A 72,089-nucleotide genomic window follows, 5' to 3' on the forward strand; every position below is an offset into this window, starting at 1 on the left:
GATATCAAAAAAAATCCATTACAAACATCAATATAAAGAAGGTTTTCCATATGTTTTCTTTTAAGATTTTTGAGGATTCATGTCTTACACAAGTCTATTTTATTTTGAGTGAATTTGAGGGGGTGGTGTAAGAAAAATGGTTTAACTTTATTCTTTTGCTTGTAAATATACAGTTTTCCTAGCACAAATTATTGAAGAGACTATACTTTCTGCATTGTGTATTCTTGTCTCTTTGAAAGGTTAGTTGACCTTGTAAGCATGGGTTTATTTCTGGCTCTCTATTCTGTTCCATTGGTGGTTGTGTCATTTTTAATGTATGTACATTCTGTTTTTTTTTATTTCAGCATATTATGGGGGTACAAAAGTTTAGGTTATGTATATTGCCCTTGCCCCCCCACCCTCTCCAAGTCAGAGCTTCAAGCATGTCCATCTCCTAGACGGTGCGCACTGCACTCATTATGTATGTATACACCCATCCCCTCCCCCACCACATCTGCCCAACACCCAATTAATCTTATTACTAAATGAGCTCTTAGATGATGATCAGTGAAACCAATATGATGGTGAGTACATGTGGTGCTTATTTTTCCATTCTTGGGATACTTCACTTAGCAGAATGGGTTCCAGCTCTATACAGGAAACTATAAGAGATGCTATATCCCCATTGATTCTTATAGCTGAGTAGTACTCCATGGTATACATATACCACATTGTATTAATCCACTCATGTATTTATGGGCACTTGGGTTGTTTCCACATCTTTGCAATTGTGAATTGTGCTTCTATAAACATTCGGTTGCAGATGTCTTTTTTATAGAATGACTTTTGTTCTTTTGGGTAGATGCCAAATAATGGGATCGCTGTATCAAATGGTAGGTCTACTTGTATCTGTTTAAGGTATCTCCATATTGCTTTCCACAGAGGTTGCACTAGTTTGCAGTCCCACCAGCAGTGTATGAGTGTTCCTGTCTCTCCGCATCCATGCCAACATTTATTGTTCAGGGACTTTTTGATAAAGGCCATTCTCACTGGAGTTAAGTGATATCTCATTGTGGTTTTGATTTGCATTTCCCTGATGATTAGAGATGCTGAGCATTTTTTCATATGTTTGTTGACCATTCTGTCTTCTTTTGAAAAATCTCTATTCATGTCCTTTGCCCACATTTTGATAGGGTTCTTTCATTCTTTCTTTCTGATTTTACTGAGTTCTAAATAGATTCTAGTTATCAATCCTTTATTGGATGTGTAGCTTGTGAAAATTTTTTCCCATTCTGTAGGTTGTCTATTTGCTCTCGTGACAGTTTCTCTGGCTGTGCAGAAGCTTTTTAATTTAATCAGGTCCCATTTATTTATTTTTGTTGGTGCTGTGATTGCCTTTGGGGTCTTCTTCATAAATTCTTTGCCTAGGCCAATGTCTAGAAGAGTTTTTCCCACATTTTCTTCTAGAATTCTAATAGTTTCACCCTTAGGTTTAAATCTGTTATCTACTGTGATTTGATTTTTGTGAGAGGTGAAATCTGTGGGTCCTGCTTCAGTCTTCTACATGTGGCTATCCAGTTTTCCCAGCACCATTCATTGAATAAGGATTCTTTTCCCCAGTGTATGTTTTTGTCTGCTTTGTCAAAGATTAGATGGCTATATGAGGATGGTTTTATATCTGGATTCTCAGTTCTGTTTTACTGGTCTGTGTCCCTGTTCTTGTGCCAATACCAAGATGATTTAATAACCACAGCCTTGCAGTATAGTTTGAAGTCTGGTAAATTAATACCTCCTATTTTGTTCTTATTGCCAAAAATTGCTTTTGCTAAACGGGGTCTTCTCTGGTCCCATACAAAGCGTAAAATTATTTTTTTCTGTATCTGTGAGAAATGATGTTGGTAATTAAATAGGGATTACATTGAATCTGTAGATAACTTTGGGTAGTATAGGCATTTTAACAATGTTGATTCTTCCAATCCACAAACATGGTATGGTTTTCCACCTGTTTGCATGCTCTGCTCTCTCTTTCCTCAGTGTTTTATAGTTCTCCCTGTAGAGGTCTTTTACCTCCTTAGTTAAATATATTCCTAGCTACTTTATTTTCTTTGTTGATATCGTGAAGGGTATTATGTCTTTGATTTGGTTCTCAGTTTGACTGTTATTGGCCTATATGAATGCCTCTGATTTGTGTGTATTTATTTTGTATCCTAAGACTTTATTGAATTCATTTATCAGTTCCAGAAGTGTCTTGGTTGAATACTTGGGGTTTTCTAGATATAATAGCATATCATCAGCAAAGAGTGAGAGTTTGATCTCTTCTGTCCCCATTTGGACACGCTTGATTCTGCTCTCCTGCCTGAATGCTTCGCAAGGATTTCCAGCACTATGTTGAATAGCAGTGGGGACAGTGGGTAACCATGTCTGATTCCAGTGCTAAGTTGGAATGCTTTCAATTTTTCCCCATTCAGTATTATGTTGGCTGTGGGTTTGTCATATATGGCTTGTATCATTTTTAGATAGGCTCCATCTATGCCTATTTTGTTAAGCATTCTTATCATAAAAGGGTGTTGAATTTTGTCAAATGCTTTTTCTGCATCTATTGAGAGGATCATATGGTCTTTGTTTTTGCTTATATTTATGTGGTGTATTACATTTATAGATTTGTATATGTTGAATCATCCTTGCATCTCTGGGATGAAGCCCACTTGGTCGTGATGGATTATTTTCTTGATAAGCACCTCGATTCGATTTGTTAGGATTTTATTGCATCTATATTCATAAGGGATATTGGTCTGTAGTTTCTTTTTTTGTTGTATCCTTTCCTGGTTTTGGTATCAGAGTTATGTGAGCGTCATAAAATGTATTGGGGGAGGATTACGTCTTTCTTGATGTTGTGGAATAACTTTTGTAGGATAGGCACCAGTTCTTCTTTGTATTTGTGGTAAAATTTGGATGTGAAACCATCTGGTCCAGGGCTTTTCTTTTTGGGAAGGTTTTTTATTGCGGTTTCGGTTTCGGTACTTTATTGGTCTGTTCAGGAATTCTGTTTCTTCCTGGTTGAGCCTAGGGAGACTGTGTGTTTCTAAAATTTTGTCTGTTTCCTCCATCTCCTCAGATCACAGTGGAATAAAAGTAGAAATTAACCCTAAGAGAAATTTTCATTTCTACTCAAAGTTGTGGAAGCTAAATAACCTTCTCCTGAATGATCATTTTATAAATGAGGAAATCAAGACAGAAATCAAAAGATTCTTTGAACTAAATGACAAAGGAAACATGAGTTATCAAAATCTGTGGGATACAGCTAAAGCAGTCCTGAGAGGAAAATTTATTACCATAAATGCCTATATCAAAAAAGACAAAACTTACAAATAGAAAACCTAATGAATAGACTCAAAGAGCTGGAGAAAGAAGAACAGACCAACCCCAAACCCAGAAAAAGGAGTTAAATTAATAAGATCAAATCAGAACTAAATGAAATGGACAACAGGAAAACTATATGGGAGATTAATAAAACAAAAAGTTGGTTCTTTGAAAAGATAAACAAAATTGACACGCCTTTGGCTAGACTGAGAGCAGAAAAGAAAAATCTCTAATAACTTCCATCAGGAGCATGAAAGGAGAAATTACAACTAATGCCAAAGAGATACAAGGTATCATCTATGAATTCTACAAAAACGATTATGCACACAAACTGGAAAATGAGGAGGAAATGGACAAATTTTTAGAAACACCATTCTGTTTTTATTAGTATAGTTTGAACTACAGTTTGAAATCAGAAAGTATGATGCTCCCAGTTTTGTTTTCTCTCAAGATTACTTTGACTATTCAAAGTGTATTGTTGTTCCATAAAAATTTTAGGATTTTGTTTTTATTTTTGTGAAAAATGCTATTGGAATTTTGATAGGGAATTCACTGACTCTATAGATCACTTTGGATTATATGGCACTTTAACAGTTTTTATTCTTCCAATCCATAAATATGGAATATTTGCACATTTATTGTGTCTTCTTCAATTTCTCTCCTCAGTATATTATATTTTTCAGCATAATCCTATTCCACCTCCTTGGTTAAATTTATTCCTTAAAAATTTTAATGTTTTGATACTATAGTAAATGAGATTGTTTTCTTCCTTTTCTTACTTGTTATTACTCTATGGATTCATTGATATTAATTGATGTTAATTTTGTTGTTGTTAAATTAACATTGATGTTAATTTAATACTCTTCCATTTATTGAGTACATAGTTTAAACAGTTTTTTGATGTACTATTTATGGTTTTCTACAAATAGTGACAATTTTACTTCTTTATTTTCTATTTGGACAGATTTTTATTCAGTTTTTTTGTTTGTTTGCTTGTTTGTTTTGCCTAATAGTTCTGCCTAGGATTTCTAATACTATGTTGAAATAGAAGCATTGAAAATGAGAATAATCTAGCTGTGCATTTGAAGGAGCTAAACTTCTCTTCCAGTTTTTATAAGCCAGTTTCAGCAGGTAAAGGTCTTTCATTCTTGAGTACCCAGGCTGATGGGATCTGCTCTGGGTTTGCAGATAAAAAGAGCTTGTAGCTGGATCACAAGTCTGCTGCTGAGTATGCAGTTAGGTCTGCCTTTAGTGTGGGCCTATTACCAGGGGCTTGGGTAGTTGTGAATTCTGTCTTATTCATAAGCAAGCTGGATTGCCTTCATGACTTTGATCTGTAGGGCAGGGACTTGCAGTTGGGTCTGCCTAGGGTGGACCTGACATCAGGTGTATGGATGAGTGTGGCTCCCACTGAGTATGTGGGAGGTTTTTCCCAAATCACTGTGTTGGTCTGTAGGTGGGCAGGACTGGCCAAGGATTGCGGCTTAGGGGGCTGGAATTGAGTCACTGAAATGTTTCAGAGACCGCAGTGAATACCAAGATCTGTAGGTCTGTCTCCATGAACACAAATGGACATCTCTTCCCAGGTCTCTGCAGAGGAAGGACCACTCCCAGATCATAGCTGGAAGTTGGAGATGCCTACATAGTCACTTCAGAATTCTCAGTGAGACCCAGTTGAGCAGATCATTTCCTGGGGTCCTCAAGTTGGCCACCTGAATACCAACCTGTAGTCTTAAAATGACCCTCTTTGGTCTATGGCTTTAGCAGGGTTTTAAAACCTCCTTTCTGGATCCCAAAACTCTCATAAAAGCACTTTTTAAAAATGGGGTTACGCTCTCACCCAGGCTGTTCTTGAATGGTTGGACTGAAGTTATCCTCTCACCTCGGCCTCTTAGTATCTGAGATTTCCAGTGTGAGCTTCTGTGCTGGGCTGTCAAAACGGCACTTTTTCCATGGATGGCTGCCAAATATTTGTTGCTGTGGGGATATAAACAAGCAGGGGAGTTCCTATTTCATCATCTTGCTGATTTCACTTTCTGTATATGTTTTCACTTTGTTTGGTTTTATATTAAATTTTCTGTAATTTTAGATTTAAGTAATCAGAACAATATGCTAGAATTTTACATTATGTAAGAAGTAAAGTAGATAATAAGTAGGCATCTCATATTTACTAAAAGATACACTTGAAAGTATAAATTTACTGCAGGCAAAAAACAATCATTAGAATTGTCATCCACATTTCTCAGCCCATATCTAAGTTAGTGATATAATTTTCCCCAAATGTTTATTCCATATAGCTGTGACTGTCATATTTTACAAAATTCATATTTTTACTTTATTTTTAAATATAAGGTTTCCTTTTCTTCCAAAGGGTGAATTTCTTCCAAAGGTTTCCTTTTGTTCCAAAGCTTTCTCAGTTTTTGTAAAAACAGCATTAATATATTAATATCATAATAAAAATTATCTTTAGTGTTTTTAAATGTTTATTAAAATGTTCTGATTAGAGCATTTCATTAATGATTGTAGTACATTTTCTGTGAAATTTTACTAACATATACCACATACCAGTGATTCAAAATATGTGCTTTCCATAGGTTCACAGTCACAGCTGAATATTGTAGTTATCTAGAAATAATTTAAGATACCACAATCATGCGTACAGGATTTTATGTCTAAATATTCATCCTATTTTTGTTTCGCAATTCCACACTATTGTGTTTCTTTTTTAGGGTATGTTTCTTGACATTAGTTTATGTTGTGCTTAATTTCACCTCTGTATTATAATTTTGTATGAAATGGCAACTCAGTGTATACTTTAAGTCAATGTGTGGTTTAATGAAAATATAAATCAGCCAATGTCTATTAAAAATTATATATGTGTAAGTTTGTCTCTATAAATATTACCCCAAGTTTCTCTATGGTTTATCTTGTATATTTCTTTTCCTGGCTAATTTTCAATGGTTGTTTAATCCTGTCTAGGTGAATAGTCATGGAAATAGCCTTAAATTTATCATGTATTTACAGATGAATCTATATTATCTTTGTGGGAGGAAAACACTTCTGTGATTTGAAGGTAATTTTTGATAAGCTTTATAACTAGTTTAGTTATCTTTTTAAAAAATTTAATCATGGTAAAAACAAAAAATTGACCATCTTAAATCTTTTTAAGTGTACATTTCAGTAATAGTAAGTATATTTACATTGTTGTAAGGCCTCTATAACTTTTACATCTTGCAAAACTAAAACTCAACATCTATTAAATAACAACTTCCCATTTTACTCTCTCTCCAGCCCTTGTGGAACTCTGTTCTCCTTTTCATTCCTATGAGTTTTACTACATACGATACATCGTATTGAGTGTAATGATACACTGTCACATTATTGCTGGCTTATTTCAGTTAATATAATTGTCTCAAGATTTGTCCTTATCACAGAATATAGCAAGATTTTCTTTGTTTGGTTTTTTCTCTTCCTTTCTTTCTTTTCGTTTTTTTCTTTCTTTTTTTCTTTTTCTTTTTTTTTTCTTTTCTTTTTTTTTTTTTTTTTTGAGACAGGAGACAGGGTGTCACTCTACTGCCTGGGGTAGAGTGCAGTAGTGTCATCATAGCTCACTGCAACCTCAAACACGTGGAATCAAATCATTCTCCTGCCTCAGCCTCCCAAATACCTGGGACTACAGGTACACACCATCACACCCAATTGATTTTCCTATTATTTGTAGAAACATGGTCTTGCTATGTTGCTCAGGCTGGTCTTGAACTCCTGGCATCAAGCAGTCTTCCTGCCTTGGCCTCCCAAAGTGGTAGGATTACAGTCAAGGGCCACCACACTTGGGCTAAGATTTTCTTTTTTAAGACTGAATAATATCTGTATATTCCACATTTTTTTAATCTGTTTATTGGTTGAGGGACATCTGGGTGACTTGTATCTTTTGGCTTTTGTAAATACTGCTACAATGAACATGGGTGTGTACATATCTCTTCCAGGTTCTGCATTGCATACTTTGGATAGATACCCAGAAGTGAGACTGTTGAATTACATGCTAATTTTTATTTTTAATATTTTGAGAAACCTTCATATATTTTTCATAGTGTCTGCATCACTTTTCTCTACCAATATTTCAAAAGTGCACATTTGGGAATAACACCAATTGGGTATCAGACAGAGGGGGTGGGTGGAGGGAGGTGATGGGTGTATACCTACATGATGAGTGCAATGCGTACTATCTGGGGAATGGACACTCTTGAAGCTCAGACTCGGCGGGTGGGGGGGCATGGGAAATATATAACCTGAACTTTTGTACCCCCATAATAAGCTGAAATTAAAAAAAATATTTCAAAAGTGTTTCAGTTTCTCCACATCTTTGACAAATTATTTTAATGTTACCCATGCTGAGTGTGCATTAATATTTCATTGTGATTTTCCTTTGCAGTTCTCTAATAATTTTGAATGTCCTTTCAAATGGTTGTCGGACATTTATATATATTTGTAAAAATTTGGGTTTAATTGTGTGTTTATTTTTTAATTGAGTTATTCATTTTTTGTGGTGAAATTTTAGAAGTTGTTTATATATTCTGAATATTAAGTCATATCATATATATGATTTGCAAATATTTTCACGCATTTCTTAGGTGACATGTTCACTCCACTAAATGATACCTTTGAGGTGCAGAAATTCTGAAATTTGATGTAGTCAAACTATTCTGTTCTTTGTTGCTTATGCATTTGATGTCATTTCCAAGAAAACAGCACCAAGACTAATGTCAGAATATTTTTCCTATATATTCTTCTAAGAGTTTTATTATATTTCTTATAAGTATTTAATCCATTTAAACATTTTTTTGTATATTGTGCAAGGGATTGGTCTAGCTTCATTTTTTATGTAGATACCAGTTTTCCACTCCATTTGTTGAGGAGACTCTCCCCATTGTGTTCATGGCCACCTTGTGAAATAATATTTGATTATGTACATAGGATTTATTTCTGGGCTCTCTATTCTGTTCCATGATCTATTTATCTGTCTTTATGCCAGTACCACAGTGCTTTTATTTTTGTATCTATGTGATACATTTTGAAATCAGAAAGTATAGTGTTATCCTTATTCTTTTCTCAAAAGGATATTTGCCTAGTCATAGTTTCTAAACATATTTTAGAATATTTTTCTATTTTTGTAATAAAGTACCATTGGGATTACATTACATAGAGGTTACATTGAATTTGTACATCACTGTGGGTAATATTGACATCTTTATAATATCAAATCATCTGATTCTTGAGCAAGAATATGCTCGTGTGTTTATTATAATAATTTCCACATCTTTTTGGATTTATCAGTTTTTCTAGTGCTTTTTATTTTTTGTTTCATTAGATTTTGATCAGAAAGGATACATTGTATGATTTCAGTCATCCTCAATTTGATTATACTTTTATGTGTCCTAACAGAAAGCAACATGTGTAATTAAAAATATAGTATATTTTGCTGCTTTTGACTAGAGAGTTCTGTACATGTCTGTTAGGTCTAATTGGTGTATAATGTTGAAGTTTTCTATTTTCTTGTTGATGTTCTATCTAATTTTTCTATTAATTACTGAAATTGGGGTGTTAATGTAAACAATGATTATGTTGCTGTATATTTCTTGCTTCACTTTTGGCAATATTTTTTCCATATATTTGGCATCCCTGATGATGTATATGTAATGTATAAGTGCTTCCTAATCCCAAGAAAACATAACTATGGATTTCATATATTACATATATAACCTATTTGTGACATATATATATACATACACACATACATATATATTTTACTTTTATATATACCTGGCAAATGAACCCATTTTATCATTATGTAATATGTATCTTTGTTTCTTATGACAGTTTTGACCTAAAGTCAATTTTGTCTGATAAAATTATGGCCACTACACCCAATTGTGGTTACTATTTGCATGGAATATATTGTTTCATCTATTTATTGTCAGCCTATTTGACTCCTTGGAGCTAAAATGTGTCTCTTGTAGACAGAATATTGTAGAAACTCATTTATTTTTAATTCATTCAGCCATATTATCTTTTTCAAATTAAAGAGTTTAATCCATTTACATTTAATTACTGAAAGAAATGAAGTTACTGTTCATTGCTTCTGGCTATGTTATCACTCATTACTTCTCATACTGTCTTAATATTTCTTTTATTGATTTTGTAGTTACTTGCTTTGATTTTTTTAAATTTTCTTTGGCATACCTTCTATAGATACTTTCTTTCTGAATACCATGGGAAATGGAGAGTACAAAAACATCTTAAAGTTATAACGCTATAGTTCAGTCTCATAACAAGTTATCTTCAGTTGGATGCAAAAAACTGCACCTCTTTACATTCCCCATTTTGTAATTAATGTGACAAATTATATCATTTTTATATCATGCATGTATTAATAAAGAAATTTCAGAAGTCCTGAAGTAACATGCTTGTATTTATATGTTTTATAAAGGCTGACCCATTTGACTAACATTTGCATGGAATGTCTTTTTCTGTCCTGCAGTTTTAATTCATTATTTTCATTCAATCTAAGATGAGTCTCTTGCAAACAGTATATAGTTAGGTTTTTTAATTTACTTAAATCCATATCTTTACTCAATTTATGCCGTTAGCTTGTGAAGCTTAGTCCATTACTGTTTATATAATTTGCTGAAAGGGAAGGACTTACTATTCCCATTTTCTTAATTTTTTTTTTGTTTTTTCTTTTTGTAGCTCCTTTGCCCCTTTTTTCCTTTTTGTCTCTTCCTTTGTGTTACATTTATTTTTGTAGTTATGTGCTTTGGCTCCTTTCTTATTATTTTAGTGCAATCTCTATAGGTATTTTTAATGTGGTTACCATGGTGATTACACAGTACTTCTTATAGTTACAACAATGTTTTAAACTGGTAACACCTTATTTGCATATAAAAGGTCTTCCTTACTACATCTGCCCTCAACTTTGTTATTGATGTCATTAACTATATCTTGTTATATTATATAGTCATTAACAGACATGTAGTGTTATTCTTCTGTTTTTGTCTTCAAATTTTAGAACATGATTAAAAATGTTTTCTGCACTATTATTGTAATACTGCAGAATTTTACTTAGGTGTACTTACATATATTTCTCAGAGAATTATTTATGTTCACATGATTTTGTGTTGTTTTCTAGCATCCTTTTATTTTCAGTGCCAGGGGCTCCCTTTGGCATATCTTGTGGGGCAGATCTAGTGGTGATAAACTTTTTTTGCATCTAGTTATCTTGATAAGTCTTTATTTTTCTTCATTTAGATAGTTATTTTTGTTGGATATAGTATTCCTGCTTTGAAGTTTTCATTCTTGTAGCACTTTGACTATATCATTCAACTCTTTTCTGACATGTAATATTCTGTTGAGAAATACACTAGTAATCTCTTAAGGGCATGCTTATAGATAACACATCATATTTCTCTTGCTGTCTTTGAGATTCTCTTCTTGTGTGTGAATTTCAAAACATTGCTTATAATCTGTCTTGTTATGAGTTCCCTGGTGTTTCTCCTAGCTGAAGTATGTTGAGCTTCATTGTTTTTTTTTTGTCTTTATTCTTACCTTTGAGAATTTCTCAGTCACTTCTTATTGTCTGCTTCAGCTGAACAATTTATGGGTTTTTTTATACTTTTTTTGGTTGATATTCTCATTTTTTATGATTTAATTTAGTGGTCAGTATTATTCCCATTTCACTCATTAAGCATCATTCAGAAGATTGTTTTTAAGTTTTTCAGGTAATTTATATATCTCCATTCCTTTACGATTGATTTCTGATTATTTTGTTTCTTTGATTGGGCTATATTACCCTGATATTTTGTATATTTTGTAATCTTTGATTGAGACTTGAGAATTAACAAAAAGCTACCTTTCACAAACTTTATCAAGTGACTTTGTCCAGGGTACCTCTGACTCAAACTAACTGTACCAGAGAGCCTCAAATATGTTCTGAAGACATTTCTTCTGTGGAATTTTGTATTTGTTTTCCAGCTAAAGCAATTTTTCCACATTTCTTCTTAAGAGCCTTCCATCATTTGCTACACCTGTTCTCCATCTGTGGTACTGAAGTCTCTATTTTACCTTTGGTTTCAGCACACCCAGTCTCTCTTTCACAGGATAGCACTATTATTTTCAGCACCCTGTGTTATGGGGGACAGAAACCAGTCTTTGGAAGGGATCCCAAAAGCCAGAAATATGGCCAGCCACAAGTGTCACTATTTTCTTTCTCTCTTGAGGTAGAAGGTAGGAGTTGGGAATTTACTTCTATATGCACCATGCTGTATTAAGAAGGAGGAAAGTCCATGGTGGGTAAATAGAACAAACTATTCTTTCCCTTCTGTGTGTCTCTTGGCATTGTGTTCACCTGGTATGTTGCAAACTCTTATCTGGTTATTAGAATTCCAACAAAGGAAATTTGGTTAGTATAATTTTGTTACATTTATTTTTCTAAAAGAGAATTAAAGTGTATATATTGTATTATGCTATCTTGATAATGTGGTTGGTATAATTTTATATATAAAATTTATAAACCATATTCATCTGATTCTGAAAGATAAAAATAAGTGAAATAATTTATTATTTTTTAAATTTCTTTCAGCTATATCTTCTGATTCCACCCAAGACCATTTGTCAGAGGAGGACATAAATATTTTGTTCCAAAAAACAGCACTGAGAAGATATGGAAGCTGCAATTTTGAGGGTTTAAATTTAAAGAAAGACTGGGAAAGTGTGGGTGCATGTAAGAAGCAGAAAGGATGTTGTAATGGACTTAACCATTGTTCAACAACTACCCACAGAAAAAACTTCCAATGTAATAAATGTTTAAAAGTATTCAAAAAATTCTCAAATACAAGCAGACATAAGAGGAGACATACTGTAGGGAAACCTTTTAAATGTAAGGAATGTGGGGAAGCCTTTAACTAATGCTCACACATTATTGAAGATAAGAAAATTTATAATGGAGAGAAACTTTACAAAGGTAAAGAATATGGAAAAATATTTAAATCTTGCTCAAGCCTTTCTAATCATAATATAATTCATAATGGAGAGAAGCCCTACAAATGTGCAGAATGTGACAAAGCCTTTAATCAGTGCTCAGACCCTTCTAAACACAAGAGAACTCATACCAGAGAGAAACCCTACAAGTGTGAAGAAAGTGGCAATGCCTTTACTCAGTGGTCAAACCTTTATATACAAAAGGGAATTCATACTGGAGGGAAACCCTACATGTGCGGAGAATGTGGCAAAGCCTTTAAACAATTCTGATACATTTCTGTACATAAAAAGATTCATACTGGAGAGAAACCCTACAAATGTGAAGAATGTGGCAAAGCCTGTTACTCATACCATAGTAAACATAGGAGAACTCATACTGGAGAGAAACCTTACAAATGTGAAGAATGTGGCAAAGCCTATGGCTGGTGCTCAAACCTTACTAAACATAAGGCAATTCATACTGGAGAGAAACCCTACAAATGTAAAGCATGTGGCAAAGCCTTTACCTGGTGCTCATATGTTACTAAATATCAGAGATTTCATACTGAAGAGAAACCCTACAAATGTGAAGAATGTGGCAAAGCCTTTAAACAATTCCAATACCTTTCTGTGCATAAAAAGATTCATACTGGAGAGAAACCCTACAAATGTGAAGAATGTGGCAAAGGCTTTCACTGGTACTCATGCTTGACTGCACATAAGATAATTCATACTGGAGAGAAATTCTACAAATGTGAAGAATGTGGCAAAGACTTTTACTGGTACTCATGCTTGACTGCACATAAGAGAATTCATACTGGAGAGAAACCGTACAAATGTGAAGAATGTGGCAAAGACTTTGGCTGGTGCTCAAACCTTACTGCACATAAGAGAATTCATACTGGAGAGAAACCCTACAAATGTAAATGTGGCAAAGCCTTTAACTGGTTCTCACACCTTTCTGTACATAGGAGAATTCATACAAGAGAAACCCTACAAATGTGAAGAATGTGGCAAAGCCTTTAGCCAGTACTCAAAACTTTCTGTACATAAAATAATTCATATTGGAGACAAACCCTACAAATGTAAAGAATGTGGCAAAGCCTTTAACCAGTGCTCACACATTTCTGTACATAGAATTCATACAAGAGAAACCCTACAAATGGGAAAAATGTGGCAAAGCCTTTAACCGGTGCTCACACCTTTCTGTACATAGAATTCATACAGGAGAAACCCTAAAAATGTGGAGAATGTGGCAAAGTCTATAAATATTGCTCAAGTTTTTCTAATCATAAAATAGTTCATACAGGAGAGAAATTCTACAAAAGTGAAGAATGTGGCAAAGCATTTTCCCAGTGCTGTTAATCTTACTATATGTGAGATAATTCATTACATGAACAAAATTCTACAAATGTAAACAAAGTGGGAAAGCCTTTAATAACTGCTTATATATTACTTGGTATAAGAGAATCAAGCTGGGTAACAGTGGTATCAATGTAACAGTTGTCAAAGTACCTTTTAGAAAATAAAAGTCTTAGAGTGTGTACCAGAGTATTTATACTGAGAAAAAACTATTACAACTATAAATATTGGTGCAATACCTTTACATTTATCACAAATCTTGTGCACAGGAGAATTTATACTGGAATGAAACCCTCCATCAATTGCTTAAACCTTATTTAATTCAGAGAATTTGGATTGGAGAGAAACTCTACATATGTAATAAATGCAGAAAAACATTTTTTCAAAAAACACATCTTAGAAAAATCACAGTTTATGCTAAAAGATATTTTCCAGATGGTATAATGTGAAAAATATTTAATCGAAAATCAAGTCTAGATAGACATCAGTAGATTCATAGTAGAAAGAACTAACGCATTTAATACTTTTAGACATTACTCTAATGTTAGTTGTAGAGACTAATCCAAAGTTAAAATAGCTAGATAATTTTTGTGTATGTATGTTTGAAAGGAGTAGGAGAATGATTTTATGATGAGTTATAATTACATTAAAAGAATACTTTTTTGTATTAAAATTTTACATTTTTTGAAAATTACATATTGACGTCATTCCATGCCCAAATTACCTGATGTTATGTCTTCATTCTTAGAGTTTCTGTGAAAGCATGTGGTCAGTTTTTGCTGCATCAAAACTGTGAAAGTTCCTCCTAAATTATATGGCATTATTCATATATTCTTGCAAGGAATATTAAGAACACTGAAATGTAACATGCATGCATGAAGATAATTTAACTGGAAAGGCTCTGTGTGATTGACTTATAAAAATGTTGTCAGTGATGTCAGACATAGATGTTAAGAGTGACATTCTTCTCCATTATAGTTGGAAACCTTTAGAATTTTAGAAGTAAATTGTTTTATCAATTGCATATTAAAGTAATAAAGTATGGTAGATTTTGAAATGCCTTTTTAAAGAGTATGTGTGAACTTAATTTGTTCTAATAGAACAAAATTGTGTTTAATTTGTTAAGCCTGTTGTGCAAAAATTAAGTGTTGTCCTGCCACTGACATTAATGTATTAAACCTAATTCAAGGTTATAGTTAATGGGTGATAACAACATAGTATTGGGGAACATAGTGGAATAACATCTCTAGTGACTTTTATCCCAGTAGGCTTTAATCTGTAAATAATTTGAAGAATATCATTTTGATAGGTTGCATTTTTATTCTTTATGTAGCTAAAAGAGTCATTATGATGGTTATAAAAAAGATTATATAGTAGTATATTCAAAATTCATACATTTCTGAAACCTGAATGACTATTGCAAAATTTCATTCTACATTTTTCTTTGAACATGTAGCCACTCTGGTCTGCAATACACATACATACTTTTGTATTTACATGGAGTGAAAGATAAAAGTATGTCACTCTAAAGATAAACTTCAGTTGTAAGAGGATTATAGAGAAATTAATTATGTGTATGTGAGTGTGTACCTGTTTTGAGGAAAAAAGAAATATATTGGAACAAAACAGATAATTTCAAAAGTGTTGATAATTTACTAGCAAAGTAAAAAACTCAAAGATTTTGTAAGTTTATTTTCTTTTCCTTGTAATGAATTCATCTTTCTAAAATCTTATGGGTTCTGGTTCAAAATCTAACCATGAATATCCTCTGGTTTTAATTGCTTCCTATTCATGCTATAATTAATGTATAATTTTCTTTTTAAAAAGTTCATGAAGCATTCTTTATATAACCTGCTCAGAGATTATAAGAATGATTTTTATGAAACTGAATGGTGCTCACAAAGTAATTTGAAGATGTGAGTAATTGCACAGTGAGTATATTAGGTTAAATTTGGTTAATTTGTACATTCAATTTTTTCTTCTTAATTGGAGAATCCTATTGGAGCTACTTTATCTTTAGTTATTATTTCTTTCACTTTTTATAATTGACATAACTAAGTTGGTTGACTTTATTGGTCCACTTTGTTTAGGTACAACTGAGGAGGCTTCATAAGTCATGCTGTGTTTTTACTTTTATATGAAGTAGATAAACATAAGACAGCACTCGGTGTTCTATAGATGCTCCATATTAGTAAGTATTCCTGTTGGAGTGAGTTTGTGGCTCTACATGAGATAGAGAATAGTCACATGTAGAAATGGCATTGATTCTTGTTGTGGAAAGAGAACACCTGTTCCCAGGCTACACAATTAACTGTCTGAATTTGGAAAGAGGGATTCTACTTCTTTCATTTCTTTATTATCTTTAGTTCTTTGCTCTCTTTATGTTTATCTCTAACAACACATGCATCTCGACTCTTTTCTTCTTTTCCTGTGTTATGGCTAACAGCTTTCTCACTGTTCTCCCCACCTCATGTCATTTCCTACAGTACATTTTAGGTTTTGATGAGAAGTTTCGATTTTTTTTTTAATTTGGTAGAAAATGGTTTTTATCTAGAGAGTTTGAGAGCATCTATATGATATAAATAAAAAATTCTGATCACTTAATTGAGATAATAAGGATGTAGTTTTCATGGAATAGATGGTTAAATTAGGCATTGTTTGTCTTTGTTTGTAAAGGGAAAATGTTATTAGATCCTACCACAAACTGTGGTTAATATTAAACTAATCAGATGAGGCACAGCATTAATTACAGTGGGCCTTAACATATTTTAAATGATTTGTAAAGGAACACAGCAAAAGTTTAAAATTCTTAATATTAAACATAACTTAGAAATAAAATCTTCAGAAGAGTTAATGCTAAGTGATGGAGTTTGAATTTAGTTTTTTTTACTAAAATACTTATTGTATAACTTATGTTTCTATGCAGAATCTTCTATTTTTTAGTGCATATTAAGTGTTGGACAATAATAGAGTGGTGTCTGGATTTACAATTTGGAGTGATCTTTCTTTTTCAGATTGATATTGCAATCTTGGGGAATTTCTTACTCATATTATTGTCTTTATATTAATAAGAGCAGTTCACAGTTCACTGTTTTCCTTCTTAGTAACCTAACTATAGCCAACTCCTTGTTAATTCTGTCCAGAACAATCTGAAAGATCATGGCAGATTTTGGATTGAAACATTTCTTTAGTGATTTTAGATGCAAACTTGTTTTTCACAATCACAGAGTGGCCAGAGATGAAACCGTTAGCATTATCTGCCACATTAATGTCTTCCATACCCTCACCATCAACACTAGGACATTCAGGTGCCCTGAGGTTAAAGTAAAAGCCCTTTACTTTAACCTGTACATTGGCCACTGACATGTTCTGTGTTGGGTCCTACACATGCTAGTAAATATCAGAGTTCCTATGCTTATGACTGACAAATGAAATAACAAACATTACAAAATCTACATATTTTTATGCAGCTTAGCTAAGCTTATTACAAAGACACAGACTCAATATTTGGAATACTGCCATCCTGCCATGATATTTTAAAAATTCATTCAAGTTGGCAGATAAAATTGTATATATTTATCATGTAAATCATGATGTTTTGAAGAAATATACATTGTCAAATGCTCAATTATAGCTAATTAGCAAATACTTTACCTCACCATTATCTATTTTTGTGCTAAGAACATTTAACAAAAGTTCTTTTAGCATTTTTCAAAGATACAGTGTATTGTTAACTACAGCCACCAGGATGAACAATGGATTTCTTGAACTTATTTCTCCTATTTAACTCTAAATATGTGTCCTTTGACAGACGTCAGCCCAACTCTCTCTTCCTCCTCTGAACCTCAGCCTCTAGTAACATCATTCTACTCTCTACTTCAAAGAGATTGTTATGTGAATTGAGGGCCTTTAAAGCTTACACATAACATAAGCTGATACCAAAAATGACACTGGAGGACCAGATAAAAGAGACATGAGTTTATTCAGGGAACTTAGGTGCTAAAGGACCAGTCATGCCAAGCCAGGAAATTCTGTGTGCCACTCCCAGAAATAGCAAGTGACTATATGGGCAAGCACAAGGAAACAATAACTTCAGTTTATGGTGTGTCACCAGGTATGGTAGGGCAGTCTTCCATAAAGGTCAGCATGTTTTTAGTTACACTTCATGAGAGGGTGGCCAGTCCACTGTGGCTTTCTTTGGTTTAACTCTGTCAGCCTCCTTGAATGGGATTGGGGCCAGGATCTGCAATTATTTCAAATTCCACCTCAGATCATGGGCTCAATCCGTACTCCCTCACAATGTGCCCATTATATTTTCCATGTATACTCTGGAGATGGTAAAGCTTGATCCAAGCATTGCATCCAAATCCCACAACAACAATCTACCATACAACCAAGGCAGCAAAGCAGAAGAAGAAAGCTTGCAATCTCAATGAGTACCTTGCCCCAGGGTGAAGGCTGATCAGTGAACCAAGGAGGTAACAGATCTACCATGAAGGCAGACAGAACATTGGTGTGAGTCCCAGTCCAATTTAGAGCTTGAATAATATTATGTTCATTGTCAAGAATATAAATACAGCATTCAATATGCAGCATAACACATGTCCCTGGGCAGCAATCAAAATGTCCAGGGCCATTCTATTCTGTAGTATCAACTGACTTGACTTGTTTCTTGTGTTAAGAGTGTCACAGCTAATTTAGTTTCACTGAGAGCTTGCACCAGGATCTCTGTAGAGATGACGCCAGTACTAAAGGTGAATATAGTGAGGTGATACCACCACAATGTCATTCTTCATGTTCATTTGTGGCAAGCCTCCACTGTGCCAGTTATCAGGTAGGCAAGGCCAGGTTGTGTACACTGATGCAGATACACACAGCCAGCCCCATGAGCTATGGCCTAGCCCCTGGGCCAGTGAATATGACCAGCTCCGTGTGCTACAAACTCAAACAGCCCCTCGTGAAATTAAACTATTGAGTTTTAGAGGCATTATAACGACCATATTTGCTGGAAGCAGTGACTGTGGTGGTAACAACACAGGGAGAGACGTAGGCTCCTTACTGGAACAGTGTGATTACTATGGATATTATTTAGTTTTGCTATATAGGTCCCTTGTGGCCCACCCCATTCTACCTGTTCAGCTGGTAGCCAACCAATACCATCCCCTATGGAGTACCCCAGGGTGAGGCATAGGGGTTGAACCCTATCCATATTAACTCTAGCTCACTCCTGGACCATCTGGACAATATATTGCTTAGTGTCATTCCATGTGGGTCACACAGAGACATCATATATGGTGTTACATTGAGATACGTTGATCCATTGAGTCACAGTGGTGGATTGTATTTTCCATGCCAGGCTGGTGGAAGCAGTTACAGGAACTTTAGCACAGATCCAACAGTCACTGCAGTTTAACTGCAGGGCAATATGCTTGGCCCAATGCAGGTAGTTGTTGGAAAAGCACTAACTATGGGACAAGAGACAACTTACTATGAGAAAAAAGAAGGTGTAATTCACCATCTAGTAAGACATATGCAGTAGCCCTATTCTGAGTTAGCATGGTGACTAACTTGGGACCTTTTCGTGGGTGGTGGTACCATACCTTCTGTACTGTTGGCTGTTGTCTGTCTAAAGGCTAAGGTGTATTGGGGGTGTTTTGATTTGCCAGAAAGGCAAAAAATATATTCCCCAATTGACAGGGTTTCCTCTATTGTAGATTCACAATGTCTGTGGCCAGTTCCCTACTATGGCTGGCCACACATCTATGTCTATCCCTTGCCTCTAGGGGGCAAACAAACCATACCAGAAAGTCCCTGCCTAGAGCTTCCAGGGCTAGGTAAAAGCACTGCCTCTTTGGGGTAGGTCTTAAGGAGCAGGCAGAAGGAGATTATTTTTCCTTTCCCAAATAGTCTTGGTTGTGGAGTCCATAGAGCAAATTTGTAACCATAGGGGTTATGTCCATGTCTGTTGGGGCATAGCTAGGGCTGAAGGCCTGTCAGTTCTTGGCTCCTCATTGAGGACCCATAAGGTCTCTGGCAGCCTACATAAGTCCTCCCCTGAGGTGAGAATTTTTTCTGTAATTTGCCCTTTGAGATGCCATTGTATCATTCACTGATGCTGGCCACTTGCAGGTTGTATGGCAGGTGGAAGTTCCAGGTGACACAATGATTGTTGGCTCATTCCTGAACACGGATCCCCATAAAGTGCCTCCCCCTGTCACTCCCAATATATGTGGATGTTCCATACATACTAAAGAGCTTCTTCAGTCCTCTTATGGTGGTCTGTCGTGTAGCCTTTTTGCTAGGGAATGCTTGTAGGAGACCCATAGCTATATCCATGCACGATAGGGCATAGTGGCAACCTTTCAATAGTGGGAGAGTACATATAAAGTCTCATCCTCCAGGGCAAGTGATGGGCGTGCATCCTCTCTTTACATGCCCTGACATCATTCCTGATAGGGGTTGAGGGTGCTTCTGTGTATACAACACACAATAAGAGCAGACATCAATAACCTCCTTATGGGATACTGGCAAACCCCAGACTTTCACAGCTTTCCACATAGTCTTTTGTTTGGCATTCTTCAATTTCTTGTGCAGCCACTCTCCATGATTGGTAGCTGGGTCATTTTTCAGCCAACATACTCATGCCAGTGTGTTGGCTTCGGTGTTTCCTCATATATGCAAAGGTTTGTGGCTGTGTATATGGAACACAGTAACATTCTTTTGGTGAATAAATCATGAGATATCCTCCCACATGTCCTGACCCCAGAGAGGCTGGGAATTTATTGTCCAATTCTGGGTGTACCATTGCTGAATTCATAGGGTGATGTCTTCATATACAGCCCAACTATCTGTACACAGTGTGATGGGTGTACGCTCATTCAGCAAGACTGTCTAGGTGGCCCATGATTCAACCCATTGGCTGCTCCTCCCTGTGTCTTCATCTAACCAGATGGTTTTGGTAGATAGCTGGTACACCACAGCTCTCTACTTTGCCAGTTGCCCTCTGCAGGAGCCATCTCTGTAGCAAACCTCTGAAGAGACAAACCCTGCCTGGGCCTTTCTGGACTGAGGGGTTTTAAATAATAAGGTTTGAGCTATACGTGATGGGCCCTAGTACTTGCTGTAGCTCAGAGCTCAAAGGTGAAATATACATTCTGCTCTTCCACATAAGCAGTCCATTTTTTGATCATAGGCTACAGAGCCATCCCTGACCATGGGGCTGTTTTTGACTCCCTCAACAGCCAGTAATTGGGTAGGTGCTTTTTATGTTGAGCTCTGAACCTTCTGTGATTGGCTCACTGGCTTAGAGGGCCATGTAAATGGCTTCTAGTTGTTTTTCTATAGGCTATATCATTCTTCCACTCCTCTCCACAGTTGAGACCAAAACCCAGTGTGGCAAAGGACTTTCCCCTGCCTCTCCCACAGATCTCAAGACAACACTTCCCGGGTGGCATGACATCCAATTCTCCAGGACAGGAGGGATCATAAATACCCAGAGCCTCTACCTATTTTACTGCTTGTTTTGCATTTTTAAGTGCTCACTTGTGAGTTTCTCCTCAATCCCATCATGTTCTTTTCCTATCTGTCTATATAGGAGTTGTAAGAGTTGTGCTAAGTGAGGAATAAATGCTTCCCAATAGCCTCAAAGGCTTACAAATTCCTGTAATTGCTTCATGGTGGTCAGCTGAAGGAAATCGTCTATTTTCTCAGTAATTTTCTGAGAAATAACTTTAGTCTTACCCAACCAGACACTCCAAAAATTGACAGATAAGTAAGGCCCATGGACTTTGCTGGGAATGATGGCCCATTGTTTAGATTCGAAATAGGAGATAAGGTCTGGTACACCTCTAAAGTGGGGATAGAGAAAGATGTTAACATGATGTCGTCAAAGTAATGAAACAGGTGTGCCATGTCAGGTAGTACCTATACAGCCAAGCCTTCAGCAATCATGTTATGGCAATATGTTTGACTATTAAGTACCCTGGGGGAAGAACAGTTAAGGTCCATTTCCTGCCTTCCCACATGACACCAAACTGATCTTGTGGGGGCTATGTTGATGTTAAAGAATGCATTGGCCAGGTCTAATACACAATAGCCAAGGTTGCTGCTGAGGCATTTCAGCATTGTGGCTATGTTGGAGACCACTGCAAAAAGTGGAGATATGACTTTCCTTAATTCTCCATAATCTGCTGTCATGCACCAGGTGCCATCAGGCTTATGCATTGGCCATACAGGAGAATTGTAAGGGCTGTGGGCTAGCCAGATTATACCAATCTTTTCTAACTCATCTATGGTGGCAGTAATTTCATCATGGTGTCCAGGAAGTCAGTATTGTTTGGTTGCAACAACCCGCTGGGGAGTGGGTAGCTGCAATAGCTCATGCTTTGCACACCCCCTTTGAATTGGCTGCACAGCTCAGTCCTTCATTGCCCTAACCCTTAGGCAAAATTCTCCAACTATAGTCTGTAAGACCCGTTCTAAGAGGATATCCACTTCCAAGATGTATTCAGGGATGGGAACTACATGCACTGTGTATTCCCTTGGGGACAGTCAATCAATGCCCAAGGTCAAGGAAAACCACCTAACCATCACTGTTTTCCCACCATATTCATCAATAGCAGCACTCTGTCTCTTCACATTTGTGGGGTTTCCTTAGATTAGAGTACACTTCATTTCCATATCTACCAAGGCTAAGACTCTGCTTGTTCTTCAGGTACCAATAAATGGTAACCTCTACATATGGCCTCTGGTCCCCCTCCAGGTCCCAGACTAGCAGGAGAACTTGGCTACCCCCTAGTCTTGGGAAGACTAGAATGAAGGTTCATCAGGGGAGATGTCAGTAACCTCAGTGTAGGGGCAAAGGATCAGCCTTTTTCATGAATGCTTGGAAATTGGGGGTTTTTTTTTTTTTTTGTTTTAAAGTGGTGACTACCTATTCCAAAGTTCTCATGGCCAATTTTAATTTTGGTGCTGGTGGCAGAAGCAGCTGAAACTCATTTTTCCTTTGGCAGCTGTCTCCAAAGGCCCACTAATATGAGATCCAGCAGTTTATTGATCTTTTCAGGATTGATTCCAATTTGTACCAGGTCCAAACACATTTGTCTATGGGTGACATTTATTGGGCCTTCGTATCTTTTACTTCCACCATATTCTTGGCTGTGCTTGGACACCCTAATTTTGTCTCAACTGTTCAGCCTTGCCTAAGTCTGCCACCAGTTGGGCTGCAATCTGCACTGACTGTCCCACCACAGGACCAAAAACCAAAATCAGCATGCCATAGTATTTTGAGGGGACAGTCTTCAGAATGGCATCCTGTATGGTAGCTGTGAAGGGCTCCACATTAAGCCCCTGGAACTCCTGAATGTGAATAGCACTCCTCATTCTGAATCCTCAGAGGTAGACTTCTAATCCTCCATTGAGCCCAGGTCCCATTAGGAAAAGGCATGGCTTTAGCACCTTCCAAATATCTCTACATGCCACCAACAGCCAGAAGAGCAGAGAGCTTTGGTATTACAGTCCAGTATACTAGGAATCTTGCTGGGTAGGTGCACTATACAATTTTTGGTGGACTACTGATTGAGTTGTTACTGCCACAAATTTACCCATTTGATTTCCATCCAACAGCACACCATCAGCACCCATGTCCCACGGCTGAACCAACCAGCCTGGAATATTCTCTTTTGATTAAACATCTGAGTCAGTTCTATCAGCTCAGTGAGGGTGTATGGCTGTGCCGACGTGTGTTTCACCACTGGAGGTGGGCTGTTCAGACCTCCTGGCATTTGGTCCTGGCTAGTCTTTGCTTTGTTCTGTATTATTGGGTGCACTTTCAGTTGGCCCATGCCACAGCCCTCAGCCTCTTCCCAACATAATTTTATGTTGGAGTTTAAACTGCCTGTGCTGTTGTTCTGGTACTTCCACTATTCAGGGTCCCATTCTGCCTGCATGGTTAGAGCTCTGATACAAGGACAGGTAGTTTTTTGTCCCAGGTGAGCATACCAGCTCACCATAACCTATAACTGCTCCCCACTTTGCTCTAGCCTAGTAGAAAAGTAACTCAAGTGTCTGCTTTGGCAGCTGAGCATCACACTTCAACTTTCAGTCCTCCCTTGCTCTTTGGAGGGTGGCTTTGGTAGTCAACTCAACTTTTGTTGCAACTTGTACAGATTGCAATAGCAGCCATACCACTGCTGCCAGAACTTGCCCTGATTCCTTCCTTTTCCCAAAGGCAGAGTGGGTTGTCACAGCTTCCATACTAAAATCAAGCCTGCAGCTTTTGGGGGGCATCCCTGTACTCACGGGGTGGTCCCCATGCACCTAGAGATGTGGCCACCTCATACCACATGGATCCAAATTTCCAGCCTGGGATTCCCCTCATGGCTCACGTGCTACCCATGATGTAACTTTTGCCAAAGGTCAACTCAACAGGGGCCTTTTGGTATCCTATTAACAATTGGTATCCACCAATTGTTATGTGGATTAAGGGCCTTTAAACCCTCTGAATAATGTGAGCTGATACAAAAAAACGACACCAGAGGACCAGAGAAAGGAGACATGTGTTTATTCCAGGAACTTATGTGCAGAGCACCAGTGATGGCAGGCTGGGAAATTCTCCATGCTGCTCCCAGAAGTAGCAAGTGATGATGTAGTTAAGCACAAACAAAGAAACAATAATGTCAGTGTATGGTGTGTGTCACCAGGTATGGTAGGGCAGTCTTCCATAAAGGTCAGCATGTTCTCAGTCATCATCCATAAGGGGGTGGCCAGTCCCCTGTGGCTCTTTGTTTTAACTCTCTTGGCCTCCTTGGGTGAGATTCGGGGCAGCATCCCCAGTTACCCTACAGAGATAAACTTACTTAGATTCCATATATGAGTGAGATCATGGGGTGCTTATATTTCTGTATGTGGCCCATTTCAATTAACATAATGTCCCCCAGGTTCATTCATGTGATGGGAAATGACAGGATTTTCTTTTTATAGCTAAATAGTATTCCATTCTATTTATATACTGTTTCCTTTTTTTTTCTTTTCTTTTTTTGTTTTTTTTAGACTGTCTCACTATGTTGCCCAGGCTGGAGTGCCATGGCATCAGCCTACCTCAACAACCTCAAACTTTTAGGCTCAGGCAATCCTCCTGCCTCAGCCTCCCAAGTAGCTGGGACAACAGGAGCACACCACCACACCTGGTTATTTTTTTCTACTTTTTTTAGTTGCCCAGCTAAATTTTATTTTCTGTTTTTAGTAGAGATGGGGTCTCACTCTTGCTGAGGCTGCTCTCCAACTCCTGTGCTTAAGCAATCCTCCCACCTCAGCCTGCCAGAGTGCTAGGATTGCAGGCGTGAGCTACTGTGCCCGGCCTATACCATATTTTCTTTATGCATTAATTCAATGATGGACACTTAGGTTGATTCCATGTTTTGGTTATTGTGAATAGGGTTGAAATAAACATGAGAATGCAGAAAAAAATGAGAACGCAGATGTCTCTTAACATAGTGATTTTCTTTTCTTTTTTTTATTTTTTGGATAAATAATAGTGTTACTGCTATATTTTATGGTGGTTTTATTTTTAATTTGTTGAGAAATCTCCATACTCTTTTCCATAATGTCCGTACTGATTTACAGTCTATACCAACGGCATGCAAGTTTTTCCTTTTCTCCACATCTTTTCCAACAATTACTATTTTTTGTCTCTTTAATGATAGTCATTTTAACAAGATTGAGATGTTATAGTGCTTTAGATTTGTCTTTCTCTGATGATCATTGATGTGGAGAAATTTTTCTTCTATCTGTTGCCCATTTGTATGTATTCTGTCATTTGAGAAAGGTCTACTTAGATCTGTTGTCCATTTTTTTAAATTTTATTTTACAGAGGAGATTGTTTTTTTTAATTTCTTTTATTAGATCATATTACAGGGGTACCAATATTTAGGTTATGAATATTGTGTTTGCCCCACACAAGTCAGAGCTTTAAGCCTGTCCATCCCCCAGACAGTGCACACCACACCCATTAGGTGTGTATATACCCATCCCTTCCTCCCCCTCCCATCTGCCTGACACCTGATAAATGTTATTACTACATGTGCACTTCAGTGTTGATCAGTTAAAACCAGTTTGATGGTGAGTACATGTAGTGCTTGTTTTTCCATTCTTGGGATACTTCACTTCTATCCAGGATAATACAAGAGGTGCTAGATCACCATTGTTTTTTGTGGCTGAGTAGAACTCCATGGTATACGTATACCACATTATATTAATCCACTCATGTGTTGATGGTTACTGGGTTGTATCCACACCTTTGCAATTGCAAATTGTGCTGCTATAAACATTCGAGTGCAGATGTCCTTTTTATAGAATGTCTTTTATTCTTTTGGGAAGATGCCCAGTAATGGGATTGCTGAATCAAATGGTAGTTCTACTTGTATCTTCTTGAAGTATCACCATATTGCTTTCCATACAGGTTGCACTAGTTTGCAATCCCACCAGCAGTGTATGAGTGTTCCTATCTCTCCACAACCATGCCAACATTTATTGTTTGGGGACTTTTTGATAAAGCCCATTCTCACTGGAGATAAGTGATATCTCATTGTCATTTTGATTTGCATTTCCCTGAAAATTAGAGATATTGAGCATTTTTTCATATGTTTGTTAGCCATTAGTCTATCTTCTTTTGAAAAGTTTCTCTTCATGTCCTTTGCCCACTTTTTATGGGGTTGTTTGATTTTTTTCTTGCTGATTTTCCTGAGTTCTGCATAGATTCTAGTTACCAGCCCTTTATTGGATGTGTAACAGGTGAATATTTTCTCCCATTCTGTATGTTGTCTGTTCGCTGTCATGATAGTTTCCTTGGCTGTGCAGAAGCTTTTTAATTTGATAAGATCTTGTTTCTTTATTTTTGTTGTCGCTGTGATTGCCTTTGGGGTCTTCTTCATAGGTTCTTTTCCTAGGCCAATTTCTATAAGAGTTTTTCCAACGTTTTCTTCTAAAATTCTTTTTTTTTTTTTTAATTTTTATTTTTTATTTTTTATTATTATTTTTTTTATTTCTTATAGTTTCATGCTGTAGGTTTAAGTCTGTTATCCACCGTGAGTTGGTTTTTGTGAGGGCTGAAAGGTGTGGATCCTGTTTCAGTCTTCTACATGTGGCTATCCAGTTTTCCCAGCACCGTTTATTGAATAAGTATTCTTTATGTCAGTGTATGTTTTTGTCTGCCTTTTCAAAGATTAGATGGCTATATAAAGATGGTTTTATATCTGGGTTCTCAGTTCTGTTCCATTGGTCTATGTCTCTGTTCTTGTGCCAGTACCATGCTGTTTTAGTTACTATAGCCTTGTAGTATAGCTTGAAGTATGGTAAATTGATGCCTCCCATTTTGTTCTTTTCCATAAGATTACTTTTGCTATATGTGGTCTTGTCTTTTTCCATACAAAGTGTAGAATTATTTTTTTTAGATCTGTGAAAAATGATATTGGTATTTTAATAGGGATTGCATTGAATCTGTAGATCACTTTGCGCAGTATAGACATTTTAACAATGTTGATTCTGCCGACCCATGAGCATGGTATAGTTTTCCACCTGTTTACGTCCTCTGATATTTCCTTCCTCAGTGTTTTGTAGTGTTCCCTATAGAGTTCTTTTACCTCCTTAGTTAAATATATTCCTAGGTACTTTATTTTCTTTGTTGCTATCATGAAGGGTACTGAGGTTTTCTTTTTATTTCAGGAAATTATGGGGGTACAAACATTTTGGTTACATGTTATGGCTTTGCCACATCCAAACCATGATTTGAGATGTGTCCTTTCCCCTCTACAATGCTCACTGCATCCATTAGTTGTGAGTTGAGTCTTTGATTTGGTTCTCAGTTTGACTGTTGTTGGTGTACAGGAATGCTACTGATTTCTGTACATTGATTTTGTAACCCGAGTCTTTGCTGAATTTGTTTATCAAATCCAGTAGTCTCACAGCAGAATCTTTGGGTTTTCTAGATGTAAGAACATATTTTCAGCAAAGATACATAGTTTTACCTCTTCTTTCCCCATTTGGATCTCTTGTCTGATTGCTCTGGCTAGGACTTCCAGCATTATGTTGAATAGAAGCAGTGATAGAGGGCAACTTTGTCTGGTTCCAGTTCTAAGTGGGAATGCTTTCAATTTTTCCCCATTCACTATCATGTTGGCTGTGGGTTTGTCATATATGACTTGTATCATTTTTAGGTAAGTCCCATCTATGCCTATTTTGTTAAGCATTATTATCATAAAAGGGTGTTGAATTTTGTCAAATGCTTTTTTTGCATCTGTTGAGAGGATCATATGTCCTCTGCTTTTGCTTCTATTTATGTGGTGAATTACATTTATAGATTTGCATATGTTGAACCATCCCTACATCTCTTGGATGAAGCCGACTTGGTAATGATGGATTATTTTTTTGATAAGCAACAAATTCAGTTTGCTAGGATTTTATTGAGAATTTTTGCATCTATATTCATGAGGGATATTGGTCTGTAGTTTTCTTTTTTTGTTGCATCCTTTCCTAGTTTTGGTATCAGGGAGATGTTGGCTTCATAAAATGTGTTGGGAAGGATTCCTCCCTTCTTGATGCTGTCAAATAATTTCTGCAGGATAGGCAGCAGTTATTTTTGTAAGTCTGGTAAAATTTGGGTGTGAAACCATCTAGTCCAGGACTTTTCTTTTTAGGAAGGTTTTCTTATTGCTGTTTCAATTTTGGTACTTGATATTGGTCTGTTCAGGAATTCTATTTCTTCCTGATTGAGCCTAGGGAGGCTATGTGTTTCTAAGAATTTTTCCATTTCCTCCACATTTTCCAGTTTATGTGCATAGAGGTTTTTATAGTATAGATGACATTTTGTATTTCTGGGGCATTAATTGTAATTTCTTCTTTTTCATTCCTGATGGAACTTATGAGAGTTCTTTCTTTTCTTCTTCTTGTTAATCTAGCCAGAGGCATGTCAATTTTATTTATTTTTTCAATAACAATGAAATTGTTATGAATTTCATTTAGTTCTACTGTGATCATTTTTATTTCTTTTCTTCTGCTGGGCTTGGGGTCAGCTTGCTCATCCTTTTCCAGTTCTTTGGGATGATTCATTAGATTATTTGTTATCTTTCTATATTTTGGATGGAGGCATTTATGGATATAAATTTTTCTTTCAGGACTGATTTAGCTGTGTTCCACAGATTTAGATAGCTTGTGTCTCCTTTGTCATTTAGTTCAATGATTTCCATCTTTATTTCCTCCTTAATGAAATAGTCATTCAGCAGAAGGTTGTTTAGTTCCCATGACTTTGTGTAGAGATAAGAGTTTCTGTTGGAGTTGATATTTAATTTTATTCCACTGTGGTCTGAAAAGATACATGGTATAATTTCTATTTTTTTAAAATTTTTTTCAGACATGCTTTGTGACCTAGGATATGGTCAATCTTAGAGAATGTCCCATGAGCTGATGAGAAGAACATATATTCAGTGGGTTTTGGGTAGAATGTTCTGTAAATGTCAGTCAGGCCCCTTTGTTCTAGAGTTCTGTTTAAGTCCATTATTTTATTGTTAATTTTCTGTTTGAAGGATCTGTCCTGTGATGGAGATCAATGCCTGACCCTGCCAGGGGGAGGAGTGCTGGTCTCAAGTCACCCACAGGGTGCCCAAGCTGGATTGATGTCTCTCTGCCTTGGTATTTGCCCCGCTTTCCTGGAGTCACCAGGTAAGCAGCACCTGTGAGGGCTGGCAGGCAGGAAGTTCAGAGTCTGAGTACCTCTCAGTCCACTGTAGGACCCCAAAAGGAAAGGATCCATTCCCTGCAGATGTCTCCAGGTGGTGGCTAACTTGTCTCTCTCAGCAGCCACGGGTAGGGAAGGGGAAGGGGAGAATGAAGCAATATGGTGCCCACCAATCGGCTTGGGTCTGCAGGCCAGGAGGTGCCCCGAGGGAGCTGGGAGCCTGGTGCCCTGTCCACAACAGGCTCACCACTCACTGGCAGCAGCTGTCTCTGGGCTGGTGTTGGACGTCTCTCCAACTGCTCAGGAGACCATCAGCTGTCCAAGATGCAAGGGAGGGGAAATTTAACTGCTCCACTTACCCTTGTCACTCGTCTCCAAACCTCTTGGGGGCCTTTCTCTTTCCAGTTCTCCTCCACAACTTCTTCTCATGGAGTCTCCTGTAGTTTCAGACACCCTTCCTTTCAACCCTCATCCAATCTATATTCATCTGTCTGCTTATTTTTTTTCACTATTTTCTAAAATCTTTCTTGCACAAACACTCTGGCTGGCAGTGTTTCTTGTCCTCCATCTTGCCTCTCCCTCCTGTCCATTTTTAAATATCTAGTGGATTTTTGTTTTATAGTTCAGTTTCTCATATATTTTGAATATTAATCCTTTGTCAGGTGTATAATTTACAGATATTTTTGCCCATTTCTATGTTGTCTCATCATTTTGTTGATTCTATCTGGTGTTGTGTGGCAATGTTTTAGTTTGAATTCATCTCATTTGTCTATTTTTAGTTCTGTTGCCTGAGATTTTGAGGGTAAATAAAAAAATTATTGTTCTGACCAATGTTATGATGCTATTGCCCTATGGGGTTTTTATAGTAGTTTCAGAGATTTAAGTCTCAAATTTAAGTATTTAATGCATTTTGAGTTAATTTTTATATATGCTGCAAGATGAGGGTCTCATTTCATTGTTCTGTATATGGATATCTAGTTTTCCTAATATCATTTATTGAAGAAATTGTCCCTTCCCCACTGTGCGTTCTTGTCACCTTTGTCTAAAATCAGTTTGCCTTAAATGCCTAAATTTCTTCCTGGGCTATCTCTTCTGCTTCATTGGCCTATGTGTCTGATTTTATGCCAGTACATACTGTTTGGGTTATTATAGATTTCTAGTATATTCAAAAGTGAAGAGGCAAATAAAGCAAGATGGAAGACCACAGACACCATCAGCCAAAGCGTCTCTGTAAGACTTTTTGATGAAAGAGAAAAAACAGACAGACAAAGAGAGATCAGTTGAGAGTCTGAAGGAAGGGTGCCTGAAACTACAGGAGACTCCATGGGAAGAGGTGGCAGAGCAAAAGTGGAAGGAAAAAGACATGAGTCGGGTTTAAGCCTTGAAAGGCTTAGAGACCATTGAGAAGTGTCGGAGGAGTGGTTAACCTACCCCACCCTCACATTTTGGACTGTTGGGGAGCACCCAAGCTGCTGGAGAGACCTTCTTCTGACATAATCCCAGAGACTGCTGCTGGCAGAGAGCTGGGATCTTTCTGCAGACTGGACAGAAGATGCCATATTACTTCTATAACCCCAGGTGACTTTGTCCTCCCCAGAGGGCCTCCGGTTCCACCTTGCTTGTCCCCACACAGACATTTCCAAACTCCTGCCCAGACTGCAGGAGCCACAGGTGTCCAGTGGGTCCTGGGTGATCTGGGTGACTCCAGAACCCAGTCATTCTGAGTGGACTGCCTCCCAGAGACAGGATTAGAGATGACCAGAGCATGGACTCTCCTACACCTAGACTCTTATTGTCCCCACCCCTCCCCCGCCATGGCTGCCGAGAGAAATAATTGAGCAACCACATGGAGGCTTCCACAGGGAACAGGGCTGAGACCTTTCCTTTTGGGGTCTTGCAGCAGACTGAGGGTGCCTTGGACTCTGACCTCCCTGCCTCTGGCCCTTCGTGCTGCTTGCTTGGCAACTCCAGCAGAGCGGGGCAAACTCTGAGGTGGAAGGTCATTGAACCAGCTTGGGCACCTTGTGGGTGACTTGGGACCAGCATCCTTCTCCTTGGTATGGTCAGGGATTGCTCTCTGAGCCCTTGGGATGGGCCCACAGGCCATAACCCATACACTCAGGTCTCAACTGCATTGCCCAGGGGAATAGGGGATATTTGTGAATTAGTCTCAGGAGGTGTGGGGGCCTGCTGGGGCAGATCAGAGGGGAGAGTGTAGTGTGGGTCCTAGCTCAGTATGCCTGCAGGGCAAACATCCACCCATGTGAAGTCCAGACTCTCATCTCAGGCCAGGATCCCAGGCAGGGAAACTCCCAGCACACCTCACAGCTGTGGGGAAGCTCAGCTGGCTTGAGGTCCTGCCTGCTGACAGAGGCCAAGGAGTAACTGCAGAATAGGGTAGTGTGAAAAAGAGTGAGGACTGCTCTAGACTGCCCAATTGAGGGTCTCAGACAGCCCCACCTCCAAACACTTTCTGGTTGAGTGGGGCCACTTCAGCCCCTCCCTGGTAGCTTTACTTAGTGGTGGGGAGCAGACCGTTGACCCTTGCTAAAAGAATTTGTGGGGCTTGAGCGTAGGCTCACCCAACCCAGTCAGCTCAGTCTCCATCAGGGGATGGCCAGTCCCCTGTGGCTCTTTCTTTTAACTCTCTTGGCCTCCTTGAGTGAGACTGTGGCCAGCATCCCCAATTATCCCACAGAGATAAACTTATATAGTTTATCCCACATGCCATGCTGAGGTGGAATATGAGGACACACCTAGAAGTCCCATTGCAGCTTGTTCCTTCTGGCAAGTACCACCTACAGAAAGGGAAGTAAATTTGCACACCCTTTTACTACCTTTACTGACTCATCATACAGGATGTGATTGGTTCTCACCCACAAGTACCACCTATTGGCTCAGAGACTAAACTGGGTGTGTCATTTCTTAAACAAAAGAAAATCCAACAGTAAGAAGCAACAGCAGCTCCAGATGAGAAGGAATCAGGGAAAGAACTCCAGAAGTATAAAGCATCAAAGGAAAAGGAAACTCCAAAAGGGAACACCAGATTTCTAGCAATGGACACCAAATGAAAACAGAATATTGAAATGAGAGATGAAGAATTTCAAGGATGGATTGGAAGGAAGCTCAATGAAATAAATGCAAGGTAAAAGGGAAAGCCAACACAAAAAAAACCCCACAAAAACAATGCAGGATATGAATGAAAAATTCTCTAAAGAAACTGAATTACTATAAAAGAATCAAATAGAACTTCTGGAAATAAAAAATTCATTCAAGGAATTACAAAACACAGTGGAAAGCCTTAAAAACAAGTTAGATCAGGAAGAAGAAAGAATTTCAAAGCTTGCAGACAACACCTTTCAATTAAATAAGTCAGTCACAGAGATAGAGCAGAGAAATAAGAGGAATGAGCAAAGCCTAAAAGAAATATGGGATTAGGTAAAGAAGCCTAATGTAAGAATCATAGGTATCACTGAGGGTGAAGAAGAAAATACACACAAATTGGATAGATTATTCAAGGTAATAATTGAGGAAAATTTCCCTGACCTTGCTAGAAATCTAGATATCCAGGTAAAAGAAGCTCAAAGGACTCCTGGAAGATTCATTGCAAAGAGGCAAACACCACAACACGTTGCTATCAGACTGAGCAAAATAAACAAGAAAGAGGTGCTCCTACAAGCTATAATACAAAAGCACAACTTACAAAGGAAAACCCATCAGATGAACTGCAAACTTTTCAACTGAGACCTTACAAGGCAGAATGGATTGTGGCCCCCTTTTCAGTCTTCTCAAAAAGAATAATGCCCAGCCCAGAATTTTGCATCCTGCAAAACTAAGTCTCATATATGTGTGAGAAATAAAGTCTTTCTCAGTCAAGCAAACACTGAGGAAATTTGTCAAGATAAATCCTGCTCTGCAGGAAGTACTCAGAACTGCATTATATACAGTCAGAACAATAGACCCTCACCAGTGTAAAATCGCCCAAAAGCTAAAAGTCAAAAGTCAGAAGCCACAACGGCTCAACAGATAAAACAAACAACAAAGTTCTATTCAACAGGATGAATAGACATCCACCCCACTTATCAATTCTTTCAATAAATGTGAATGGTTGAACTGACCACTGAAGGGACACAGCCTGACTGGATGGATAAATATACACAAGGCAAGTATCTACTGTCTTCAGGAAACATATTTAAGCTACAAGGATTCATTCAGACTCAAGGTAACAGGATGGAAAACAATAATCTACACAAATGGAAACAAAAAGAAAGCTGATGTAGCAGTTCTCATCAGATAACCTAGTCTTCAAATCAACAAAAGTAATGAAAGACAAAGATGATGATTATATAATGATAAAGAGAATAATTCACCAAGAAGACATAACAATTCTAAATATTTATGCAGCTAACACAGGTACACCCAGACTCATAAAGCAAATCCTACTTGATCTAAACAAAATGACACAAAGCAGCACCATAATAGCTAGAGACTTCAATACCCCTTTGACAGAACAGGACAGATGCTCCAAACAGGAAAAAAAAAGAACAAAGGGACTTAAATAGAATTCTAGAACATATGGAACTAACAGATATTTATAGAACGTTCTATCCATAAACCACTAAATATACGTTCTTCTAATCAGCTCATGGCAAATTTCTAAGACAGACCACATCGTAGGCCACAAAACATATCTCAACAAATTTAAAAAATAGAAATTATACTATGCATCTTCTCAGACCACAGTGAAATAAAATTAGAAATCAATTCCAACAGAAACACTCATCCCTACACAAAGTCATGGAAACTAAACAACCTACTACTGAATGATAGGTCAAGAGGAAATTAAGATGGAAATCAAAAGACTCTTTTTTTTTTTTTTTTTGAGACAGAGTCTTGCTCTGTTGCCCAGCTAGAGTGAGTGCCCTGGTGTCAGCCAAGCTCACAGCAACCTCAAACTCCTGGGCTTAAGCGATCCTACTGCCTCAGCCTCCCGAGTAGCTGGGACTACAGGCATGCACTACCATGCCTGGCTAATTTTTTCTATATATTTATTTAGTTGGCCAGATAATTTCTTTCTATTTTTAGTAGAGATGGGGTCTTGCTCTTGCTCAGGCTGGTCTTGAGCTGCTGACCTTGAGTGATTCTCCCGCCTCGGCCTCCCAGAGTGCTAGGATTACAGGTGTGAGTCACCACGCCCAGCCTAATATTGAACTCTAAATAATATAAATATACAGTGTTTCCTAGACCCACAAAATCATGACCAATTTTAAATTTATTTTAAAATGTAGCAAATATTAGCTTTGGTCTTTGCATTCATTATAGAATTTTTTTGTGGGTCCTATTTTGCTTTATATTTTATTTGCCTCAATTGATTTTTAGATTCTGGAAACAGGACTACGGGAGAGCAGAGAGGAAGCTGAGCTGTTGGACCCATCAACTCCATCTTTCTTAGTAAAGTGAGCTATTTCTTTTTATAACTAGAGAAATCTCACAACCTGGTTTCCTCTGGACATCCTGGTTTACACCTATTGTCTTGAGAAGCTATTAATAGTATCTCCTTTCACTACCAAAAATCCTGGTTTGGATGATGAATTCTATGTGGTCACTCTTGTTGCGACTGATAGAGTTTGTCCCTAATTACTTTATTATATGCTTTGATTTTAATGCCTGCCTCTAAGTGCCTTTTTGACTGCGCCTGTATTTTTTTAACTGTCTAGTCTTTTAAAAGGCATATCCTATGTGTATTTTTATTAATATCTGCCTTTGTGGTTTTCAAATTATTCTTTAAATGCAAGTCAACACTAAAATGTTATTTGTATCCTCCCAATTTAAGACTTAGACCCTATACATTGTTTGAGAATGGCATTTGATTTATTTTTGTGTCTCTGACAGTGTCTAGTAATGTTCTTTGAACAAAATAATTTCCCAAGAAATATTTATTGAATGAACCTTAGGAAGCAGTTTGGCTTTATCAGAATGAAGAGTGAGATTTGGTCTAGCCTAGAACAGCATAAGTACCTCCAGGTAAAGGAAGTGGGATTGAGATTGGGCTGAGGACCTAGTCAGCCCAACAACACTACTGATCAAAACCTTACTTTTGGAAAAGATTCCACTTATTTTGTTTTATTACCTAGGGACTCCCAAGTGAGTTTGCAGTAAACTTTTTCAATTAAATTTCTTTCTGTAACATTACACTGCTGCTAAGTATAAAGACAAAGGGATTTTCCAGTGCCAGGTAGCAGTAGACTGAGAGAATAGCTGCTTTGGCCACTGTGGCCACTCTCAGTGTTGGGGACAGCACTGTGCTCCAAGTGATAAAAGGGAGAGCCCTAAGTTGATTGGGACAGAACAAATGAAACAATAGTTTGAGGACATGGAAAGAATTCTTGAAAGAGGTTGAAGATTTTTATGAGCATATTCAGTGGATTGAGCCATGTGTATTTCCAAAGAACGGGTTTGTCTTCTTAATTTGAAGTAGACATAGCAATAGAAAGCTGGGTGTATTAATAGTCTATCAGTCATGAGTCAAAGAAGGGGAGAATTACTTTTTTTTTTTTTTTTTACAATTTGAGTTGCAAAATATGCCCTGTACACTGATAGAAAGTTTACAATGCTTGATAAAATGTCTTTGCTTTACCGAATTTACTCTAGCTAAGTGCCTCCAGGTTTAGGCAAAATAAGGACAGGTTAACTGTTCTTCGGCCTAATTTTACTACAGACTTTCATGAATAAGAAGCCTTTGACAAGTGGAAAATACAGTTAACTTTGACTTTGTCTTCCAGATATAGGGGTTTTTTATCTGCAAACTGGAAGGGGATATAATTAGGTATGTATAAGGAAGGCTGCGGATGCACTGAGCACACATATTCTCTAAGTCCTAAGTTACTAGATAAATGTTTAGGACAATATCAAGTATCTGACAATGCTCAATACATATTAGTTGAATAAAACATTTTTCCCCAGCAAGGCCTCTGTCAATTATATTTGATCATTAAGTTAACTATTCTATTATCGGGATCCAATAGTCATAAACCATAGCATAATCCTAAATTATTTTCTTTTATTTTTTATATATATATACACGTGCCTGTGTATATTTGTGTATATGTTTATTTTATTGTTTTAAAAGTACTGCCTATGCTTTGTTGATAAATTTAGGTAGTACTTTTTATTTTGGTTTCACTCATTTAAATTTCGGAAGTAATACATGCTTATGGTAAAAATCCAGAAAATATAGAAGTGTAAAAATGAAACTAATAATCTGCTCATCTCTGCAACCACTTCTCTGATATAACAATTGATAACACATCAGTGTGTATCCTCCCAAAGTTTTTCCTCTGTGCCCCCCACACACGTGGACACATGCGCACATAGTTTTTTTGTTTCTTTCTTTGTTTTATAAAAGTGGTATTGAATATATTACCAGATTGCTGCAGTTCAGCAGACATATACTGATCTCTTGCTCACAGTGTCAAGAGTAACTGTGCACTATGAGTGTGTAATCTCTGCCCTTGAGAAACTTAGCACATGCTTTTTTGAAATATTTTCAAATTCATTACTGTTGCTAATACCTTTGTCGGTTCACAAGGGCTTTTTATCTTATGGTTGTGAAACCCAAATAAGGTAATGTTTATTTTTATTTGTTTATTTATTTATTTTTTTGAGACAGAGTCTCACTCTGTTGCCCAGGCTAGAGTGCCGTGGCATCAGCCTACCTCACAGCAACCTCAGACTCCTGGGCTCAAGCAATCCTCCTGCCTCAGCCTCCCGAGTAGCTGGGACTACAGGCATGCGCCACCATGCCCTGCTAATTTTTTCTATATGTTTTTAGTTGCCCAGTTAATTTCTTTCTATTTTTTAGTAGAGACAGGGTCTCGTCTTGCTCAGGCTGGACTGGAACTCCTGACCTCCAGCGGTCCTCCCACCTTGGCCTCCCAGAGTGGTAGGATTACAGGCGTGAGCCACCGCATCCAGCCCAGGTAATGTTTATTAAAGCACTTAGTTAAGCATAAACTAGTAAGATATGACAACGTGATTACTAATAATTGATTATCTATGAATAATTCCAGTTTTTATTATTGCTAAGGGAAAAAATGGTTCATCTACTTATTTTTTAATTATTTCAGTAGATTCCATACATTTTCAAAATACCTAGTTTTACTTTTTTGTATTTGTTACTTTTAGATGCATTATGCTTAAACTTTTTTTCCTGAACAATTTTTTATTTTAATTTCTGTAATTGTAAGTATCTTTAGCAATCCTTTTCTTTCATATTCTGGGCTCCACCTGATGGATGCAATTCTGTAATTTTTATTCAGTTAGCATTTGTTTCAGAGTCTTCAGTTTCTTCTGGTTTATATTCTAGATTCATTCTTTTTGTGATTATTTTATCACCAACTAATTAGTTACACTGGGAGATTTTTAACTCCGCCACAAATGTAAAGTTCTTTGTCAGAAAGACCACATACAACTCTTGAAAAGTTACTTTCAGAATTGATTATATAATTTCCGAGTGTCCTCCAAGAAAGTTTGATGGCTTTGAGTGAAACACTGTTGCACTTGACCAAAACCTCAGTTTGTTTCTAATCATGTATGGATAGAGTGTAATTTCATTAAAGTTGACTGGCCTGAAGTGATCCCAGTAAGATATTGAACTCGATCTGGATTAAAGTCTCGCTCACTACTTTCTGCCCTCAGCCAAACATTAAGGAATCACTGAAATGAATGAGTTTGGGATTTCATGTCCAAATCCATTTTTAATACTACCTTCTTATGTCTTCATAGCACTGTCTGCTTCTCAAAATGCTTTTATCTGTAGTATTTGATATGTCCAGTCTGCTTTTAGCTTCTATATTACAAAGGCCAGGTTAGGTTGGAAGTAATACCTATGAGAATAGTGACATTGAAATCTTTGAAATCATTTCTAGGTATTTTATTTTTTATTTTTTACAGAAGAATTCTTCTGTATTTTATTGCACTCAAATAACATTGAAAAGAAGACATTTACATTATTTTTAGAAAATCCATTGATGTTGCCCACTGACACTTTCTTATAAAGACAAGGCTCATTAATTCAGATATTTGGAATTAAAAAATATTTGAAGCTGACCATAGCATAATGAATCCTCAATTTCCAGAGTTGTAGAGATGATTATATACAAAAATCCAGTAAAACGTATTTTACTCATTTATCAGTTTTACGTCACTTCTAAGTTTCCCTCAAAAAATATGGCTTTATAAAAATTAGTGCTCTATAGTTCACAATATGAAGAGCTTTATCATCATTTGAGTATCAACTCTGTATCAGCCGTATCACAGCTTTAGAAAACTATTGCTTTTTTTACTAACTTATTTTAAGTTTCATTACACATTGAGTCAGCATGCAGAACTCACCATATTCTAACCATGATCTATAATGATAAAAATACAGAACCTCTTTGATTTTAACCCTACAAGTAGGAAAGAATAAAGTCACCTTATCTTAATGTTAACATAATCAAGAGCTATCCCCGACACATAAATGAAATCACTTTTTATGGCTTTTCTTATAGTTCATGGTTCTTTCAAAATGATGCAGTAGCTACCTTCTTTTCTAACAAAGGAATATTTTCATCACAGCAACTGAGCCCAAAATAAAACACATTATATACAGAACAAAATCTTCAGTGTAGAAAGGAAAATGTTCATCTGTTGTGAAATTGTAGCAGGCATCTGGCTCTGGGAGTGCTTTACACATAAATCAACCCACTGGAGGCAGGACTGAGTTTCTCTAGCAAGAGCACTGAGCGGTCTTTAGTGCAGCGAGGATATGACTTAATTAGCCCAAGGCAGAACAACCTTTAAGTTACGCACCAGTAATTTATAGAGATTTTTTAAAATTTTTACCAAATGTTTAACAGGTGAAATTAAAAGAAAAATTTAAATAAATGCTGAATGGACTGTAGCTATCAGATGATCAATCTGAGGTAACAGATAATATGATTGCATGACATAGCCGGCCATTGTTTTTCCTTATGTCTTAACAAGAAATTTTAATTTTTTTCTCATTTTGAAAAATAATGATAATTTAAAACTCCCGTTGACATATTAAATTTTTCTAATTAACCATCTAAAATCTACAAAGTTCTCAAAATTTGAGTTTTAACCTGATACTTGAAGTTAATGTAGAAATTTTTGATAAGAATATCAGTGCAGATATGTTACAACTCAAACCTTCACAGCTAATGATGATGTTAGTGTTTTAAGAGTGCTAATGAAAGGCAGTCTTAATGGCTTTTAAATCATTTTTAATGCAGAGTTTACACAAGTCAGTCCCACACAGTGTTGATTACTAATAATATATTGAAGCCCTACTGTAAGGATGGCCTTGCTGAAATAACAGGAAAATATCCAATCCTTTAATTTTCTAATAACAGCTAAAGATCAATCCTATGAAATCGCTCTCTCCTCTCTCTGCAGCAGGCAACCTGCTGGGACTAGGTTATTACAAACATCCAAAAAAAAAAAAGCTCCTGGACCAGACAGCAGAAGGTAAACTCCAGGCCATTGTTTCCTGCCCAAAACGATGACAAAATTACATCCTCTATAATTTTTAAGAGATAACCAAGTCTCCAGGATGGGAAGAAACAAGAAAGATGGACAACCTGATATCTCCCATCTATCTGCTAATTAATCCACAACAATTACTTCTTTTGTTGCTGTTCCCATAATAGCAGCAAGCCATTTGGCCTCACTGCTGGGATGCCCCTTCTCTTTCTTTGGGATGCCAGGCAGTCTCTCTGCTCTCTTTCGCCGCCCCCCTAATTCTGTCTGTCCTTCTAAAGGATAAATTAGACTTTTAATTTTTATATATTTTAATCTCTGCTTGAGGAAGGCAGGAGGCCAAAAGGTGGTAGACTGCTTCCTGGCCTTCTCTGCACCCGTCTCCCTGGCATCCAGACTTCCCGGTGAGGTGGGGGTGGCCGCTGGTTTGGGTGTCGTCCCTTTCCGATGGGAAGGGTGACTCACCTCCTCTCCGCAAGGTCTTTCCTACACTTGCCCGTCCCAGCCGGCCACCCGCTCCCCCCACGACGGAGCCAGACCACGCCACCCCCAAGCAATCACCCCACAGAAAACCAACGCCACCCGGCCCCGCAGCCCGAGCCCAACTGCACCGAGGTGCTCGGCACCAAGAAGGGTGACTTCAAGGGGACCCGAGACCCATGGGGCAGACGAGTCGCTCAAACCAGCCAACACACGTATACACGCTGTCGCTCTCTGTCTCTCCCTCCCACAAGCCGCGCGCACGCAGGTCCTGATACCGCGGGGCTCGGAGGCTGGCGAGGAAGGAGCCCTTGGTAAAGAGGAGCACATGGGCACAGGGGCAGTCCAGCCTTGCGGGTCGCAGGCACGGCGACTCAGGACCCTTGGGGAGACACACGGACGCAGCCGTCAGGCGGGCATGAGGCGGCGGCGAGGGGTGACCTGTCCACGGATCCGGCGCTCTTCCTGGACGCTGCGACGGAGGCTTCTTCAGCCCGCTGGGCCCTCGTCCTGCACTCCGAGGAACCGCCGGCGATGCCCTTGGCTGGCACCCTGGAGAGGGCAGACCAGAGCTTGACACGGACGCGGATGGCCTGGCCACAGAGGGCTCCCGCCAGAGGGACGCCCCGTGAGGCAAAGGTCGCTGTCATTGTGACAGTGACTGGCGCGCATGCGCAGTTGTAAGGTCGGCCGGCGCTCCCGGCAAAGCTGTCAGGCTGCTGCTATTTTGCAGGCTGTGGCGGCTGTGGCGGCGCAATCTGGCTCTCCGGGAGGTCGAGGTCATGCCTGGGCGGCAGCAGCAGACATCCGGGGCGAGACTGCGCTGGCTGGGGTGTCCCGGAGGGCGGAAGGAGGCTGCGCGGGATCTGGACCCGGACCAGGACCGGGACCGGGACCCTAGGGGCGCAGCCTCCCCGTCCTGCTCTCAGGACCCCTTTGAGCAGAGGGCTGGGAGGGATCCCAGCTCCCGGCGGAGGGCCGGCCTCAGGGCGAGAGGCGAACATTCAGATCCCTCCCGTGGGATCTGAGTTGGCATGAAACACGGGGGACAGGCGTGGCGGCCACGGCGGCGGGATGAAGTCTGGTGAGTGGGGACGGGGCCTGCGGGGCACAGGGAGTTACCTGAGGCCCCGAGGGAAGGTGCCACGTATCAGTTCACCTATTCTCTTGCTTCCAATGCTGCTTGTGTAGGAGAAATCTTTGGAGAACTAATGTCTGAGTGCATATTTCAGATTGTTTTCTCTAGTAAGGACATTGCTCCCCAGGGGATGCAGTCAGATATATAGATAACTGCGAATGGTTTTATGTGGACTCTGTTATTGTTAATCCAGATGTGAAAGTGGGGCTATATATGGGTTTGATTTCTCCTGTTGTTTTACCTTGGAAGCCTAAGTACTGTCGCCAGTCTACAGAGAAAAGTTAAATATGTACTCAGGATAATAGCGTGTAGCCTGGGCTGGGATCTGAACTGTGAAGTCTCAGGGCCTGGAGGTCTGGTATGTGTGAACGCAGCTGGATGAACCATTGGGAGTCCAAGAGGAAAGAGAATTTAATAATAAGGTCTTCTGAGGGAGTATTTAATCAGAATTCCTCTTGCTGCCAGGGTGGTACAGGGAGAAGTTGTGGGGAAGGTGGTGGTAATAGCACTGGAGATTTAGGGGATGGAGTCACACCCAGATGTGCAAGACGGTCCTCATTTCTCTTGACTCTGCTCCTTACACCAAGTGAGCTTTCTCAGATTCCAGTTTCTGTAAACAGCAGAATCGTATTCAGGAGATTTTTGCCGTTTCTTCTAGCTTTCAAGTTCTTTCAATTGACACCCCCTTCAAGTGCAGAAGGTAATAACACCCTGTGCAAGTGCACCACGTGTTACAAGTGTCAGATCTCATAAAACAATTCAGGTAACAACAGCCATCACCAATCATGTTCTCATGTGTTCTTCTATGCTTCAGATATATGTTTATATATAGGGTGGCTGTAGGATAGAATTCTGATCAATGTGACTTAGAAGTGCCTGGGAGAATGGCCTTCTTTGAAGTAAAAAGCAATGGCTTCCAATCTAATTCCCAGTGTCTTATCAGATTCACATTTTCTCCTGGTTGCTGTTTGGATTGTGGATGGATGCCTGGAGGTGGGGCAGCCAGCTGGTGGCCATCAAGGAGTAAAGATGAGCAAAGTGCCTAAGTATAGACAATATCAGAGAGAGTAAATAGAAACAAACTAGTACCTCATAAGATCACTGCACACTTTCATCAGTTTTGTGCTTCTGTGTATCCATCATGTTCATGACACAAAATACATGCATTTTCTTTTGATACTATACAGTGGTCTTTTCTTAGTATACCTGAATGCAAACTAATAGCTGCAGAATGGGATGCAATACTATATTTCAATGGCACCAATGTTAAATGTGTGAGCATAATCTAATGTCCAACTTCACTGTATTTATTTTCACAATTGACACTCCAATTTCCACTCTGCACAGATTGGGTCGAAAGAAAGTATGGGCTGTGAAAGAACTTAGAGAATTCTAAACTAAAAGCTGGGTGTAACTTTTGAGGTTGAGATGCTCACTGCCTCTGACTGGCAAACTGCTGGCTCACCTTTCCCAGTGCCTCTCACAGAGCCAGAACCACATGACAAGACTGACGAATGGGCGAGCGGAAGTGAAGGTGGTCCCGGCCACCTGTGATTCAGCTTCCATGGAAGGACACCCATCTACAGTTGATGTAACCTAAATTGGGGTTATACTTTTGTTTGCTCCCTGAGATACTGGGGCTGTGGGTAACCACAGCACACACCCTGATTCTGCCTAGTACACTTTCCCAACAGCATCTTCATCTCAAACATCTAGACTGACAACCTGACATTTAACCTCATCTCCTTCCCACTGCCACTAACCTAGGCCTGGAAAAGTACAACAATCTCTGTCTCCCCACAGTAGCTGCTCTGCACCATGGCCCAGTAATTCCTCTATATTATAGAAACGGCATCCCCTTCCCTGATGCTCAGACTGCATTCCCCAAGTCCCGGTCTCATCTCCATCACATTTGTCTGTAAAGTGACACCACCTGTAGCTACTCTAAGACCTCAGGGCCATTAAAGTTGGTGTATTTCCAGTATTCTCCCCACATTTCAAAATTGTTTTCCATATTTTCTTTCAGCAGGTCCCGTCAACCTAAGAAAGATCCCACCATCGTGTCTTATCTGTCTCCACATCTGCCACCGTGCTGACTGCCTGGCTTAATGGTCTGGACCATGGGACTACTTTCTTCTTGTCTGAATTAAGTGGTCAGACTTTTTTTTTTTATTTGGATACACATCTTGGGGTTTTTTTTTTCCTTTTTTTTATTTCAGCTTATTATGGGGGTACAAAAATTCAGGTTATATATATTGCCCATGTCCCCCATCCCCCTGAGTCTGAGCTTCAAGCGTGTCCATTCCCCAGACAGTGCACATCGCACTCATCAAGTAGGTATACACCCATCCCTTCCCCCCAGCCCCCACCTCTGTCCGATACTCAATTAGTGTTATTCCCAAATGTGCACTTAGGTGATGATCAGGGAAACCAATTTGCTGGTGAGTACATGTGGTGTTTATTTTTCCATTTTTGGGATACTTCACTTAATAGAATGGGTTCCAACTCTCTCCTGGAGAACCAAAGAGATGCCATATCACCATTATTTCTTATAGCTAAGTAATACTCCATGGTATACATATACCACGATTTACTAATCCATTCATGAGCTGACGGGCATTTGGGTTGTTTCCACATCTTTGCAATTGTGAATTGTGCTGCTATAAACATTTGGGTGCAGGTGTCTTTTTTATAGAATGACTTTTCTTCTTCTCGGTAGATGCCAAATAATGGGATTGCTGGATCGAATGGTAGGTCTACTTGAATCTGTTTAAGGTATCTCCATATTGCTTTCCACAGGGGTTGCACTAGTTTACAGTCCCACCAGCAGTGTATGAGTGTTCCTGTCTCTCCACATCCACGTCAACATGTGTTGTTTGGGGACTTTTTGATAAAGGCCATTCTCACTGGAGTTAAGTGATATCTCATTGTGGTTTTGATTTGCATTTCCCTGATGATTAGAGATGTTGGACATTTTTTCACATATTTGTTAGCCATTCTTCTGTCTTCTTTTCAAAAATTTCTATTTATGTCCTTTGCCCACTTTTTGATAGGGTTGTTCAATTTTTTCTTACTGATTTTCCTGAGTTCTAAATAGATTCTTGTTATTAGTCTTTTATCCAATGTGTATTTTGTATTTAAAACTTGTAAAGGGACTCAAATGCTCCATTTAAAAACTATTTCTCATTGCATTGGAAAAATTCCAAACTACTCCTCAGAACCAATAGAATTGTGTGAGGCAGCATGGGGTGGGGAGAGCAGTGAGGAAACTGCAGCCGTACAGGGAACAGGCAGAGGGGGGGGGCTGGAATGCATGTGTAGCTGGGGATGAAAGTTAAGAGCAAGTGAGAAACAGGAGATCATTAGGATATAAAACAAGAATTTCTTTTCCTAAAGTCAGAGGGTCAGTTGTGCAGCCTGCAAAGTACTCTCCCTGCATGCAGAATTAATTTTGCCTCACCTTGGATGCTTCATTATTTTATCCAGAAGTACAAACTCACTCTAATAAAAATATTTTACTCCTAATTTTACAGCATATATTACACACCCTGCTCTATCCTGTGTATTTGTTCACTTCATATAAATGTCAAAACAACCCCTTGCCTTGCAAGGCCTCCCCGTTTTTGATGCAAATGAACTGTCCAAGTACAGTCCAAACAGATGATGGTACTTACAATAAGGGAAAAGGACAACTTTTAAGTGGCTTAAATCGTGTTCTTTAATTGAGAAGAAAAAATGAAATGGACCAATTAAATTAAATGTAATTTAATACACTCATTGTGGAATTACATCTTTAGATATCTGAATATCATGAAATTTTATAAAAGCATTATTAAAATCCATGAGCAGGTTATAGAAACAATACTTTCTGAATGCTGTAACAAGTAAATCATGACAGTTCTTGCAATGAGTAACAGGCAAAAAACACACACACAGTATTTGCAGTAGGAAATTCTGGACAAGGAGCCATGATATTTTTGAGAAATGAATTCAGGGTAGAGAAAATATATTTTCTTTCAGAATCTGTGAGGTTTCTAGTTTCTAGTGTGCTAGTATACCATCAACTGTTTTAAAATTATATGTTTTGATTCAATATTTTCGTTTTCCTCCCTTTTTCTCCATATAGGTATTCTCTGTCCCTCTCCCTCTCCATTTCTTTCTCCCTCTCTTTCTTTTTCTCTCTCTCTCACACACACACATTCACACATACAGATAGCTTCCTCCATAGTTCTTGTACTCCTAATATTTATCTTTAGATTGATATATTTGTATTTTCTTATTGTAAATCAAAACCAAAAGTCAGTGTGTGTTTTGTAGGCCCAGAGGGTTGGCATGCAAAAAGAAAATTATGGGATAAAATGTTGTAAATAGTCATACCTGATTAATAAAGATACCAATTATTATTGCACTCATAAAATTTGTGTCATAACCATCGTTATGCCACAGAAGTTACAAAAAAGGTAAAAGAATTTAAAAAACTTATGAGATAAATGTTCTCCAAATTATTTGGAGTTTAATACCACTAGGAATAAGGATTGATAGAAATATCATTGGACTGTACTACCCAATAGTAATTATTGCCATGTAATACTACTACCTACAACTTTGAGCAAGGTGGAATAGGCTAATATTTGTGGCAGGATAATATGTTATTCTACATACAACAGTGTTAAAACATCAAAAACCATTCAGTTTTATTTATTATAATAATCCAGTTCACACATAGACTGCAGAAAGCATTTTAAAATGCACTGTATCTTCAATGGCTAGTATAGAGATTACAAATGCTCAAGAAGCATTCTTGTTCTCCTGATACCATGATATATGTGAAAAGTGTGCTGCCTTTATTTTTTAAACTGAGGCTAAGTATTTAAAAAACTGGATTCACAATAATGCCATGTCCCAGCAGAGGAGTTTTCTGTACCTATTTCTCATATCTGTAAAGATTTCTTTATTGCTACCACATCAACAAATACTTATTACTTCTAATTATTGCTACTATGAATATATATTAAAGGAATAGCTAGACGCTTCTCCTAAATGAGTAATTGGTAAAAGCATTTATTTCTAAAACTCAGTGTTCCTATCTGATAGTTTAATGAAGAAGAATGACACCCTGAACACCTAACTTATACATGACTTATAACACTGTTATAAGTCAAACAAAAAGAGCTTCTTTATTTACATTTTCATCTTACACACTATGTTTCAGTGTTCTTAATCTTCCATGAGAGAGGTGATGTGAATGATGCCCACCTAATATAGAATAGCCTCTCATAGCTCAGAGGTATCAACAATCAACCACATGCCTTTACATAAATAGTAGAAATGAAAGAAAGGCATCAAATTTAATTACATCAATAGTATTTGTTCAAATCTCAAATACTGTCATTATAAAAAGTATATATTGAATATAGTTATACCCACTGAAACACCAATCTCTTTGTTCCTTTGACACACACAATTAAATGATCTAATAATTTTGACTTTGGATTTTTGTTCATAATAAGCATTCCAATTTAGAGTAATGTCTAAGAGTGTTAGTGCATTAGTCCTTTCTAGGGTGATTCCTCTGATTTTTATTTAGATATAATTTTTGATTAAATAAATTCCCACATATATTGCAACTATAAAATTGCTTCTTTGTATAAAGTCTCTGCTGTTTTCTAAGGTGTATATTTTGTACAAAGCTTGTTCCATATTTATAACATTCTATCAGCTTGAATTTATTTATTTATTTCAGAGTCTTGCTCTGTTGCCCACATCAAACTTCTGGGCTCAAGCAATCCTCCTTCTTCAGCCTCCCGAGTAGCTGGCACTACAGGAGTGCACCAAGGTGCCAATTATTTTTTCTATTTTTGGTAGACACTGGGTCTCACTCTTGCCCAGGCTGGTCTCCAAGTCCTGACCTCAAGTTATCCTCCCACCTCAGCCTCTCAGAGTGCTAAGAATAAGAGCATTAGCAGTTTGACTATTTTAGATTCTACATTTAAGTGAGCTTATACAATAATTCCCTTTCTGTGTCTTGCTTATTTCTCTTGGCATAATGTCTTCAAATTCCATCCATGTTTTGTCACAAATGACAGGATGTTTTTTTTTTTTTTCAGACAGAGTCTCACTCTGTTGCCCAGGCTAGAGTAAGTGCCGTGGCGTCAGCCTAGCTCACAGCAACCTCAAACTCCTGGGCTTAAGCAATCCTTCTGCCTCAGCCTCCCAAGTAGCTGCGACTTCAGGCATGTGCCACCATGCCCAGCTAACTCTTTCTATACATGTTTTTAGTTGCCCAAATAATTTCTTTCTATTTTTAGTAGAGATGGGGTCTCGCTCTTCCTCAGGCTGGTCTCGAACACCTGACCTTCCAGGATCCTCCCACCTCGGCCTCCCAGAGTGCTAGGATTACAGGCGTGAGCCACCGCACCCGGCCAGGACGTTCTTTTCTATGACTGAATAATAGTCCATTGTGTATATGTACCACGCTATTTTTACCCATACTTTCACCAAAGGACAGATCATTTTTTTCCACATCTTGGCTATTGTTAATATTGCTTCAGTGATTATGAGGCTGCAGATAGATGGAATTTTTTTTTTTTTTTTTGAGACAGAGTCTCACTCTGTTGCTCAGACTTGAGTGCCATGGTGTCAGCCTACCTCCCAGCAACCTCAAACTCCTGGGCTCAAGCAATCCTCCTGCCTCAACCACCTGAGTAGCTGGGACTACAGGCATGCACTACCATGCCCAGCTAATTTTTTCTATATATTTTTAGTTGTCTGGCTAATTTCTTTCTATTTTTTAGTAGCGATGGGGTCTCACTCTTGCTCAGGCTGGTCTCGAACTCCTGACCTTGAGCGATCCTCCCACCTCGGCCTCCCAGAGTGCTTAGGATTACAAGCATGAGCTACCACACCTGGCCTAGATGGAGTTTTAAAGGAGCTTCAAAAGAGGTCAGTGTTTCCACTCAACTAGGGAGGGAGTGGTGATGGAAAATCTCTGTGTTAAAATGCCACATAGATTGCTGTCTTTACAAAGGTCTGTAGTTTCCTTTCTATAGATAATTTAAATGTTTCCTTCTGGGTTTGGCAAATTTCAGAATTGTGAAAGTGTTAATTACAGTTTTTTGCTAATATGTTCATCATTTTTCAGAGGAGAGTGGGTTTATTGTGGTTTGCATCCAGCAATTCTAGTAACTAATCCTCTATTCAATATTGCAGAGTTTTAAGGACCACATTGAACAATCAAATAACAAAATGCTGGCTGGGTGCAGTGGCTCACGCCTGTAATCCTAGCACTCTGGGAAGCCGAGGCGGGAGGATAACTCAACGTCAGGAGTTCGATACCAGCTGAGCAAGAGTGAGCCCCTGTGTCTACTAAAAATGGAAAGAAATTATGTGGACAGCTAAAAATATATATAGAAAAAAATTAGCCGGGCATGATGGCACATGTCTGTAGTCCCAGCTACTCCAGGGGCTGAGGCAGAAGGATTGCTTAAGCCCAGGAGTTTGAGGTTGCTGTGAGCTAGGCTGACACCACGGCACTCTAGCCTGGGCAACAGAGCGAGACTCTGTCTCAAAACAAAAATGCTGAGCAGGAGATTTAACCTCTGCCTTCATGGAGCTTATAATTTAGTCAAAATCATAAGGCACCAAATGGATAATTATGCAAGAAACCTGTGCTGTTTTTATTAATTGTTCATTGAAGAAGTTCAGAGTCTAGGAACCCATAATATGGGTGGCCTGAAAGAATCTTGAAACACTGTAAAGTTTCTACTGTAATTTCCAATGTGATGAGTGAAACTTTGCCTGGAATTAACTTAGCAAGAAGAAGACTTTAAAAAAGAGGAAAAGCCTGTGCCTAGTTTAAAGCTGGAGTGGAAATAAGGTGTCAGACATTGTACCTGGCCTGGTGATGGGTTTTTGTCCCACATACCAAGGGGAAAAGTTATCATTAGAAATATATTAGTTATGGGGAAACATTAGCATATATAAATGCATTTTCAGGCAAAAATCAACAAAATAAACAGAGTAGCAGCACAGGAAAATATGTTAGCAACTTTTTTTAAAGGAATTTGAAAGAGGGCTGGGAAATACAACTTAGTGAAAAGGCAACTTATGGAATGGGAGGAAATATTTCAAAGCATATATCTGACATAGTGTGAAAATCCCAAAAATGTAAGGAACTCACACAACACAAAAGCAAATATAATAATAAAATCCTTATGTATAAATATGTGCTGAATCGACATTTTTTCCTCAAAGACATAAAAATGGACAGGAGGTATATGAAAAGGTACCCAACATCACTAATCAGGGAAATGCACACAAAAATCACCATGAGATATTACCTTACATCTCTTAGGATGGCCATTATAAAAATGTCAAAAGATAACAAGTGTTGGCCAGGATGTGGAAAAAAAGGAAAGCGAATGCTTACATACTGTTGGTGGAAATATAAATTTGTACAGGTATTATGTATAATGCTTTAAAGTTCCTTAAATATTATAATTTAATTTTCCTCAAAATATTATAAAAAATAAAAACCATTATAAATTTTTAAAATTAAAACTACCATATGATTCAGACATCCCATTTTTCTGTATGTATCAAAAGAAAATACAGTCAGTATCAGGCTGAGCATTGAAAAAAAAAAGAAAATACAATCAGTATCTTGAAGAGAGACCTGCATTCTCATGTATACTGTAAAACTATTCACAATATCCAAGGTATGGAAATAATGTAAGTGTTCTTCAACAGATGGGTGGATAAAGAATATGTGATATAGAATGGAATATTATTACATCATTAAAAGGAAGGAGAGCCTGGCATTTGAAAAAACATGGGTGGACCTGGAGGACAGTACGTTAAGTGACATGAGCCAGAGACAAAAAGACAAATACCACATGATCTTACTCATCTGTAGAATCTAAAAAAGTTGAACTCGTGAAAGCAGAGTAGAACGTTGGTTATCTGGAGATCAGAGAGAGAAGTTAGGGAGATATGGGTAAAATGCTGCAAAGTTTTAGTTTGATACGAGGAATACTTTCGAGAGATCTATGGTACAACATGGGAACTATAGTTAATAACAGTCTATTGTATTCTTCAAAATCAATGAGAGTGGATTTTAGGTGTTCTCACCACAAAAAGTGATAAATATGTGAGGTAATGCATTTGTTAATTAGCTACAGCTATTTCATAATGTGTATATATATGTATATTTCAAAGCACCATGTTGTTGGCCCAGTGCGGTGGCTCACGCCTGTAATCCTACCACTCTGGATGCTGAGGCGGGAGGATTGCTTGAGCTCAGGAGTTCAAGACCAGCCTGAGCAAAAGAGATACCCCATCTCTACTAAAAACAGAAAGAAAGTAGCCAAACAACTAAAAATAGATAAAATTAGCCGGGCACAGTGGCACATACCTGTAGTCCCAGCTATCTGGGAGGCTGAGGCAGGAGGATCACTTGAGCCCAGGAGTTTGAGGTTGCTGTGAGCTAGGCTGATGCCAGGGCACTCTAGCTCAGGCAACAAAGTGAGACTGTGTCTCAAAAAAAAAAAAAATCATCAAGTTGTAGAATATAAATATGTACATTTTTTATTTCTGAACTTAATATACATATATTAAGTTGAGAAATATACACTTACTTTATTTTATTTATTTATTTTGGAGACAGAGTCTCGCTCTGTTGCCCGGGCTAGAGTGCCGTGGCATCAGCCTAGCTCACAGCAACCTTTTGCAAACTCCTGGGCTTAAGCGATCCTCCTGCCTCAGTCTCCCAGGTAGCTGGGACTACAGGCACGCGCCACCATGCCCGGCTAATTTTTTCTATATATTTTTACTTGTCCAGCTAATTTCTTTTCTATTTTTAGTAGAGATGGGGTCTCACTGTTGCTCATGCTGGTCTCAAACTCCTGAGCTCAAATGATCCACCCGCCTTGGCTTCCCAGAGTGCTAGGATTACAGGCGTGAGCCACCACGCCTGGCCTCGTTAGTGTTAATATGAAAAATTTTGGGAACCAGAAAATTCCGATGCCATTTAAACATAATAAAAAAACAATGAAAACCATTCCCCAACCCCGCCAAACTGCCAGGCCAGAGGCGGGACAAAGACGCAGGCAAACTACTATGAATGGTGGTGTCCGGGTGGCATGGGACACTGGCTGCCTAGGTGCAAGGGGCTCAGAACACTGGGCGGTGCAGCGCAGGTCGCTGACGAGCTGTCCTGAGGCGGCCAAGGCCACTCAAGCTTCCTCCGTTGGACGGAGGAGCTGAGCCGTCCACTTCGTCGTCCCCAGCCAACAAGGAGATCCCCCCAACCCGCGAGAGGACACCCAGTTCCCAGGCTGCGGGAAGCCCTGCTCCTGCCCCGCATACCCATCCCCCCACCTCCAGCCTGGCGTCGGGGCCAGGGCAGAGGCATCTTGTCTGGCGGGGAGGGGCAATGGGAGCGACAGTTGGAGACAGCCCCGGGGTTGGGGCGAGTAGGCCAGGCCCGGCGGGCTTGTGGGGTGAGGTGACGGGTGTGATCTGCCCCCTCTTTTGTTACTTGGAAGAGGTGTGAGTGCCAGAGCGGTCCTTGTGACTCGGACAAGCCGAGGCGCGGGGCCAGAGCGCTCGGCCCGGGGCGAGGACGTGGTGGCCACGCGCGGACCCTCCCTCTCCGATACCCCGGCCCGCGTGGTCCCGCACCCAGGCGCCAGCCCCAGCACCTGCTCCGGCCGCGCCTCTGACCGCAGCCCGGGACTTAAACGTGGACCTCGGGCTCAGCCGGAACGCCACCGACCGCGGCCTGTGAGGGCCAGCGTCCCCCGCCTGCAGTCACCCCCACCCCAGCCCCTGACACAGCGCGAGTAACCCCCGCACTCTCGGCCACCTCCCAAGCACCCGCGAATCTCTCTGACCCTTGCCGGCCTCCGTGAGGAGCGCCCCCGCCGCGTTGCCTGCACCCTGTGACCTCACAGTGCGGCACAGCTGGCCGGTTGTCCTGGGCAACCGCAGGTCGCCAAGCGGCGGTGAGCTGGGGGCGGGGTCGCGGCGTGCGCCCATGGGCGTGTCCTGGGTGAGCGCCAGTCCCCGCTCTCGGAATCCTCGGGCTGTCCCCCTCTCCACATCGCAGACAGCATCCCCCTCCTTCAACCCCGCCCTCGAACCCCTGACCCACCCTCGCTCCCATTGGAAATCCAGACCTTCCCACCCCACCTGCTCCTGCCCCCGGAATTCTACACCACTCTGCCTGGGAACCCCAGACCTACCCCCACGGGAGCCCCAGAACTTCCCATCACACACACTGCCCACCTCCAGCCACCTGCTCTTTGAAATCCAGACCTGCTCTCCCTGACCTCCCCCTCTTCTTGGGAATTCCACAACTGCCCACCTCCCTCTGCCCTCAGAACCCCAGAGCTCTCCTCTTTAACCCTAAACGTGTCCAGACCCCCCAAACCCACACCTGCCCTCCCCAACCCCCACACGTGTCTCCCAACCCCACACATGTTCCCAATTCCAGACCTGCCCTCCCCAACCCCAGACCTGTTCCTCCAACCTCAGATCTGTCCCCCAACACAGGACTCAGAACCCCTGTCACCGTGACTTCCCCCCTGCCATGCCTTGCCCAGCTTTGCTCAAAACCAGCACCCATCTCACCTCTCAGGGGCCAGAGGCAGGAAGGAAAAGCTGCTGGAGGCCAGCATGGAGTCTGAGAGAAAGAGGCTCTTGTGCGTTTTGCCAGATGGGGACAGGAGAGAGGGTAGTATTCTGTGTGGCCTGCATCCCCTTAGAGCTAAGTGGCCATTCAGGTGGGCTGTCCTAGCTGTCTGTAGTCAGCTGTAAGGAAATACGTGAACAGAGGTGGCCCAAATCGCTGAGTCTGCAGAGTGCAGGCACCTGGCCCAGTACTGACTGGGGCTGGAGGCCCTGTGGGGGTGGTGTGTGCATGCGGGGGCGCTGGTTCCTGCTCCTACAATCCCTACTGGTCAACGTCCCTCTTGGGACACTGTGGAAAATTAAAAGTGTTGGTGTGAAAGGGCCCTGTGGCACTATGGACAGCCCTGCATTTTCCTCTATCTTAGTAAATTCTTGAACTTGCCTTTTGTCAGACATGGCCTTCACTTTCATTGGTAAATACTACCAAGAATAAAATTGCTAGGTTGCAGGGTAGGCATATACTTAGTTTCAGAAGATATTACCAAACTACTAGTTGGGGATAAGAGTTTCAGCCATTCCCTGTCCATGCAGCTGCTGCTGTCATTGTCATTGTCATTGTCATTGTCCTTTGGGGTACTCTGCTGGGTGTGCATGTGTATGTCATTCCGGTTTGAATTTGCATTTCCCTGACAACTGATGATGTTGAGCCCTTTTTCAAGTGATTATTGGCCATTCGGAGCTCCTCTTTCATGGAGTGCCTGTTCCAGATCTATTGGCCATTATTAACTTGGGCTGTGCATCCTATTGACTTGTAGGAATTCTTCGTGTATTCTGGATACCAGCGCTTTGTCAGATAGATGTATTATAAATACTGGCTGGCCTTGTCAGTCATTTAATGATTCCTTTTAATTATCAGAACTTCTTAAGTTTAGTGAAGCCTAATTGTCAATCTTTTCTTATATGTTTAGTGTATTTTGTGTCATATTTTAAAAGATCTTTGCCCACTCCATTGTCCAGAAGACAATATTCTGTGTTTTCTTTTAGAATCTTTGTAATTTCACTTTTCAGATTTAGATCCACAACCTGCTAGGATTGAGGTTATGTATGGAGTGAGGTAGGGGTCAGTGGGTCACTGTTCATTCCCCCTTCCCTCATGAATATCCAGTTGGCTCAGCCTCTGTCTGGCAATGGCACCTTTGTGGACAGGCAGGTGTAGTAGTCTACTTTTGGGTTCTCCATTCTGTTTTATTGATATTTATGCCCATCCTTATTCCATATCACTCTGTTCTAATTTCAGTACTTTTACAATAAATCTTACTACCTGGTAGTAGAAGTCCTCTGATCTTTTTCTTCTCCAAGATTGTTTAGGCTTTCTTGGACTTTTGCTCTGTCATATAAATTTTAGAATCAAATTGTTAATTTATATACACATACAAATCCTGCTTGGTTTGTAATTGTGATTACATTGAATCTATATCCAAATTTGTTCATTGTTATTAATCTTAGCCATATTGAATCTTCTAACTCATAAATACTGAGTTCTTTATTGTTCTCAGCAATGTTGGGTTGTATAGGGATACAAGACTCCTTTTGTTAGATTTACTCCTAGATATCTGATGTTTGTAAATGTTGTAGATAGCATTTTTCTAATTCTTTCTTCTATATAGAAATACAATTTATTTTGGTGTACTGACTTGGTAATGGGTGACCTAACTAAATACATATACTAATTCTAATAGATCCATTTAGGTTTTCTATGTACACAATCATCATCTACTAATATTTTTAATCTTTATACCTTTTATTTCCCTTTATTGCATTGGCTAGTACTTTCAGTATAATGTTGAATAGAAATGGTATGGTGGACATCTTTGTTTTGTTCTCAAATTCAAGCCTTCGATATTTCACCATGAAGTATGATGTTGCTGTAGGCTTTAAAGGAAGTTCTCTTTTATTCCCAGCTTCTAACATGCCTAAACTCTCTCTTGTACCATGTCCTTCACACATGACCTGTGTGGGTCACCTTGCTATTTCTCTGCTATCTCCACCAGTCTCCTTCTTGGAGACTGTAGTTAACTCCTGGAGGTGATGCTAATTCTGAAACTCAGACTGTAGAAAAATTGGTAGCACTTGGCCCAGAAACTCCCCAAGTCACTAAATGGAGAAACGAGCTTCTACACCAACTTGCAGATGAAGAACTGTTGTGTGGTCCATTTTGTAGTATCTCAAATTATTCCATATTCTGCTGGAATTTCTGTTTCTATTTTTGTAGGGACCGTCCCTGGGCAAGAATTGGCTTGAGCCCACACTGCTTCTTGGGGCCAAAGGTCAATAGGTCCAGAACGCTCATTGAGGCTAGAAGTCAATAGGTCTGGACACGGCCTATTGACTGCTGAATGCTTCCTGGAGCTAGAGTCAATGGCCTATTGAACAGACAAACTGTTCCCTATGGCAAATAGCCAAGGGCCTTAGGTCTTGCACACAAGCCAAGGCATGTCTCATTGCCCTGCACTCAGGTAATGAGGTCCAAAGGTTAAGATGCAAACGTCTGCCTTCCTTGAGCAATTTCCATAAGAAATGGAACATGGCGCCTCAGGGTTCTAAAGATAGTCAGGTACCAGGAAGTAGCTCCTGTACAAAAGGAGTATAAAAATAAAGTGACTGGTGCTTTCAGCTCTGCAGTCTTGTACCGTCTTTGTGTGTCTGTGTGTTTCTTTATGTTTCTTTCTGTGTTCATCCCCCGTCTGTAATCGGGCCGCTACAATTTTGTTTCTTTTATTCTATTAAAGTGGTTTGGGGGTATATATCTAAAATGGACATAATTTGGTTAGTATCATGATGTATGTAAAATAGGAATAATATTAGTGCATGCTATAAGATGTATGCTCCTATATTTTTGCTAACAAAAGTATAAACAAGAAGTTAGGGAGACAAATGAGAAATCTGATAATTATTTGGCTGTTTGTCTTTGGCACAACATGGGAGAACAAATGTTACTGAATATCCAGTATTTCCCACTAAAACAGTAGTGACTGTCCTGCTATTCCTGTGGACATTTTGGAGCAGAATGGGCAGTCCAGGGATGGAAGGAGGGGAGGAGTTGAAATGTCTGCAGTAGGGGCTGTCCGGCTGCACTGCAGACTTGTCAAAGCGTGGGTGTTGGGCAGACTGCATGAGCGGCCTTCAGGGCAGACCCACGAGGAAGAGGGTGAAGGCGTGTGGGTGCTGGTGTGTGCTGGTGCTGACGGAACACGGGGTCGCAGCAGAATCCCCAGGCCAGGAAGACGCCGGGCTGCTGGGCTCTGCACCAGAAATCGCGTGTTCAGCTCTTGCCTGAGCAGCTCATGATGGGCTGGTGTCCTGCGATGACCAGGCTGCTGTATGGAGGGGGAACAGCGAACACTACCCCTGCGTGGCGCTGGTGCTGCGCCTGGAACCCGAGCACCTGGTGTGAGGTAGTCAGCTGGGAGCCAGGCCTGTGAGACAACAGTGACATGTGCTTCGCTAGGCCTAGGGGACGCAGCTGCCCACTCTGCTGTTCTGCTGAGGCCGTGACCAGGGAAGCAAAGCCATGCAGGGACGCAGGCACATATGTCTGGAGTGGGCCACTTTCGGGGACTGGGGTCGCGGTTGAGGGCTGCCAGGTGCAGCACAGCAGAGCAAGAGATTCCTTCTTCAGCAGGGGGCTGGCCCGGGCGCTGGAGGTGGGGGGCGGGGGCGGGCAGGGCGCGGTGAGAAGCCCTCAGCGCAGAGCTCAGGACCGCTGTCCAGTCTACACACCATGGGCACCGCCCAGGCCTCGACCTCCGACTTCTGCCTCTGGGTGCGGGCGCTGCTCCTGGAACCCGAGCTCCGGGTGTGAGGCAGAGAGGTGGGGGCCCCTCCCCAGCAGCAGCAACGACAGTGCTTCGCCAAAACTTCTCCTATTCCTCCTAAGCACGTCTCCTACATCGCTGCCTGGGACCCGGGCTCCTCCTGTCAGGGGTTGTGCTAGAAGGTCGCTGCCCTTCAGTAAATCAGTTTCAGATTCTTTTCCATTCAACCAAGGAGGGGATTTAACCCCTCATTAACTATTTTATGTTTCATTCGTGATTCTTATAATTAAATTTTAATTCAACCAAGCTAAAATATGTGGAATATACATTATGGCTGAAGTTGAAACTGTTTTTCAACCTGTCAGCCATTGATAATGTGCTACCAGTTCTGTAGCAGAAATTTCATCAATTTTCTTTCTTTTATTTTTAATTCCATTTTTTTCACTAGTCGTCTAAACAATTTCACCTGGTTTAGTTTTTCTTCCTTTTCTTCCTTTTTTTTTTTTTTTTTTTTTACTTAATGCCTCCTTTTTTGGAAGGAGGTTGCTCAAGGGGGGATAGTACTAAAGTTTACTGATTGTCCAACACACATATGGTAACTGTCTTCTGCGTAATTTCTTGCCACCCCCAAAGCCAGGTTACACAAAGCACTAAAGATGGTAGAATGCATGATTTGTATAAATAATACCAAATTCTGGGTGACCTCTTATTCTCACATTGCTGATCTAGATTTGCCTATTTTCTTAACATTCCTATTGTTTTAAAAAGATTATGCTATTTGTTAGTGCAGGAGGGACTAAAAGGTTTGCTCTCTCAGTGTACATTTGCTAAACTTCCACCTTCACCCATTGAAACTGGTTGGTTATAATAGAAGAATGTGAGAGTATCTACTCACAAAAATTTGTAGCCACATTGGCAATAGAATAATGCCATCCATTTAGAAAGTATCTAAGATCAAGGGTGTACTCTTCTGATCATTAGCAAGGATGCATGCATCTTCCGCTAGTACTTTTTAAATATTGTCTTTAACAGAATACTGTCTGAATTTTGTTGTTACCTGGTTATGGCCTCTATCTACTTGTAGAGTCTTTTCAATGATCACTAGTTGTGAGTTACCTTATAAATAAATACCATTTCTTCCCAAATAGCATTAACAAAAGAAGCATCAAAAGAGTTTCCAATAACTGGAAAAAACAGTACTATTTACCTCCTTTTCTTTTAGTGTCTATGTTTATTTTACCTTTAAAGCTTTTGGTTTTTATTCACTAGTTCTATCACAGTAGGTACAGGATTACTGAGCTCTTTTTTGCTCTATTTGGTGCATCATGCTTATGCAAAAATCAATTCTCAGTTCTATGTCATACAAATTTTATTAAGATTTCTCTGGCAGGGCGTGGTGGCTCACACCTGTAATCCTAGCACTCTGAAAAGCTGAGGCAGGAGGATTGCTTGAGGGCAGGAGTTCAAGGTCAGTCTGAGCAAGAGCGAGACCAGAGACCAGTCTGAGCAAGAGCAAGACCCCGTCTCTACTAAAAACAGAAAAAATAGCCATGTGTGGTAGCGTGTACCTGTTGTCACAGCTACTCAGGAGGCTGAGGCAAGAAGGAGGATTGCTTGATCCCAGGAGTTGAAGGTTGCTGTGAGCTTAGGCTGAGTCTAGCCTGGGCAACAGAGCAAAACTTTGTCTCAAAAGAAAAAAAAATTTTTTTCCCAAATATTCTTCTGGGAGGATTTGCCCACATCTAACCAGAATTTCATAGGCAGATATTCTGGGACCAAGACATTATATTGCTTTTCCTCCCACCTTTATTTGACAAAAAGTGCATTAGTAATTTTTATTTATAAATATAAAAAAAACATTGCTGTAACCAATTGTACTGCTAAAAATGTTAAATGATAAAAAAGAAAGAAAGAAAGAAAATTCAAGGTTTTACACAATATCAATCTTCATTATTGATTATTGAAGAATATAATCCTAAAGAAAAGCATCAATTTTATTAGGTGAAACTCAGGCACAGATCCCTAAAGTCTCCATTTTCTTCACTGGAATGCATTTTGGGTACAGAGTCATGAGACCCAACTTTTAGGGGAAGGAAATTCACTTAGATAAATATTCTTTCATCTTTTTGATACTTCACTAGTCAATAGTCACATTTATTTGCTACTTATTCTCCATTCTTGTCTTTTATTTTCTTGCTGTATGTAGCTGTTCTAATGGATTTGATGAGGATTCTTTTATTTTTGTGTGCTCTTTAACATATATACTATTATTTAGATATATTTTTAGTTTATTGCATTGTACAATAGATCTCATAATTTATATTTATTTTTATACTCAAATTTAAAAAATATTTATATTGCCTATGAATATTGACAGTAGTCAACAATGCTCTTCACTAAATTTTTCTGATCTATTTCCCTTGGAATGAAAAACCAGATTTTTTCTCATTCCTCACTACCCATATGCACTGTATTATATACATATATATATACCCACACATACTCATACTTACATGTGTGAGGATTTCTCTGGGTATTCACCAAAGAATAAAATTCCTGGATCAGTGTTCACATGCTCAATTCGCCAGATACTGCCAGCTGTGCATGAGTCTTCCATATTGCCTATCCCTGACAGCAATGGCACTATCTAACTATAATTTTTGCAATCTGATGAATGCAAAGTGTAGAGCAACATTGTTTTAAAATAACATTAATTAAAGGGTTTGAGCACACATACTAATGTGTTTGCTACTTTTTGGCTTTTTCTTTTATGAATTGCATTTTTTACCTATTATTCTATTTTAGTGCCTCCATTTCCTTATTGGTATTTAGGAGTCATTTATATGGTCCAGATATTAGTCATTATTAGATTTTAGATATTGCACATATTTTTCCTAAATATGTCATTTGTCTGTTAACTCTGACTATGTTGCTGTCATGGAATAGAAATCTTAATTTTCATTAAGTCATATATCAATTTTAGTCTTTATGGCTTGTGCTCTTAAAGTCTTGTTTAAGAAACTAGATTTCAGCTGGGTGCAGTGGCTCATGCCTATAATCCTAGCATGCTTGGAGGCCGAGGCAGGAGGATCGCTTCAGGTCAGGGGTTTGAGACCAGCCTGAGCAAGAGCGAGAACCTGTCTCTACTAAAAATAGAAAGAAATGATCTAGACAGCTAAAAACATATATAGAAAAAAATTAGCCAGGCATGGTGGCACATGCCTGTAGTCCCAGCTACTGAGGAGGCTGAGGCAGTAGGATTGCTTTAAGCCCAGGAGTTTGAGGTTGCTGTGGGCTGGGCTGATGCCATGGCACTAGAGCCTGTGCAACAGAGTGAGACTCTGTCTCAAAAAAAAAAAAAAGACTAAGAGCCCCACACACTGGGAAAGTATAAGCAAGCACCTCTGTTTGCTGACTCTTCAACAACCAATGTCTCTGGACAGAGTTCAACCATACATCGTTAGAAAAAACTCAGAACTGGAAGTATTAGACTACAATCCATCAGCTTACAGCTTTGCAGGTGTTGAAGTTGTAGAGATGCTCACATGAGGATTTCATCAGGTTCTCTGTACAGGGCACTTTTAGTCGGCTCTGACATTCTCATGCCAACACTGATATTGGCTAGTTAGAGCCTGGGGGGAGATATAAGAATGGAACTTAAATATTATATTCCCACTTCTGATCTGGGGGTGCTCTGTTACAGGCTACTACCCCTCCACACAGGTCTGGGAAATGTTGTGATCTACCTTGCAATTTCTCAGTGTTTTTATTTATTATTTGGATGCATTCTTCCTTCTCCCTTCTGCAGTATTTAGGGCTGCTATTGAGGGAAGCAGCCAAAAGTTGATATGAATTCCCCATTTTATTAAGAACAGAAAGACTCAGAGTTTGAACTTTTCACTTATCATTTTTATTTGTATAAAGATTTAAAATCTGCAAAAGTTAAAATTCATCACAAAACGGATTTAGTTTATTATAACATTCAATTATAAGTAATCAAATTGATTGTTAAGGTTTAAATATCAAGAAAAAAGTAATTAATGATAATTTTCTTGTCCTTTAAGACAGCATCCCTGATTTTCAATTCTGAATTAAGCTATTCCAATAGAATGTAATATTTAATCCAATTATACGTCTATAACCTTGGATTTGTATTGCCTACTTTTTAATCTTTCAATCTCAGTATTCCTTTAAGGCAGTGATTAAACTTTATGTATCTCTGTGTACCACAGGCTGAGAACAAAGCCAGGCATGTAGAACCACACTGCATTTGTTTGTATGTGTGTAATAAATGAATAACTTAAACCATGACCAGGGTCTTGCAGGAAAATAAGCATAGAACAGGAATGGTATATATTTGGGGTGTTTCAGAAATTATTACAATGTATTATTATGATGAAGAGGAGGGATAGATCTTACGACTTGGATTAGTTCCTGGCCCTGTTAATTATTTAAAAATTATTTGTTTAGGGTCAATAGAATTAATCTCTCTTCTAGTTTCTTAATTTATAAAAAGGCCATAATAACCTGCCTGGCTAGCTCAGTCGGTAGAGCATGAGACTCTTAAAAAGGTTATAAGAATGATACCTACTTGTTAAATATGTGCTAACTTATTATACAAACACCTCATTATAGATGGACTTTTCTAAAACAACAAATCTGTACTCTTCAAAAATGTCAATGTCACATAAAAATAAAGCTGAAGCATTTTTCTAGATTTAAAGAGACTACAGACACATGAAAACAAAATGTAATTCATGTTAATTCCTTAGATCCCAGATTTTTGACAGTTATAAAGGACAATTTAAAATTTTTAATATTGGTAATATATTACCTAATAAGTATTATTCAGTAATTACTATTGTATTGACAAAGACTGCTGCCTTGACATTCCCCTCAGTTTACCTAATGCTTAGGTTGGCTTCTTCCTGCCTGTGGTGCCCTGACCTCCCTTCACTCCCAGCCCTTAGAGAATCCAGACGGCTACACAAATAAGTCCCCGTCCCTTTTCATAGAACATTTACTTTAGGAAACTGATCATTGAAAATTGTTTCTTTGCCTCTTTGAGATGCAAATATTTTTAAAGAATACAGATAGTTTTGCAAACCAAGGCTGTCTTTTTCAAAGACCTTGGAACTAACTCTGAAATGTAATCATCAAGGAAGATAGTGTCCCCATCTCCCAGTCTTTGGGTTTTGTCTTGTTTTGTTTCTATCTCCCAGTCTTTGTAAGAAAGTAGGAACCTAACTGTGGGGGCATGTCTCACTCCAAGTTGTAAAACTACCTCCTGTCATGAATATAGAAGTTGGCATTTCCTTTGGGTAAGGCCAATTAGCAAACACCGCAAACAAACCCCAGCATTTGAAAGCCCTCCTGTTGTTTGTTTCAGTTGAGTTGAATTCCAATTGTGTTCTGATCTCTCTCCAGGACTGCAAGAGAACCTTGAATAAAGTTTTTCTTATGTGTTTATCTTGTCTGGTGAAGTTTTTGCTTTGGCAATATAAATGTTAACTTTTCTGAGTTTGGCAATTGTGTTATGACTAAGTAGGGCACTGATATACTTAAGCAAGGGCAGAGCAAGATGGTCAAGCAGAACCTCCAGTGATGGTCACCATACAGGACCATCAAATGGAACAACTATCCCTACATAAAAGCACCTCTATAGAAACAAAAAAGTCAGATGAGTGATCACAGTACCTGATTTTAACATAACACCAAGGAAAGAGGTATTGAAGAGGGAGGGAAGACGGGCTTGCACTGACCACACCACCCCTCCCTCATTCTTCAGCAGAGCATCACAGAGAGAGAATCTGTGCACCTGGAAGAGGAAGAGTGAAGAGAGCGTGGGGCTTTGCACTGAAACTCAATGCTGCCTGTCACAGAGAAGCACAACACAGAAGGGAATTCTGCCAGCATCCATGGAGGGAGCATTTGGACCAGCCCTAGGCCAGAGCCACAGTGGGAGGAAACTGAGCCCCACGTGGCTCCACCTGTGTCTGACCAAGTTGCCCAGGTCCTGTAATAAATTTGAGAGGCAGTTAGGTCACAAGGACTGCAGTCCTGTGTCAAGCCCTGGGGCTGCACTGATCTCGAAGGCGGTGGAAGTCGAGTACGTGCAACGCAGTGCAACACCAGCCCTGGTGGCCATGAAAGTGCCCGCCTGCATCACCCATCCCCCAACTCCAGGAGAGACTCTTCTGTTTGGGCAAAGGAGAGGGAGTAGTACGGAGAACAATGTCTTGTAACTTGGGTGCACTCAGCCATAGGGAAATGAAACAACAGGCAGAATCCTGAAGGCAGCACTTCCAGGTCTTTGCTCCTGGACAGTGTTTCCGCACCCACCCTAAGCCAGAAGGGAATCTCTGCCCTGGTGGGACAGACCTAGTCCCAGCAGGATTCCCTACTGGCTGCCTAAAGTGCCCGGGCCTTGCAGAAATATCAACAGTTTCCAGGCAGTTGTCATCACAGGCCTTGGGTGAGACCCAGTACTGTTAATGGCCTGCATGGCTTCAGGTGCCACCCACGCAGTGCCCACTGTGATGGGCATACACATCCTTGTGTCACCCCTCCTTTAACTCCAGGCTGCTCAGTGTGGAGAGAGACTCCTTCTGATGGGGGAAAAGAGAGAAAGACTTTTCCTGGTAACCCAGGAAATTCTCCCTTACCTTACCCCAGCCAACTAAGGCTCTGTACCTTGGCGTTGCCAAGAGTCACAGCACTCCTGGGCTTATGGCGCCCTCTAGTGTTAATATAGATGCAATGACCAAAAACAGTTCACAGCGCTCAATCCCCTTTGAATACATGGAAAGCCTTCTCAAGAAGGATGAGCATAAACAAGCCCAGACTGCAAAGACTGGAATAAATATCTAACTCTTCAATGCCCAGACATTGATGAATGTGCACAAGCATTAAAAATATCCAGAAAGGCCGGGCGCGGTGGCTCACGCCTGTAATCCTAGCACTCTGTGAGGCTGAGGCGGGTGGATTGTTTGAGCTCAGGAGTTCGAGACCAGTCTGAGCAAGAGCGAGACCACGTCTCTACTAAAAATAGAAAGAAATTATATGGACAGCTATACATATATATATATATGTATATATATGTGTGTGTGTATATATATGTGTGTATATATATGTATATAATATATATAAAAATATATAAATATAAAATTTATATATATAAATAACTATAATATATATATATATAAAATTAGCCGGGCATGGTAGCGTATGCCTGTAGTCCCAGCTACTCAGGAGGCTGAGGCAGTAGGATTGCTTGAGCCCAGGAGTTTGAGGTTGCTGTGAGCTAGGCTGACGCCACGGCACTCTAGCCAGGGCAACAGAGTGAGACTCCGTCTCAAAAAAAAAAAAAAAAAGAATATCCAGAAAAACGTGACCTCATCATACAGAATAAATAAGTCACCAGTGACCAATGCAGGAATGATGAAGATATGTGACATTTCTGACAGGAAATTCAAGATAGCTATCAGTAGGAAGTTCAACAAACACCAAGATAACACAGATAAAAAATTTAGAATTTTATCAGGAGAATTTTAAAAAGATATCAAAATAATCAAAGAAATTAAGCAGAAATTCTGGAGATGAAAAATTCAGTTGACAAACTGAAAAAATGCATCAGAGGATCTCAGCAGCATAAATGATCAAGCAGAAGAAAGAACAAGTGAGCTCAAAGACAAGCTACATGAAAACACACAGGGCAGAAAAAGAATAAAAAAGAATGAAGCACACCTACAAGAACTGGAAAAATGTCTAAAGGGAACAATCTGAGAGTTATTAACCTCAAGGAGGATGTAGAGAGACAGATCAGGATAGAAAGTTTATTCAAAGAAATAATAACAGAGAACTTTCCAAAGCAAACAAAGATATGAATATCAAGGCATAAAGTCATAAAACATCAAGCAGATTCAACCCATAAGACTGCCTCAAGGCATATAGTAATCAAACTCTCAAAGGCTAAGGGTAAATAAAAGATCCTAAGAACAGCAGAGAAAAGAAGCAAATAACATTAAAAGGAGCTCCAGGAGTGATGGCTGCTCGGGTCTGGGGGTCTCAGGTGAAGTGCTGGAGCACAGGGAGGTTCTGCAGCCTAGTTACAGTGGTGGAGACTCAAGGGTGGGGTCTTGGGGCCCAGGCACACCCTGGAGTCTTAGGGGTGACGTTACAGGCCCAGGAAGGGGCCGAGCCTCAGGCTTGGGCACAGCGAGAGCTTCCGAGCTGGACCTGGGGATCACAGGGGCAGAGCTGCGCGGACGAAGGGCTGTTCTGCCAGCCTGGAGACTGCTGGTGCTCAGTTCCTTACGGTAAGCGGGGCTTTGTCTCGGTGGCCCACGGACCTCATAAGCGGGCCATAGTTGTTGGTCAGCCAAGGTTCTCCCCCCACACCTAGGACCCACTGAGGCAGTCACCCAAGGCTTCCTAGGTGGTTCCTGTGTTGTCTGAGGTGCCTCGTCTGCTCAGATCCCATGCAGGGGAGGAGGCATGCTCGGCCCCTAGTCACGGGGCACGGCACTGGGAGCGTCTGTTCTGTCTGCTCCCTCCCCAGGCTGGCGGGTGTGACATGAAGGCTACTGCTAGAAAGCTGAGTCCCAAGTGCACCTGGCGCCACGCACCAGAGCAATCAGGATGGCATCGGCTGCAGAAACCCGGGATCGGCAGCCACCAGATCTTTGCTGCACCTGCTCTCTGGTGCAATGTCCCTGCACAGACTCTGAGCAGCTCCCCGATCAGCCCAGAGGTCTGCAGTGGAAGAGAGAGACCCCTCACAGCAATGTTTATTCCTCTCCTAAAAATTGGCGCCCCCTTGGGATGCTTCTATTCTGCTGTCTTCCCTTCCCCCAGCAGTGTGGATTGTATTGGGACCCCCAGGTTAATCTCTGAATTGGTAGGTGGTGCTTGTGAAGACCCCCCCAGAGGACAGAGGCAAGAGCTAAGCAGGACAATAGACTGGGTGTTATCATTCTGGGTCCAGAATCAAGACCTAGTTGAGAGAGAGTTTCACTCTGTTGCCCGGGTTAGAGTGAGTGCCGGGCTAGAGTGAGTGCCGGGCTAGAGTGAGTGCCGTGGCATCAGCCTAGCTCACAGCAACCTCAGACTCCTGGGCTTAAGCGATCCTCCTGCCTCAGCCTCCCTAGTAGCTGGGACTATAGGCATGCGCCACCATGCCCGGCTAATTTTTCCTATATATATTTTTAGTTGTCTGGATAATTTTTATTTCTATTTTTAGTAGAGACGGGGTCTCGCTCAGGCTGGTCTCGAACTCCTGACCTCCAGCGATCCACCCGCCTCGGTCTCCCAGAGGGCTAAGATTACAGGCGTGGGCCACCGCACCCAGCCAAGCACTTTCAAACTGAGTAACAGTGTGAGCAACTTCAGTGTAAAATGTCATAGGAAGGAACTCCACAGCCCTGTCCACCCCAGAAACCTCAAAAATCCTGGTACAAACTATTAGAATTAATCTTATCAAAATTTGACTTTTTTGCCATATAGATTTGTCTTTCATTGGGCCTTTATTGTTATAGTTTGTAAATAATAAATCAATTTTATTACTTTTGTAATAGGAGCATCAAATTCCCATACCCCAAGTATTAATGATATCATCTTCACTGTAGTTTTTGTTGCTTATTAAATTTCTGCTAAACTTTTGTCCCCCACCTACAAATTCATATGTGGAAACTTAATCCCCAGTGTGATAGTATTAGTTGTTGGCCTTTTGGAGGATGGGATTAAGTCAGGAGGACTCTGGCCTCATAAACAGAAGTAATGTGCTTGTGAAGGAGGTTGAAGGAAGCTCCCTTGTCACTTCTGCCATGACAGGACACAGCAAGAGGGCACCGTCTATGAGAAACAAGCCCTCATCAGACACCAAATTTTCTGGTACCTGGATCTTAAACTTTCGAGACTTCTGAACTGTTGTTTACACATTACCCAGTTTAAGGGGTTTTTCTAATAGCAGCCCAAATGGACTAAGACACTTATTACTCATGCACTTTGTTCTATTTCTGAATTTTTAGCTCCACTGATCTATCAGTTTTTTTCATCAATCGGGATATCTCATAGGACTGGTCAATCTTATTTATTTCCTTTTCAGAGTATTCTTGGCTATTCTTATTTGTGTTTTTACCTCTTTTCAATCACATGTCTACCTCTAATATCTAGTGTTATTTGTATTGGAACAAGATTAAATTTATATAGCACCTTAAGAACAATTGATGTTGAAAATACTAAGTTTTTCTACCTAAGAACATGATGTGATTTTCCATTTGTTTATGTCAAAATTCATATAGTCTAGAAACTTCCTATCACTTTTCTCATACACTGTACACATCTTTATTAGATTTATTCCTAGGTAATTTTATTTTTATTATTAAAAAGTAAACTGAAGCACAATAAAATTTTAGAATTTGAGTAAAAGCAGTTCATGAATTGGAGAGCCCCAGACTGAAAGAGGTTTAGTGTTTCTATGACAAAGTGTCAGAGGCAAGTATTTACTGGGAAAATGTAAGCAAAATAATTGGTTGCTATTACAAAATTGAATTTTTGTTTACTTTGTTGGAAAGTTCCTGACTATATGAGTTTGTTGACAACTTGTGATTGGTTGAGCTTAAGTTCTGTTTTTATTTATTTATTTATTTATTTATTTATTTATTTATTTATTTATTTATTTATTTATTTATTGAGACAGAGTCTCACTCTATTGCCTGGGCTAGAGTGCCGTGGCATCAGCCTAGCTCACAGCAACTTCAGACTCCTGTGCTCAAGCAATCCTTCTCCCTCAGCCTCCGAAGTAGCTGGGACTACAGACATGCACTACCATGCCCGACTAATATATATATTTAGCTGTCTATATAATTTCTTTCTATTTTTACTAGAGACAGGGTCTCGCTCTTGCTCAGGCTGGTCTTGAACTCCTGAGGTCAAATGATCCACCTGCCTTGGCCTCCCAGAATATTAGGATTTGTTTTTTCTTAACATAGGCATTGAAAAGAAATAGCTTAAGTTATTCTTATGTTTGGAAATCAAACAAGGTTAAAGTCACTCATGAGGCTTAACTGGTTTTGTCTGCCCAGAGATGCCTTAGGCCTGGTCTCCATTTTAATTTACTTTAATAAGCTTTTTGAAATTGCATCTCGCACCTGAACTGAAACTTGTAAATTATATTTTCTACACATGTAGACACTTGTGTATGCTTTGAAGGCATGTCCTGGTTTCAAGCTGATTTGTAGTATATTATTTTGAATTGGCCTCACTTACTGAAATAATAAACCACTATCCCCAAACTACAAGAGCTGTGGGTTCTTGGGAGGTCACAGTGGAGATGAAGCAGAAGTGAAGAAAAAAATACCCTGGACCCCACACATGCAGTATATGGATAAATGCATAATTATCTAAAATTTAAAATACTCAAAACCCATTGATGTTTTATCTCATTACTATGCAATATGGAAATTATAAGGCAGGAAACAAAGTAAACACCCAAATATTTTTATTTTTTCTGTATAAAAGGTAAGTACATTTTATGATGAAATATTACATGGTCCTACTATAAAATGCAATAGAAAATATATGAAATAAAATATAACAGTATGTAAGAAATGACAATACCTACATTAGATTTAATATTCCACAATAAAATAAGATCCACAAAAACCCATAAAGTGCCAGAAAGTTTTAAAAAGCAAATTATGTAAGCCAAGTGAAAAATAAATATGATCCATAAGCATTTAACAACATTGTCTTAGATTTTATATAAAGAAAATAAAAAGTAATAAACAATGGCATGCTAATTTCACCATGATTTCATTACACTGAAAAAAACGTAAACATTTCTCCATAGAGAATTTTGTTAAAGGTTAGTGGTTATCAATCCTCCATTGACTTGGGCTGGGAGAGTGAAGATCTATATCCTTTTCTGAATCAAGGAAGATGTCAACATACATTCATTTTGCCATACTTTACATTATACAAACACATATGAATGACTATACTCTAATATTTTTCTAATTATAATTACATGACTCTCATAAAACATCTAAAAGACATGAAATGTCCAACATGAAATATAAAATTTGTCAGTAATCTCAGCCCTCAAGGAAGCCCAGAGTTCACCATTCTGAGTGTATTGTTCAAGTTCCTTTATTAGCACCACCCCAGTTCCTGTCATTTATTAACACTGTGTCCAAAATTGTTGGTGATTGTCATCTGGAAGAATCTTAAAAGTGGAAAGTCTTTGTTCTCACTCCCAGATCGGCATCCTCTGCTGAATAGGATTAAGGAGCCCCCAGATCAAGCCTCATCTGACCCACTGACAGGCATAGTTGTCTCCTGTCTAGGTAAATGCTGGACATGTCTCCCTCCCAAGAGGAGCTGTGGGCTTCTCCATCCAGGACTGGATCCCCAGGACCAGGCAGTGTGGCTGGAGTAAGCCAGGCCTCAGCAGGGAAGACATAGGCTGCCTGGGTGGCCATGGCATAGAAGGTCTGCACCATGGTGCACAGAGGCCCCTGGAGCTGGGTGAGCTCAGAGAGCTGCTCCCAGGTCAGTGGAGAATGTACCTGCTGAGCCCACACCTGGCCTATGTCTTGATAAATGGCTTCAGACATAGCACGCAGGGAGCTCACCAGACTTTTCCAAAGTGGTGGTGGTTGTCCTCTTGAGAAACGAGATCTGGGCCACTTGCTATGCTCAGTGTGGGCCTTAGGGTGTGCCCTGTGGTTGGCATTGCGGGTCTCCTCCATTTCACTGCTGTGTACGGCGGCAGAGGTCTTTGGTTTCTTTCCAAAAGTCAAGCTGCGCTCATCTTCTAGACAGTTCCCTGCCGAGGAAGCATGTGAGTGAGAGACCTGCCAGAACAGGTCTCACGGACACTCATTCTGGAACCTCCCCCTGCACCTTCAAGTGAACCCCACTTGTCTCTCCTTTTCCTTGGCACTCACATCCTTTATAATAAAGCTGAAAACCTCTTGGTTCCCAAAACTTTCTGAATGCCAGGATCTTTAAAATCATTTCAGCCACTGAGAAAACCCCTTCCTGGCCAAACCCTATAGAAGTTACATGCTTGTCTGCCTGTTGGGGCAAATAAAGCAAATCCTACCTGCTCTGTCTTGGCAGCTGTCCTTGCAACTGATTTTCCTCTTCCTGGAGTTTCCCCCACCTGAACCAGCCTCTGATTCTGTGGATAAAATGAGAGTTTGAATGAATGCCTCCAGCCGAACACCTCAGAAGCCCTAGTCCATCCTGGACACACAGGAGCTGTGCTTGCCACCAAAACTTGGGTCTTCTCTGTTCTCTTAAGTCCAGGCTCTTAGAGGCCCTGGCTGCCAAAAAGCTCCCAGTTTCCTTCCCAGGGGAGACTGTGTTAATCCATATCCTGTCCCTCCTTACCTGGGAAGAGTCAAATCGTACCTGATCTAGCAGTACCGTTTCTGGCTTTGGGCTTAGTTGCGTTGGAATTCTCCTCCTCATTTGGACTGGGCTCTGATTCTAGTGTAAAACAGAGTTTAAGTGACTCATCTCTCCCTAGGCAGAGAGGACCATAGTCTATCTGTGACACATATTTGTGGGTCATTCTCACAACTGAGGCTGTTCAGCCAGTGTCAAGAGTGAAGAGGAAAAATTCTGTTCCAGGGGATCACTGCCACATTCTCAAAGCCCTCTGAGGGCTATAAGCCTTTTCTAAACCCCAACCTCAAATGAAACCCTACCAAACACACACTCAGTGTCCCCGACTGCACTCCTCCTTCCGGCCTCCATACGAACAGCCCAAGACCTTCCCTTGCCTCTGGGTGTTGTGGTTCTCACTGGAATGGGCAGAGAGTGCCTTACCTTTTTCTTCAAATGCTTTCTCCTCATCTGAGTCTCCATTTGTAAAGGAAATCTGTTTGAAAGTGGGTTGACCAGTTTGGCATTGGCTGGAGGGGCTGTGGGGATCTCGGTCTACAGTTCCCAATCCCATGTTGAAGTTCGAGTGAAAGGTCCTCTGCCTTACACATCCAGATTGAGACTGTGGGTTGTTCTGCTGGACCTGCCTTTTATAAGCCCCTTGGCTGGGCGTGGCTCACTCCTATTGGCTGAAGAGACCCCCCCTCCTGCCATTCATTATCGCCTCAACAGGGAATGTTGCTGGCTGTGGTAACACTGGGGACCTAGACACGGACAAGAGAGAAATTTGCAGATGTTAAAAAACGAGACAGCAAAGCCAGGGGCAAAGGGACAGGAATGCAAGGGACTCATCCCGTCTGATTTCTGGCCTAATTCCACCCAAAAGTATTTAAGACCTTGCCAAGAGTTCAAGATGCAGAATTAAACAAACCATATATTGACACATGTATATATATATATATATTGCACATGAAGGAAATGATATATAGTGTTAAAATTATATACATATATGTTATAAGTTTTCAAATACTTGGAAATGACAAATATAAAATTATAGTTGATTGTATTAGATATATACATATGTGATAAAATGCAGAAAATTATAAACAGCAAATAAAATATTTCTTCCTACCTTGAAAGTGGAGAAGATGATTAGATCAAACGCAAGCGCGTTGGGTTGATTAGATTAGGGCCGGTGCTGACCTAGTCAGTTACCGATTCCTGGGGCAGCAAAAAGTCTAGCTGGAGAGAGAAGTTTCCCCTCAGTCTTTCCCTCCCTCAGGCCTCCTGGAACAGCCCCACACTGTGCTCTGTAGAATTTACTCAGCACCCACAATCTGAACTGACAAATTCAGCTGGATCATTATTATCTGTATACCTCTTGGTTCTTTCTCCTCAATGTAAGGCTGGTGGTGGGCACCCCTCCCCTCCCTAATGAAAAAAAAGACAAAGCCCACGAGACCTGCGGAGAACAATGCCTGCTAGGCCCCGCTGAGTTAAAAGAATAACCACACCTGATGGTTACCAGGACAAGGGTCTTAGCTCCTGGAGTCCACCCATATCACCAGCCCCTCCTATTTCTCCACACCTGCCCTAAAATTGCAATGGAAAATTCCTTGCTCTCCCCACCATAAATCTTTCTGCCAAA

This window comes from Lemur catta, chromosome 13 (genome assembly GCF_020740605.2).
Source record: "Lemur catta isolate mLemCat1 chromosome 13, mLemCat1.pri, whole genome shotgun sequence".
Lineage (NCBI taxonomy): Eukaryota > Metazoa > Chordata > Mammalia > Primates > Lemuridae > Lemur > Lemur catta.